Consider the following 61,724-nt stretch of genomic DNA (forward strand, 5'->3'; position numbering starts at 1 on the left):
TTTCGAGATATTAATTTTTGAAATTTACCCCTCAAATTAATGAAAATGCTATTTTATACACGAAACTAGTTGACCTACTAAATAAATTAAAAATATTATTATTTTGGTAATTTTGAGTTTAGAATATCAAATACACTAATTCTTAAATTAAGTTGAGTTATTTACATATTATTTTTAGTTTTGCATGTTATCTGTAGACAGAAGACATCACTAAATTGCTTGTCCTTAGTATAGTCTGGCGTTCAATATTATTTTAGCGTATCTTACTGCACCCTAAAATGGAAATGTGCTAGATATCTCAAGAAAACCCAATATTGCTCTTAGTCATATCGATTACGTTTTTAATAACGTAAAAATGTTTTAATATCTTTTTAATATATAATAGTTATAATTGAGTAGTTAAATATATTAACAGCGATAATTGAGTAGCGAAATAGAATTTATTTAACTGTATATTCTCGAACAAAGCCCTGAAATGGATCGAAATTGTTCGTTTTGGAGAGACAGTAGTAAATGTCATTTGCAAACACTTTCGAAAACAGTTGGTATCAACAACCATCTGTCCGAGGATGACAAATTAGTTCTTAGCAGCCGAACAGCTATACCTATGTCCAAAATAAGAAACATATGTCGTCACCATGAAGAACTTTTTATGAAAAGGTATTCAACGAGTCAAAAGAAGTGTATGAATCCTTTTGGGACTCACGACGCTGAAAGAAAGAGTGGACTAAAAACTATTTCATTGGATTTGTTCAAAAAATTAAAGTTACGAGGAATTGAAGTTATCGCTGGAAATAAGTTGTGCATCCAGTGTTTTATGTCTGCTGGAAAAAAAGTAAAGGATGAACTCCAAATACAGTTGGACGTTTCAGAAGTTCACACTGCACAAGAATCACAAGAAAGCGATTCTTTTTCATTTAGTCAACCTTGTTCATCGGGAGATGCGACGCAAGACGACAAAGCTATAGCTTTAGTGGCAGTTAACGAAACTCTAATAAACTTGGGAGAATCTCCTGTTAAAAGAAGTAAGAAATATATTCAATTTGAAAGAATTTATATATGTATACATATATAAATACATATATTTTTTAACTTTTGTACAGAAGGTTTGTCATCTCGCCAAAAAACAATTCTAAGCAGGACTAAGTTAAACGCTGTGAACAATTCATTGAAACGCAAATTAGAAGAGTCAATGGAAATTTCTCTTGATGAAACAGACGATAATATGGTTACGGACGATGTTTTTAGAAAGCTCGAAGAACATCGATTATATGAGAATATTTTGAACGAACTGAGAGAGAAATTCAATAACTCCAAGACATCATACGGCGAAAAGCTTCAGATCCTGACCTTGTCACCATTTGGAATACAACGCACAATGGAGGAATTTGGAGCACCAGAATACATGGTCAAACGAAGCAGGAATCTTAAATCTAGTCAAGGAATTCTTTCGCTACCAGAGAAACAATCGAAGGGATTAATATTGACCGAAGACGTTAAATCAAAGGTCGTTGAATTTTACGAAAATGACGATAACAGTCGTATGACACCTGGACAAAAGGAGTTTGTGTCAGTTAGAAACCACGAGACAGGTCAAAAAGAACATCATCAAAAGAGGCTTGTACTGCTGAGCCTGAGAGAGCTCTATAACAAATTCAAGGAAGAGCATGATTTGACGTTAGGATTTTCGTCATTTTGTTATCTACGACCACCTTGGTGTGTATTAGCAGGTTCGTCAGGTACACATTCAGTGTGTGTCTGCACCTATCACCAAAATGTCAAGCTAATGATATCAGCTCTACTGTCTCCTTGTCCTTTAAAATGTGATATCGATTTCATGGCGCTCACCGTGTGTGACACTCAAAACAGGAATTGTATGATGAGGGTGTGCAAGGACTGTCCTGGGAAAAATGGTCTACTTGAAAATGAATATTTAACGAACCTTTTAGAAGATTTTGAAAATATAAAGTTCATGCAATGGGTGACAACTGACAGCACAAAGCTCATGACCTTGAGCGAGAGTGTTGAAAACTTTTTCGACTCTTTGGCCATTAAACTACTTGAACTAACGCGTCATCATTACACATCTAAGTCGCAATCTAATTATCTTAAAAACCTCAAAAAAACTCTAAAACCTGGTGACGTAATTGTTCTCGGTGATTTTGCGGATAACTATTCCTTCGTAATTCAAGACGAAGCACAAGGGTTCCATTGGGACAATTCTCAAGCGACAGTGCATCCCTTCGTAATCTACTTCAGGGTAGTCGAAAACGGAGAACTTAACCACTTAAATTTTTGTATTATCAGTGATACCAGAACACATACAACCAATACTGTTCACAGTTTTTTAACTTATCTAATTCCAAATATAGAAACACATGTTCCTAATGTTAGAAAGCTAATTTATTTTACGGATGGATGTGCTGGACAGTATAAAAACAAATACAACTTTTCTAATCTCTGTTGCCACAAACAAGATTTTGGTTTGGACGCTGAATGCATTTTTTTGCCACATCTCATGGCAAGGGACCTTGTGACGGAATTGGCGGAACAGTGAAGCGTAAAACAGCAAGAGTCAGTCTTCAGGGACCAGTGACTGGACAGATTTTGACTCCCACAGTTATGTTTAATTTCTGCCTATCAAACTTCGAAAATATCAAGTTCATCTATGTTAAAAACGAAGAAATTGAGCGACAAAAGGAACTTTTAAAAGAAAGGTTTTCTAAAGCCATAACAGTAAAAGGAACTCGAGGGTTTCATAAATTCGTTCCGAAATCGTTAAATGAAATCATGGTTTCTCCGTTATCTAATGACGATTCGCTAACCACAGTTAAGGTTTCGACTTTAGAATTGTCAGATACTCGAAATCAAGAGGCTGAAAACTTTAAAGTGGGAAATTTGGTAGCCAGCGTCTACGAAGGCCAACTTTACGTTGGATTAATTGAGGAAATATCAGAAGAGTTTGGAGACTTCTTTGTAAACTTTTTGCGTCCCCCTGGTATTTCGGACAAATACACATGGCCCAGAAGGATCGATAGCAGTTGGGTGTCAAGTGAAAATGTTCTATGTGCAATTGAAATTCTTGTAGGTTTACCAAATTCGAAAGGCTATCAAATCAAAGAACACGATAAAAATAAAATTACCAAAGCCTTTTCCATGTATAAAGAAGTTTAAGCTGTTAAGTGTAAATAAAAAATTAATTGGTGTGTAAACTATAAAAATAAATGGTTTTGGTATTTCATTTTGTGTGTGGTGGGGTAAATTTCAAAAATTAATATCTCGAAAACTACAAATATTACTTTGAGATTTTGAGTGATTATTATGTATTCGATAGTGGGAATTTTAAAAATGCTAAAATCGTTGACCTACGACTGAGGTGTCTGGGCAAGGTCAAAGGTCAAATTATTTAAAGGCCCAGATTTTAATGACATTTACGTCAAATGACAACTCTGATTAAATATTCATATTAGGGTGCGCATTGTCTTTAAAATGAGGTATTACATGTGATTTTGCGATAATTATGTCATAAGATATACTAGAAAACATTTAGGGGGTCAAAGCGAACTTTTGAAAAAACGCGTATGCTGTATCTCGTAAACGGCTGAACCGATCGTTATGAAACTGTCAAAATCGTTTTCCTAGGCCCAAAAAATCTTGTATACAAAATTTTGGCGAAATCGAAAGGGGTCGGGTGTTAAAATTAAAAAAAACTAGGTCGTTTTGTCATGGAATGACCCGAATGTCCTTTACGAAGTTATAAAGTTAGGTACTATAATTTACTCTTCATCATTTTAAATATTAATTAATTATATAAATCTTATATTTAATTAAATGTTTATAAATTATATTAATCTTATATTTAATTAAATATTTATAAAATATATTAATATTATATTTAATTAAATATTTATAAATTTTATTAATCTTATATTTAATTAAATATTTATAAAATATATTAATATTATATTTAATTAAATATTTATAAATTTTATTAATCTTATATTTAATTAAATGTTTATAAATTATATTAATCTTATATTTAATTAAATATTTAAAAATTATATTAATCTTATATTTAATTAAATATGTATAAATAATATAAATCTTATGTTTAATTAAATATTTATAAATTATATTAATCTTATATTTAATTAAATATTTATAAATTATATTAATCTTATATTTTATTAAATATTTATAAATTATATTTATAATTTATATTAATCTTATATTTTATTAAATATTTATTAATTATATTTATAATTTATATTAATCTTATATTTTATTAAATATTTATTAATTATATTTATAATTTATATTAATTTTATATTTTATTAAATATTTATTAATTATATTTATAATTTATATTAATCTTATATTTTATTAAATATGTATTAATTATATTTATAATTTATATTAATCTTATATTTTATTAAATATGTATTAATTATATTTATAATTTATGTTAATCTCATATTTTATGAAATATTTATTAATTATATTTATAATTTATATTAATCTTATATTTTATTAAATATTTATTAATTATATTTATAATTTATATTAATCTTATATTTTATTAAATATTTATTAATTATATTTATAATTTATATTAATCTTAGATTTTATTAAATATTTATTAATTATATTTATAATTTATATTAATCTTATATTTTATTAAATATTTATTAATTATATTTATAATTTATATTAATCTTATATTTTATTAAATATTTATTAATTATATTTATAATTTATATTAATCTTATATTTTATTAAATATTTATTAATTATATTTATAATTTATATTAATCTTAGATTTTATTAGATATTTATTAATTATATTTATAATTCATATTAATCTTATATTTTATTAAATATTTATTAATTATATTTATAATTTATATTTATCTTATATTTTATTAAATATTTATTAATTATATTTATAATTTATATTAATCTTATATTTTATTAAATATTTATTAATTATATTTATAATTTATATTAATCTTATATTTTATTAAATATTTATTAATTATATTTATAATTTATATTAATCTTATATTTTATTAAATATTTATTAATTATATTTATAATTTATATTAATCTTATATTTTATTAAATATTTATTAATTATATTTATAATTTATATAAATCTTATATTTTATTAAATATTTAAATTTTTTAATGTAAAATTTGATCAGGAATTATAATCGGGTCGCATTGTTACCATGCGGAGAGTTCACCGCCGAGCCATTGACTTCCTTAGGGAAAATGTTAAAGTAAAGAAACCATTATGATAAGGCGGTTTTTTAATAAACGGATGAATTGAACTTTATTTTTTAATTTTTGTTAACTAATTTTTATTTCGTCAGGAAATGAACCGGGAGCGCGGTTTTAGGACTTTGATTCGCTGCCTCTGTGTTATTGATTCCTTTTACGTTGTGTTATATATCTGTAATATATTATTCAATGACCTTGTTAAACTCTTTATTGTCAGTTTATTAATTTTTTCGGATGCGCTTTTTTTAATATAATATGTATCTGGGTTTTAGGCAAAGGAAGGGTCGTATGTTATTTTTACTGATCGAGATAATGTTGTTTTTGTCTATTCTTGGATCTTGTATATTTATCTTTTGTTTTTGAGCTTATTTTTTTGAGGAAACTTTAAAGTGTGTACGTCGTGTTCTTTTGCTTATCCGGTTTCATTATAATAACGTCGAATATTCCTGTTTGTTAATGGTAAGGTGTCGCACGTCTTGCTATAATTACATTTTCTATTGTTTGGTTTTTAAATTTTTGAAGGAATTTGTTGCTTGATTGCGTTATATTTTTCTTCCGTTAATTTTTTCTTTAAAGCCTGATCGATGGAGTTAATATTATATATTTTCTATTAAGTATTTTTGTTTCGAAGGCTGATCGATTGTGTTTATATTATAAAATTTGCAATGCATTATTTTGCTTTGAAGTCTGATTGGGTTATTATTATTTACTTTTTGTAATTTATTTCATTATTTCAGTCGTCTATTATTATCTATTGTGTGTTTAGCGTATTAAGTTTTCAAACGTTCATTTATGAAGAAAATATCGAGTTGTATACATCGTGCTCATACACTAATGTCGGTCTGGTTTTTAACTGGTCGGCATAACTTCGTACTTTATTTTAAACGTTTTCTCGACGGATTAAGATGTTTAATGCAGTTCATCAATTGGGTTTGTTGGTTTTTATTTATAAAAAGCCCGAACTATTCCGTCTACGGTCATGTATTGATATAGGTTTAGTCAAGTGGCTTTCTGTGCTTTGTGAATGGTAAGTTATTCGCTTCTTGTTAATAAATTTTTTATTGGGGTGGATATTTGGACATCTACAATTCCCAATACAGTTATTGATTTCCTAAGTGTGCGAGTCATTATATGATATTGGAAATTGGGCGGCATTGGTCTTTTTCATGCGCTATTTCTCCCAACGTCAACAGGAAGTCTACGAGTCGTCCACTACCAGACACCGAATAAAGCTATTCTACGGTATTTTCATCAAGGGCGAGTGTTGAAATAAAATGAGCGTTGAAGATGCAGCAAGTATTTCGTAAGCGAGGAAAATACAAATACCCTCTGTAGATATTTCTTACATTAAAATTCGCTTAGTATTATATTTAACTGGTAAACTTGTACTGTAAATAGGGTTAAATTAAACTGTACATTGTTTTAATACGTCTAACTCACTGTTGAAACTAATTATTCTGAATATATTAAATTCGGTTGTTTCGTCTAAATTATTTTTATTATAAGATAAAAATTATATCGGGCTGGATCGAACCGCGATTACGTTTTTAGTAAATAACTCTGAATTTCGGAGTCTCGAGGAATTAATGCCCCTAGGGACAATTCTTATGCGGAGATATATATTTTGGCGTGCCAACATGTTCAAATGAATATTAGCGCTGCGATTTTTTTTGCGCTGGTTCCTTGCCCTTGGACACCTTTTATTGCCTCACTTCTCCGAACCTCCCCTATAAATTGTCTTATTTCTACCACTACACAATTGTCTGATTTCTACTTTTGAAAACCTCCCTTAAAATAAAATAACGTTCGCCCGACCGTGGTTTTTCCGCCGTCTCTCTGGAAGGTTTCAAATAGCTTCTCTTGGATTTTGTCCCGAAAGCGAAACGCCGCCAATCCATTTTGACTTTTCTAAATGAAGCACCACTAATACTTACTTTTTTACGATAATAAAAATCGAAATGTCCATTAAAAAATCTAGGTAGATCTACATAGTACTGGGGAAGACAAACATTAGTGTATTACGGCGTCAATATTCGAATTTCACGTTTTTCTGAAAAATCTAAGAGAAAAGGGTCGTCCCAGAGAGAGTATATCCTGATAATATCTAGCAATTATAGTTTTTGAGAAAAACACCTGTCCGATCAAATTAAGATACCCTATATTCTGGTTTGGTCAGAAGATTTATTGTGGAATAGTCGATTTTAGGCACCTAGCTCTCGGACCAAATTGGGCGAACGTTTTTGTACGAGAAGGGTGATATATATAACTAATATAACAGCTCAACAAAATCCCGCCATCCGCTACATCTGATTGTTTCTGTTCCCTCCTAATCTCTGCCTCACCATCACGTCTACATGTAGTTTCAAGTTGCTCATCAGGGATTTTATCTCAAAATGTTTTTCCTAGTGTTTTTAAATTTTCAGAGTATATTTGTTTGGTAAGGAAGGCTTTGGTATCCAAAAATCCGAAAGACCAAACGATTTTTGACGGTTTTGGAAAATTTATTTTTTTCACCAGTAGGTGTCACAATGGAAAAGTTGTACCGCATAGTCTAACATTTTACAATAAATCTGGTTCCGTCGAAAAATACCTATTTTGCATTGAGTTAGGAGGTTGTGGATAAAAACAAGTTGTACTAGGAGCCATTAGCCTTTGCAGTTATATTTTTAGAATAAAAAAATATTAATTAGCCAAAGTGACAAATGTTTATTAATTAATTTACCCAAAATTTTCCAAAATTCCGCTTTCTGACGCAATGCACAAATATGCATTGTTTTCCATATTTTGAAATGCACCTCGAACCATTTCTAGAGTGACGCGACGATATGCTTCGATGATTTTTTGGTAAACGTATGAAATCCCAAAGCCCAATGAAAAGGACTTTTCTCCCAATCCATCTTTAATGAAACTCGTCGTTAAGATAAGCATCCACATCACGATTCTATACTTTATCAGAGGAATTCCGTTAAACTCGTTGGATATTTAGTTTTGAAGTAGTTTTGTCCGATAAGACGATTTGGCAGGAAGAACACATTTAAGCTAAACTGCACTTGGTGGCGGTGAGGGAATCATCAGTGTAGATTTTTGTAGTCCCACATATGGTTGTTTTGACGGTTGAATGGCCCATCTCTTCCGAACAAACACTCGTCGGACATCAGTTTTGAGCGTAAATATCCAGGTGTTCGTCAGCTATGAAGCAAACAAAGTTGCAGAAGTTGGGTCGGCGCTGTCTGTCAGCGTCATGCAGTGCTTAGTGGTGTGTCGCTCGATAAGGATGAAAACGGTGTCTATTTAGTGTTCTCGAAACGTAGTTTTGATCCAACCAAAAGTCGTAGCTGGCAGTCTGACGCTCACTCGAGGATAGGCAAGGAGAATATTTTCCATGTCAATGTCCTAAATATCATGACAACGAAACCTCGGATTCTTATAACCCTGTTGAAGAAGTCATGGACCACTCTAAGAACATTCGTATGATTTGTTCTGCAATTGGGAAATCGTCATCTAAATAACCAACTAACTAAAGTTCTAAAATATTTAATTCTGGCAAAAGGCGGTGCCCATCACACCAGAGGGCTGTACAGTATAGGCTCAAATAGATTAAAGGTTACCAAAAAAATTAACATAACAAAGAGATCAGTTTAGAAATGCGTTCTGTTCGCGGATGAATTTAGAACGGTCTGCGATGCACTTCAGAAAATATGTAAGTGTATTCCCCTCCCCAGGGGCGTATGAACCAGGGGGGCAGGAGGGCAATGCCCATCCCTAGAATTTTACGGGGAGGGGCAACTAATGTTATTGCCCCCTCCAACTTTTTGGTCATTTGAAATCTTTGCAAGGCTCAAAATATAATATTAAAAGCTTATTAAGCTTATAGAACCTCAACTCTGTTTCAATTTTAGTCTTTTCCCGCCAATGTTTATAGTAGTAAAATGTACAAATGCATTCGGAGAAGCAACACTCGATTAAAAATTCAAAACATTTCTCCAGACCCCTTTTAATTTCTCTTTGCCGCCTCCAAATTCTAGAACGTTCCTATGCCCCTGCCCCTCCCTAAGCGACGAGGGAACGGAAGAGTGTAGGCGGGTCGAAGTTCTTATTAAGGAGTGGATGAAATTAGGTCCGTACCGATCGCCACGGGGAGACCACGCCCATCCCGAAATGGAGCGAGTGAGGGGGGGGGGACCATGCATCGTGGGATTTATGCACAATAGCGTTGACGGTCACAAGGCGCTTGACACGCCACCGCGTCGTGAGAGGGCCAGTGTACTTTCTGAAGAACCTAGTAATGCTGACGTCCCACTAGTAGCCGATAAAAGTGGTTAAACGAACGGCCTTCCGTTGGACCATTTCAATCTTATGTATTGACATCGTGGAGTGGGGGACCACGCGGACGAGCAATAGTCCAAGATAGGAGTCACGTGGGCCTTGACAGCTGAGGCTTTCGTGGGGAAAGAGCAACCATGTAGATGACGAAGCAGAAATCCGAGGGCACTATGCGTTTGAGAAACGATCCCTGATATATGGGAATAATAATAAAAATAATAATAATATTAATAATAATAATAATCAGCTAGGCTAATACCTATGGCACCACCTTAGGCCCAAGTCATTTCCAAAGAAAGCGTGGATGTAAAGGTGACCCCAAGGTATTTAAATGTAGAGACATGCTCAAGAGATTTACCAGCGAGGTGGTAGCGGTAAGCAAAAGCCTTGGAGTCTGGGCGGTGTAGTGAAAGCACCTTGCATTTTTTGGGGTTAAGCTTGAGCTTCCATCGGGCGCTCCATGATAGAATTTTGTTAAGGTCCCCTTGTAGTGTTAGGTGGTCAGTTGGGGCCCCTATCACCCTAGACAGGGCAACGTCGTCAGCGTAGATGGAGATCTGAGAGACAACCACGGTGCCTGCATCGTTGACGTAGATGGTAAAAAGGAGAGGGCCAAGGACAGAACCTTGCGGGATGCCTGAGGGAACAGGATGCCAATCAGAATCAGCACTTGGTAGGACAACCCGGAATTGGCGACCCTCCAGGTAGGCCGCAAGCCACAGTAGCGTTGTTTCACGAACGCCATTGGAGCGAATCTTGGCCAGTAGGAGCTGGTGGGGGACAGTGTCGAAAGCTTTTCGAAAATCAAGAAAGATGATATTTACTTGCGGGGAATCCTAAAGGCCAGTAGATCAGGCATCCACACAGTTGAGGAGGTGCGTTTCCATGCTATGGCCACATCTAAAACCATGCTTAGCGGGAGTAAAAGCGGCGTGACGGTCGAGGTGGGTGGTGATTGAAGACGCCACAACACGCTCGATGACCTTGAGCAGGTGGGCGAAGAGAGAGATCTGACGATATTCGTCGGGATCGTCGGCCAGACCACCCGTTGGCACTGGTGTCACATTCGCAAGCTTCCTGTCCTGGGAAAGCACTGCCGTGGAGAGAGAGCAAGCTATTAGCCCAGCCACAGGGGCCGCCAGCAAAGAAGCACAGCGTTTAAGAATGGCCGGGTGAACCCCGTCAGGCTCTGGTGATTTGTTGGGATCGAGGTGCTGTAGTTGCATCAAAACACCACGTAAATCGGAAGGTGTTCGCCAGGATGTCGGACCCAACTCCCAAAGTGGTACGGAGGTCCAAAATTCGTGAGTGGTTGGATTTGCCGTTGATGGCGCGATAAAAGGCACGCTTGTTATCCACAGAGTTTACCGCAGCAGCGTCAAGATAGCGCGTGCGACCGGCCCTAAGAGCGAATTTCCCAGAACCACGTTGACTGCGGAAAGCATCTGCATTAGCCGGAGACGGGTAGAACTTGCTACAACCATAGCGACGCTTTGTTCGTTTAAGGCGCTTTAGCGTCGGGGAAATCCAGGGCACATTATAGCGAGACGAGATAGTTCGCGACGGCGTGTTTCGAGTGACAGCAGCTGTAAGAGTGGATTTGAAGACATCCCACTTGCCAATTATGACGGGGTGTGCGGAGAGTCCCAGCGCTGACATCAGAGGCGATAGCGTTTACATCCGCCCTCCCGATAGGTAAGCAAGTGCGCGGGGGATGGCGAGGCGGAGGAGGGACTTCCGGCAAATCGAACTGGAGGAATTCCTGATCCCCGAGACCAGGCAGATGGGTGTCATCACCTACAACCCCCGCAGGGGAGGAAAGAACAAGATCTAAAATATTGCTGCAGGTAAGAGTGGTGCGGGTGGCGCTTAGTGTAGTGATATGCGAGAACAGTATGTAGAAATTCTGAGTCAAGGGCGAGAGGGGATTGTAATAGATCCCAATCGATGGACCGGTAGTTGAAGTCACCAACAACCAGGAGGTCGGAGGCACCCTGAGAGAGCGAGTCACGCAGAGAGTTGACCCGGAGGGAAAACGACCGCTCAGACAACGGCCGGTGGTAAACAAAGGCGATTCGGAGATACTAGGGGCCGGTAGCGAGCCGCACTACGACCGCTTCGACTGAGGCGTCCGACGTTATCAGATAGGACTTCATAGAGCAAGTGACCGCAATAATAACACCACCGCCATGGTGGTTACGATCGCGACGGTACACGTCATAAGCTGAACCGATGATTTCAGAGGAGGCGATCGCGTCGGTGAGTTTCGTTTCGGTAAGAGCGACGACATCAGGGTGGAAGGTGGCCAAGAAGGCCTGGAAGGCAGGGATTTTGTTACCAGCGACTCCACCTTAGCGTAGAGCAGAGTGATGGGACAACGCGAGAATCAGACCGACGCGACGTTTTTGTTATTTCGACGGGTTTTATGGCACGGGACGCGTTTACCGTGAAGCTCCATACCCTCAGCCCAGTTAGTGGGATCAAGAACAGCGGCAACATCAGTTGATAGGAGGAGGACGTGGAAGGTAGAATATCCAGAAGAGAGATGGCTAGGCTGGACTTTGACGACCTTAGCATCGGTAATGCCAAGCGAAACAAGGTGCCGGTGGACGTCGGCATCAGTCGCGGATTCCTCGACATGACTGATTACAACGGACTCAGGGCCAAGCACATCTAGGACCTGGACCCCAGGATCAGCGCTTTTGTTGGTGGCCCAAGCTCCCGGGAACAGGTGCTGGGTAGCAGAGCGTTTGGCGACGGCATGTAAGACACCATGGGGCCATGATGCACCATTGAGAACCGTCGGGAGTCAATACGATAGGCGCCTCAGCTCTGCGGAACGGTACGGAGGGAAGACGGTTGTACCCCAAGGGAGGTGACGTAGCCCATTAGTCCCTGGTCCGTCCATGTGGGGCGGAGCCGCAAAAGAAAAACAGTAATTCGCGGGAGCGCGGCAAGCAACCGAGATTGGTTTCCTCCGGTAGAGGTACCAACGACCTGTCGAGGTGTAGTCCAGCGGAGAAGGGTGAGATCCAGTGGGAGTAGCGACGGTAAGCAGTGCATGAGATCCGGCTTCCGGGATAGGAGCGTGTGCAGAGAGCCGGCCAGAGTCAGAAACCACAGGCGTTTGCCAGACAGGTGGGCGGAAAATATCTAAGCCGATAGGGCCATGGACGTCGTTCCTGGACCCATCGAGGGCCAACGCGCAGGCAGATAGCAAAGCGCATGGTTTCTCCAAAGAAGAAATGTGTGCGAAGAGCGACGAAAATCTACGGGTGCAGCACTTGCACGTCCAAACAAAGTGGAGGTTAGTGTTTGGGGAGATTTTAAAGCAGTTGTAATGGAAATATTTCGCACATAGATCGCAGGTAACCATCTTCCCGCCACATTCACCCACTCTCGATTTAGAACAGTCAATGTCACAGTAAAATATTTTGGGTTTGGAGGAGACGACCTGTGGATCCTGCACAACCTGTTTGTTCGTTTGGAGGTTGGCGACCGATTGGTCTTGCACATCTTGCGAAGGCATTTTAAAAACTGATAAGAGGCGTCCAAAAAAAGGGCAACATGTAAAAGTTCTACACGTGTCCGGTTGCACCACGGAAAAAGCGAAACTGAATAGGTAGCTACGTCCAAACCGACCGGAAGAAAGTTGAACTCGCGTGACCGTATGCACCAACACTTCAATAGGGTAGCGTTACGAAAACCTTATCTGTAAAGTAACTCTATCGAATAAAATATCGAGTGTAAAAAGGCATACTTGACAACAATCGTCCAAGCTGAGAGAATTATTTAGTTTTAAAATGTGAACGCTTTGAAAAAATAACAAAACATTGTTAAAGAAAATTGAATATTTGAAGCGTAATATTTTGAGATTTTACTCGTTACCACGTTGAAATGGAAGCCGCTGTCTTTGTCTACTTGGGTATTGGGCGATCCATTTTCTTTAAAAATTACCTTATACAGATTGGAATATTTGAAACATAGCGGAAAGAATAAGTTCCCTACAGATTTGAATAATTAAAACATAGCGGAAAGAATAAGTTCCCTACAGTTACTGTACATTAATGTTGTGATTATGTTAGATTGTTAACATTTAAGGCTATTGGCTAGTAGTACAACTGATTTTTTTCAAGAACTCCAAAAATAGGGCTTTTTTGACCGAACGAGATTTATTTTTAAATTTTCGACAATACTCTGCAACTTTTCCATTGACACACATGGTGTGACACCTACCCGTTACAAAACAAATTTTCCAAATCCGAGAAAAATGGTTTGTTTTTCCTGCAATTTACACACCAAAGCCTTCCATGCCTATCAAATATACCCTGAAAATTTAATAACACTAGAAGAAACATTTTTTTAGATAAAATCCCAGATCGAGGAAATTGAAACAACATGTATATGCCAACTTATATTGCATTTAAGACGAGAGTCACCTCGGATATAAAAGGGACTTCACATTGTTTGTCGTTAATATAGTTGACCGTTTTTTGCAATTTTTTTCAAAGTTTGAGGTGGTATCCATTGTTTCCTATATTCAAAACATTCAGGGAAGTTGCATTTGGCTCCTGTCACTGTTTCAAAAAAAAAGTTATACTTCTCCGGAGTGACTTGTATCTTATCTTAATTATTTTGAATAAAGTTACTATCTTCTCTTCCTTTAAGTTAGGTTTCATGTCTTTCTCATCATGGTTAACTTATCTTTGGTTTTGAATGATTGGTCGCTTTTTTGCGAGGGACGTATTTTGACCTTCGAAAGAGGTGCTCTTTGAGCGCTGTACATTTTTTCTCGATAACTCGAGTTATTGAGCTCGTCTGCTGAGAAATACCTTCGGTATTTTTTTCCTCCACGACTGCGCTAAAAGTCTGCGACCCGCTTTGTACTCCAATATGTTTTGCGACAATAAGCTGGTAATTAGGTTCTTATTTAAATAAGTAACGAATCAAGTTTTTCGCCTTGAAGGCCTATCGGCCGAAGTACCGCATATTTTCCCCAATAAAGCTTAGTTTTCTCCCCTACTTATTGGTCTCTTTACTTGTTCGCGTTTTTACTCCCAACGAATTTTAATTTCTAGCTGTATCATTACGCGAGTTAAAGCGGTAGTTCTGGTCGCAATTTAAATGGCTTGGGACATTTAGTAAATTCCGCTTTAAAGCCGAAAGAGAACGATCATTAGTAGCGTATTAACTATTTGCCGCTCACGTGAACTTGCTTAGTCTACTAAAGATAGGCTTATGACAGTGTTTTCGCTGTTTGTCCCCTTTCAAGTTGTACATGTGTTGGTGGATTTTATCCTGTTTTTTTTTATCCCTATAGACAGCCACTTTGAAGTACAGAAGCTACCGACGACTCAACATCTCCGATAGAGTTTCGATGATGCAATTAATACATTTACATGCTGTTATTAAAACCATCGCGATTGCGGCAGCAATTATGTTTAAGTGGTTCCAAACTCCACATTGCCCCGAAGAAACAATAATAATCAGCTAGGCTAATAATAATAATAATAATCAGCTAGGCTAATACCCAAGGCACCACCTTAGGCCTAAGTCATCAAGCAACTTTTGAAGCCATTAATTCAGGTGGCCGGGTTACAATGCGAAGGAGGGTGGTGGCAAGCCCTGCATGGCACGCGTACAAGCCAACAGCTCCCTACACTAACTATTACCGTTAACCTCAACAAGTTTTTATGGAAGGGGAAACCGAAGATATCGGGGGAAAACCCCTTAAACCAGTGGGGAGAGAACTTGCCAACTCTACGCAGAAGGAGTTGTTCCGAGTTTTCACCCAGTGCCACAAGCTGGGATCGAACCCGGCTCCTCTTGCTGCGAGGCGAAAGTGCTAACCACTCCGCCACCCCACCTTGGCGTAATATCTGTTTCCGACACTACGTATGGAATTTCCCCATACTTTCACCAATAAAAAGCAATCACCCTAAGGAGATTTATAACTATGTCTATTACTGCTTCGCTTCGGCAAACTTCCGGGGTGAATTACAGTCACGAAGGTTACATCCCAATTTGTTAAATCGATATTCCTCTTTCCCAGCTCGTGCGTTAGTACCTCCTGCCACAATTATACGAGTCCATCCTAATTTTTTTAGAAGGTTTATTCAGCCGTATCATGAATGCCAATACGGCGAAAACCCCTTCCAGTTGGGGAAACCAGATTAAATGCGCAAGAAGCGCAATTGTTCTCGCAATTGATCTAAAAATGGTCGTCGGCGTTCTATTTTTTTAACGAGATTTTCAATTTCCGAGTCACTGCATACAACCATAGTTGCGTAACATTCCGGACAATCGTAAATTAGCCACGAATTCAAAACGGCTCGTTTCTTATAAATAACACTTAAACTCGATCGGTATGCAAGGGAAATAATGTACGTCTACCCTTAACAAAGTAGTTAAATTATAGGATTGCACCGGAATTAATTTAACACTTTAATTTAATAAATTAATTATATTCAGTTATAACTTTTGAATGTCTTGAGCATTATCTGATAGATTTTATACATATATGTATATTATTTATTATATCCGAATCTCAGCCTCTTGAGCAATAGGTGAAACAATAAAGTCCAGGGGGCTGAAAAGATGGTAGTCACGTGACTTTGTAGAGAACGGCCACGCCATCTATCCTAAGAATTACGAACTAGTATTTATTTTATTTTGCTAATGGTGGGTTGAATTTTGATCGATTCATCTCAATTTTCTAATTATTATTATTATTTAGAACATTTCGTAATAGAAAAGTTAATTATCTGTCTGCAGTATCTGTAGGGAATATTTTTATCTTTACCGTCGCACGGCCAACTATGAACACGAGTTATCGAATCGAAGTTGGCTGTGAAATAATAGTCACGTTATTTTGTTTTCCCATTTTAGCAAGTTGGTTAAGACCAAATTTACTTTATAGTTTCGCCTATTAGCTAAAGCCACATCAAATAAAGTAAGATATGTTTTTGGAGAACTTTTTAATATTTAAGCTCAATATGCCGTATATGATTTTATAATAATTATTGAAATCTAGGCAACTAGAAAAAAGTGTGATGTTTACAAAAACAAAACGCATTTTAAACGTTGTAAATCATCTTAGAATAATAATAAATATAGGAGGTTAATTCAAGGTTAATTTTTTCTGGGACAATTGTGTTTATCTACACTTTTGGATACTTTCTTACCTTTCAATACCCTTTTTAAGATTTTTTTAGCTTTCTCAAATAGCCATAAAAGAGTACCATTTTTAGTATTTAAGATCGAAGACATTAGCGGTCATTGTCAAATTATTATCAGAAGATATACATGTGCGTTGTATTTTGTTGTGATAGTTTAGGTTAATTTTCTTGCCACGGTGACCTGTTATATTTAACAAATGAATTTTGATATTGTCTGCCACGTCAAAAATCTCAAGTAATTGACCATAATTTTAAAATTAATATATTTGTTTAAAGAAGATTCATAACAAAATAATGAAGGCAACACATACCATTGGTTCACTACTAAAAATTCTGTAGTCCATTTTTAAAACAACTTCTGGTACAGAGGAAAATGTCATTATATCAACAAAACGAAATACCACAGGATAGAAAGTATCAATTTCTTTGCTGTAGCATTCTATTCCTTGTTTTCGACATTCAAATATATCCAGTGTCTGATCACTCTTTATTATGTCAATATTATTTTCCTATAAAAGAAGAAATAAATGTTAACATTACTAAAAGATTTCGCTGATTATTACAAGGAAAACTACGATTGTTTAACTTTAATTAATTACAAATACCGATTTTTCTACTACAACTTAAGACCAACTCAATTAACATTTACTGTTTTTCCCACCTTAGACATCTTTCAAGGTTCAAGTTTTAGAAATATACTTATAAATTCCAAAGGTAATTCATTTTAAAATAACATTAACTAGATCCAAGATGCGTAAGGTAACTTTTTAGCAGGCGCAATGAAAAAACGGATTAAATTTAAATTAAACATGTTACAAATTGCCAAATATACTTAAAACAGTTGATCGATTTATAAGTATTTTAATTCGTGTCAATAAAGCTTTATAGAAAACAAATAGCAGTTCTTACATATTTTAATTTTTCTGAACAAACTAAAGGGTTGATTTTGTGTCTTTACTCAAATTTAAAGTACTCTTTATCTTAAGTCCCTTTCATGAAGAGAATACTCCTGGAAAAAATTTCCCTAACCCTTAAGTTTATATTATCGCATAAACAATCAAAAGTAGCTTTCTTGGAATTAGACATTAAAGTGAATATTATTATTTGAAATGTAAATAAGAATTAAAATAAGTCCAAATTGCCAATGCGATTTTTAAGTTTGATTTTTATTTAAGAACTTATAGTTCCACTTATTTTCTACACGTTTTAGAAATAATAGATCGTAAATTGACCTAACTTAATTGGTAAAGCTCACTCATGTTAGACTTGCATCTAATGATATTATTTATCTTTGCGATAAACAAAGTCAACTTAATAATAACCCTAAAAAACCAAAAATTAATATGACTTCAACATACTCGTACCGACCAATTTATTTCAAATTAATAATATTTTTCAATATTTCAACTAAAGGCTATGGGCCATATTGCTTAAGAGAAGATTTGAAGAGTGATAATACTTAAAACAAATATAAAGTTATGTTTCAACGGACGCTTGGGAATACTAATTGCATATGTGGTTCGTCAATTACTTTTTATGACCGGTTAAGGTTTTTAGCAAATCTCCACAAAGGCTAGCGCATATGTAGAAGTTTAACACGGGCTACGCCTCCCCCGCATCTGAATTATGATTACTTTAATTTGGCGATTGATAATTCTAACCACTTTATTGTTCTGAAGAATAATTTAAATTCGGTGTTCGGTTACAACTTAAAAGACTTTCTTTTCAGAAAAGCAGAGAAAATATAACGAATTTGCTGATGATACGTCAAGACGACTAAAGTCTCATAGGCTGACATGTCGAACTAGCGTTTCGTAACAGCAATAACCCTGTCCAGAGTTCAACGCATGACCTTGATAAACAAACCTCACGTACCCATATTGTTTATTGTCTTTATTGCTAGCTCGTATTCTTGATCTACGAAAAAGCTGTAAAATCTTAATTCAATAAGTGGTATGCCGAAGATTTTTGCGAGAAATTGCAAGCTTCCGATTTATGTTTCGTTGTTAACGGGAACCGAAATAATCAAATTAAGAAAACTATTTGTTCAATTAAGGACATCGACAACCATTTAAGAAGCAGAATTAATATCACAATAGAAAATAAAATTAAGTTGTCTTTTTTGGTTGAAAACGTCTTTAAAGCATCAACCAGAAACATCCTATGTGCTGGAATTTTTGTAATTATTTATTTGGCATTGAGTTTCTCAAACATGGGAATTGTATCTACCTAAGCGAGTATTCAATCAATTGCTTTGAATTCTTTGAACCCATTTATTTTTTATTTGAATGATACTTACGTAATTTTTCCAAGTATCGTAATATGAATGGACAAGTTCGCAATAGTAAACACCATAGCCTCTAAAACAAAAAGGGAAATTAAGTAAACTGGCTAGTACCAACGTCGTGAGTCTAATGAGAAGTGTGAAAACTCTTGTCGGTGTAAAATCTTTTTTTTTAAATTAACGTGTCTAGCCAAATTGTGCACAGCACCTTTACACCCTTTTTGCAATTTTTCGCATTCCGCTATTGGCAAATTCCCGAATAATTCAGAAACAAAAAAATTATATTAAAATATAAAACTTCCAATTTTGGACCATATAAAATAATGGCTCCGTCTAGAGATACTCAGCGGACTGACCGTTGAGTAATGTTTAGTCTTGTTTCTTACTATACGTTTCTTTGCGATTTCGGTATCCTTGTCAAGTTTCTAAACGGTATATTGTCGATAAGCAATCAAAGAAAAACGTGAATATTAATTTAATAATCGATAAATTTAAAGTAATTATTGATAATTCTTTTGTTTCATGTATTAATTAAAAATAAGTAAGATTAATATAAAGAATTTAGTTATTAGCAATATTGTATATACATTTGTAGTATATTTGGGAATTTGATTTTAGCTATGTTCACCGGCTATAGCCTCAGAAAGGCGAAATTACCTTGTTATTTAGCACATGGTTCAAGAAAATTATTGACTGAGCCTCCCTTAATTATATACATATTAAATAACTTAAGTTAATAAATAGAAAGTAGAAAACAATTTAGGAGGACAATTGAAATTAAAGACCATGTAAAAATTATTTCATATTATTTTTCTATAAATAAGTTAACGTTTATACATTCACGTATTGAAGGTATAAGATCTGCGCAACTTTACTCGAATCAAGTTAGATTTTCTATGGCGTCAAATAATTGGATCACAAAATTTGAGAAAACCATCACAAGCAACAACAAACTATCAAAGTTGTTTGTTTATAGACATAAGGTTATGTTTGATCCTAGTTTTAGCAAGTTAAATATTTATTTCTTTAGTTTTTCTAAATTTCCTCACCGATGGTTCATTTTGGTTATGTGACATTCGTAATGGAGTAATTTTAAAATTTTGATAAGTGGCATACGTAATGGAGATATTTTAAATTTAAGGCAATTATATAAACAAAATGTGTACGCAATCGATCACATACTTATTTAACCTTATTGCAATAAATTAAATATCAATTTAGCTGCTAAATATGTAAGTTTTCGTTCATTGATTTCTAAAAAATCGTTAGTTAGCTCAATACTTAAAAAGAGCTCTAAATTACAACTTAATACGTTATGTGGTTGTTGGTTATATCGGGGAAGCAGGCGAATGTTTCGTTTTCTAAAGCCTAAAAACCCTGAAGTGATATTTCGGGAACATCATTGTTTCCTTTATGAAAAATTACCTTAATTTGAGGAACTCCATAACGGCTTTCAAAGGCAAATTTGGTAAGTCGTAATATTCCTAAAAAAATATTTTATGCATAAATTAATGAAAAAAATAGTTTTATTATTCCTAAAAATACATAACTTTTAAAAATAAATGAGTTTTATCTGCTCAAGATTTATTACATTAAAGCGCAAAGATGAGTTAGCACTGACATCGATTTCCTACTTTACACGTTTGTGGATTTCCGCTTTTGAAGTCAAATGCTCAATGATGAGCCATCGAGGTCATCAGAGGCAAGACGCGGTTTTTTAGTTATCTTGACGTAAAGACGCATAAGAAATATTATTTACCGCCAACTTTAAAAAAACCGAACATTGAACGAAACACGTTCAAAAATTTACTTCTTGAATATGACGTCAAGGCTCAGTGCTTACAATTTCAGAAAGGTAGCGATTTTATCCGATGAGCTTAACTGAAGGCTAAGTTGTACATTTTCTTTAACATACGCTTTTGTTTGATGTAAATCACGGACTACTTCGATTCTTACACCTCACCTTTTATAAGCATTAAAATTATAAACAGTCTAGGCGTTTTTATCAGACTGTTAAATCATTTTTTAATTTATTTCATTTCCGGCAGCCACTTGCCTTCATAATGTCCGAGATAAAAAAAAAATTAAGGTGATCGCGCAACTTTGAAAATAGGTCTATTCTGGTTGGTTTCGAAAATTTAAAAATAGAATCAGAAAACTTTATTGAACGAAAAGAGGAAATATATTTAGATGTTTTTGGGATGGACAAGATATTGTATTTGATCTATGTAGATAACAATAAAGATGAAAACACAGATTATGATCTAAATTCTCAACGCAAAATAAATTAACGGTAATGAAGAATAGATGATCGCAGATAAAGAGAGATTTAAAGAAAATATTCCACGCTCACTTGAGCCAGGTTCACACTTAACACTAAAATGTCTTCGTTTTAGTTATCAAGTTTTAAAAATTAGTTTGAGAAATCGCCTTGTGTTGGTTCGGGAAGCAACTCGTCCAAGTCGGTTCACTAAGAATCGCTTTCAACACGTCAATACGGGGAAGTCAAATTGTTCGTATTTCCAAAAATAAGGTAAAAAAAATTATATTTTATGTGAAATAATATTTCTGTATGTATAATAAACATGATTATTTGTTTTGGAATACATTTCATTATATGAAAAGTCAAAATTTTAGCCAGAGATCCCAACAGTAGACCGGATTCGCCCTTTAGGGGCTCATCAGTTCTGTCTAGGAACTCTGGCTTTACTCGGAGATCTGACGATATCAGATAAACTAATAAACATTCAGGGCACTCTGAATGTTTATTACATTTTATTATTTTGAAATTTGTGGTAATCATTTTAAATGGCGTTTAGCCTTGGGCATAAGCGAACCGGAATGAAGCGATTTTGCACAGGTGAACAAAGAATTATCGTCGGCGACCAAAGGGGCATTCTAACCAACATAAACTGGGTTTTAAGCTCTTGTGTGACCGTGGCTATAGAGAGTATTAGGGCTCTTTACGCACCGAACAGTAAAAAAAACACCAGAGGAAAGTCAGACGAAAATCAGTAAAATTGGTCTTTTCTAACTTTTCTTGATCCCAAACAGGGTATGGAAACATAAACAAAAATATTATTTGGAAATGTAATCTTATAAAAAGTGCTTTACTTTTAGATCTGAAATAGTCGTAATGGTCAGATAATACAAACATTTTCATCTGCAGAAATGTTTAAAGAGTAAATAAATTATTTTTACATGCCGCAATGTAATGATTTTCATCAAATTATTTACATTTATCCAATGCTGTTGTGGTTAAACGGTGTTTTTATTATTCGTTTATAAAATTTCAGATTTATTTTTATGAGCAGATCAGAAAAAGGTCGGTGTTGACAAACGCTTCTATAATTTGGTTTTCCATCATACGTTAACTGCAAGGGTTTGTGGCGCAACGGAAAACGCGTCTGCCTACGGAGCAGAATACTCCAGGTTCGTATCTTGGCAAGCTAGTTTTTTCAGTTTATTTAAAACGCTTCTATTATTTGGTTTTTCATCATATTGACACTGCGTGGGCTTGTGGCGCAACGGTTAACGCGTCTGCCTACGGAGCAGAAGATACCAGGTTCGAATCCTGGCAAGTTCGTTTTTTCAGTTTATTTAAAACGCTTCTATTATTTGGTTTTCCATCATACGTTAGCTGCAAGGGTTTGTGGCGCAACGGATAACGCGTCTGCCTACGGAGCAAAAGATTCCAGGTTCGAATCTTGACAAGCCCGGTTTTGCAGTTTATTTAAAACGCTTCTGTTATTTGGTTTTTCATCATATTGGTACTGCAAGGGCTTGCGGCGCAATGGACAACGCGTCTGCCTAGGGAGCAGATGATTCCAGGTTCGAATCCTGATAAGCTCGTTTTTTCAGTTTATTTAAAACGCTTCTATTATGGGTTTACCTTCATACAGTTACTGCAAGGGCTTTTGACGCAATGGAAAACGCGTCTGTCTGCGAAGCAGAAGATTCCAGGTTCGACTCCTGTTTAGCTCGTTTTTTCAGTTTATTTAAAACGCTTCTATTATTGGTTTACCTTCATACAGATACTGCAAGGTTTGTGGCGCAACGGATAACGCGTCTGCCAACGGAGCAGATGATTCCAGGTTCGAATCCTGGCAAGCTCGTTTTTAACGTTTTATTAAAACGCTTTTATTATTTTATGTTCCATCATATTGGCACTGTAAGGGCTTGTGGCGCAATGGATAACGCGTCTGCCTACGGAGCAGAAAATTCCAGGTTCGCGTCCTGGCAGGCTCGTTTTTAAATTTTATTTAAAACGCTTCTATTATTGGTTTACCTTCATACAGCTACTGCAAGGTTTGTGGCGCAACGGATAACGCGTCTGCCATCGGAACAGATGATTCCAGGTTCGAAGCATGGCAAGCTCGATTTTAAAGTTTATTTAAAACGCTTCTATTTATTTGGTTTTCATCATATGGTCACTGCGTGGGCTTGTGGCGCAACGGTTAACGCGTCTGCCTACGGAGCCGAAGATTCCAGGTTCGAGTCCTAACAGGCTCGTTTCTTCATATTATTTAAAACGCTTCTATTACTTGGTTTTCCATCATATTGTTTTTGCATGGGCTTGTGGTGCAACGGATAACGCGTCTGCCTACGAAGCAGATGATTCCAGGTTCGAGTCCTGGCAGGCTCGTTTTTAAATTTTATTTAAAACACTTCTATTATTGGTTTAACTTCATACAGTTACTGCAAGGTTTGTGGCGCAACGGATAACGCGTCTGCCAACGGAGCAGATGATGCTAGGTTCGCATCATGGCAAGCTCTATTTTAAAGTTTATTTAAAACGCTTCTATTTATTTGGTTTTCATCATAGTGTAACTGCGTGGGCTTGTGGCGCAACGGATAACGCGTCCTCCTACGGAGCAGAAAATTCCAGGTTCGAGTCCTAACAGGCTCGTTTCTTCATATTATTTACAAACCTTCTATTATTTGGTTTTCCATCATATATTAATGCAATGGCTTGTGGCGCAACGGATAACGCGTCTGCTTATGGAGCAGAAGATTCCAGGTTAGAATCCTGGCAAGGTCATTTTTTCAGTTTATTTAGAACGCTTCTATTATTTGGTTTTCCATCATACGTTAACTGCAAGGGTTTGTGGCGCAACGGATAACGCGTCTGCCTACGGAGCAGAAGATTCCAGGTTCGAATCCTGGCAAGCTCGTTTGTTTTAGTTTATTTAAAACGCTTCTATTATTTGATTTTCCATCATATTGTACTGCAAGGGCTTGTGGCGCAATGGATAACGCGTCTGCCTACGGAGCAGAAGATTCCAGGCTCGAGTCCTGACAGGCTCGTTTCTTCATATTATTTAAAACGCTTCTATAATTTGGTTTTCCATCATACTGTTACTGCAAGGGGCTGTGGCGCAATGGATAACGTGTCTGCCTACGGAGCAGAAGATTCCAGGTTTGAATCCTGGCAAGTTCGTTCTTTCAGTTTATTTAAAACGCTTCTATTATTTGTTTTTCCATCATAATTTAACTGCAAGGGTTTGTGGCGCAACGGATAACGCGTCTGCCTACGGAGCAGAATATTCCAGGTTCGAATTCAGGCAAGCTCGTTTTTAACGTTTTTTTAAAACGCTTCTATTATTTTATGTTCCACCATTTTGTTACTGCAAGGGCTTGTGGCGCATTGGATAACGCGTCTGCCTACGGAGCAGAAGATTCCAGGTTCGAGTCCTAGCAGGCTCGTTTCTTTATATTATTCAAAACGCTTCTATTATTTGATTTTCCATCATGTTGAACTGCAAGGGCTTGTGGCGCAATGGATAACGTGTCTGCCTACGGAGTAGATGATTTCAGGTTCGAATCCAGGCAAGCTCGTTTTAAACGTTTTTTTAAAACGCTTCTATTATTTGGTTTTCCATCATAATTTAACTGCAAGGGTTTGTGGCGTAACGGATAACGCGTCTGACTACGGAGCGGAAGATTCCCGGTTCGAATTCAGGCAAGCTCGTTTAAAACGTTTTTTTAAAACGCTTCTATTATTTTATGTTCCACCATTTTGTTACTGCAAGGGTTTGTGGCGCAATGGATAACGCGTCTGCCTACGGAGCAGAAGATTCCAGGTTCGAGTCCTAGCAGGCTCGTTTCTTCATATTATTCAAAACGCTTCTATTATTTGATTTTCCATCATATTGTACTGCAAGGGCTTGTGGCGCAATGGATAACGTGTCTGCCTAAGGAGTAGAAGATTCCAGGTTCGAGTCCTGGCAGGCTCGTTTTTAAATTTTATTTAAAACGCTTGTATTATTTGGATTTCATCATATGGTCACTGCGTGGGTTTGTGGCGCAACGGATAACGCGTCTGCCAACGGAGCAGATGATTCCAGGTTCGAATCCTGGCAAGCTCGTTTTTAACGTTTTATTAAAACGCTTTTATTATTTTATGTTCCATCATATTGTCACTGTAAGGGCTTGTGGCGCAACGGATTACGCGTCTGCCTACGGAGCAGAAGATTCCAGGTTCGAATCCAGGCAAGCTCGTTTTTGAAGTTTATTTAAAACGCTTCTACAATTTGGTAGTTCATCATATTATTACTGCGTGGGCTTGTGGCGCAACGGATAACGCGTCTGTCTGCGGAGCAGATGGTTCAAGGTTTGAATCGAGGCAGGCTCGGTTTTCCTTATCAGGTTATTTAAAACGCTTTTATTATTTGGTATTCCATCATCACGCTACTGCTTGGGATTGTGGCTCAACTGATAATGCGTCTGCCTACTGAGCAGAAGATTCCAGGTACGAATCCTGGCAAGCTTGGTTTTTCTATTCAGTTTTATTATAACGCTTCTCATATTTGGTTTTTCATCATGTGGTGTTCGCATGGGTTTGTGGCGCTACGGATAGCGTGTCTGCCTACGGCCGAGATGGGCAAAAATTGCGAGAGTTCATATTTGAAAATCTTTTGTAGTGAGCGAGCACTTTAGATTAGAAGTCAGCTAATCATTTCATAGTTAGGGCAAAACTGAGCCAGCTCAGTAGGAGCGCCGAGATATTATCTCAGTCGCTGATCGTTCATGGCACGTTGAGCGAGATCGGCCGATCGACGCGCTAGCATGCTCACTTTCGAGCGCCACGTCGTGTAGCTGCCCAGTAGTTCGTTCAATAAAAAGTGCGATTGAATTCATTTTTAAGGCTGACGGATCTCATTCACGGTGAGCGACCGGATGCTCTGTTCGACCACAACCGCTCACTCGACGGGAGGCCTACGTCTCAAGTTTCTTAATTTTTTACTATAATAACTTATTTTTTAAACGTTATAATCAGTGACGGGATGAATATTTTTCTTTAATATCTCATTGATTTGTGTGTTCTAAAATTAAATAAAGCGCGGATTAGAGGGTTCGCAATACTAACTGCAAAAATTTAAAAAATATTTAGGGTTATATAAAGGAACAGTTGGATAAAATAAATAATTAGACTTCCATATCTATATGGCACTATTTTATTATAAAAGATATTGACCAACTAACCCCTTCTAGATTGAATGTAACCGTTTTAAGTAACAGGTTCATCAAAATCTGGTGTGATCGATTGCTGCAAACATTTTTATCTCTATACTAATTAATCCTGGTTTTATACTGAAAAATTATTTGGGTTTTTAGTGATTCCGCTGGATACGTCAAATGACCCCTTAAGAAACCAAATTTTTGTTAGAATAGTTTTTATTGTTTACGGATGTAAGTAGTAGGAAACTAAATATGAACCCTTTTTTTCCAAGATGGCCGCCAAGATGGCCACCAAAACAACCCCCCACCCCCCCAAAATATTTTCCAAAAAAATTTTTGTCCTTGGAAAAATCGAAAATATTTTTGTTTTCAAATTTCACCTTGAAGATAATCTTTGACCTCGACGCCTGACACCTGTACACAACCACTAAGCCTCGGTCTATCAAATCAACAAGTTTGGTCACGATCGAACAAGGTCGAACCGAGATATCGGCGGTAATGTGTGACCCCACCAAATACTTCCACTTATTTACTTCTGGTGTCATTTTTTTCGTTTTTTTCGTTTTTTCGCCGTTTAAAATGCTAATTAGTTATTTGCGAGATGGGGAAACGAATTCGCGACCTTCGCTTTATACCCTTGGCGGTTTTGGCCCCACCCAAAATACTTTAAATAATTAAACTAATATAAATAAGTTATTCGCAAATATTTTATTATTTTAAAAACAATGCTAGTTTAAGTAGTTAAAAAAACACAATTAGTTATTGTAATATTTAATAACTATGATATTTCAATATATTTTTTAAACACTTAACAACATATGAAACACTAACAATAAAACTAAAAGCTAACAAAATTAATAATAAAGAATTAAAGAAGGTTGTATAAATAATTTGAAGGCTGAAAAATATAAAAACACAAATGTTAAAAAATATTTTAAGTGTATAATAAAAATAATTATAATTACATCAATTCGTAGAAGGTATTTTTCCTCTTCGGTACAAAACGAGATGTCGGGTTGGAAATTCAGGCTAGAATTTATAAATATAAATAAATTAACCTATTAAAAACGAATATATCTAAAAAATATTTACCACAAGAATTCTTTTTGTTGCTCTATCATCGCACGAATAAAACACTGGTTTTGGTCTTAATCGCTTCGGAAGTATACAGTTCGAGAATGTCTGAATTAAAACAGATCGAATGTTGTTCAATGCCAACATGTTGAATTTGATCTAACATACGAAGTTCAGACTTTAAATTCTTGTGATTCCATCGCGAAATTTGACGAGTATTACAAAGAATAAACATTCTTACTACTCGAAGAGAAACAATTTTAAAGATCGCGGCAAAGAAAGTACAGGCTTTAGATGTAATTCACCAGACATCTTGAGTCTAGATTTCTCCTGGTAAAATCCTTTACATTGAGATTTTATAGTTTAAGCCCGACTTTTATTTAAAAATTTAAAAATATTGTCTTTGGGAATAATTATTAATTTTTAATACAACGAAGGTTAACTAATTATCACTATCCTTCTTAAACATGTTTTTATAAATTAATAAAAACAATTATATTCAATTTTTAAAAAAACAACCTAGTACAAAATGTACTTAGACATTTTTCAGTTAATATACTAATCAATTACAAAAACAAACATAAAACATTAAAGTTTAACAGATATTAGTATAAAAAAGTACATAGAATACATGAAAAAGAACCGGAAAAAAACCAGAAAGAATAATAAATAATCAATGGGTCGTTTGATATGAGCGGTAGGATCAAGTGTATATAGCGAAAAAGATGAAGAAACAAAAAAAGATAGCGCAAGAGATGAAGAAACAAAAAAAATAATAATAATAATAGAAAAACATTAAATCTAGTACAAAATGTACTAATAAAATTTCTTGAAAATGCGTTGGATAAAAAAGATGAAAACAAAGGATTTTTTAATATAGAGAAAAAAGAACTTTACACCAATCCCAACATTAAATTAATAAAGCTAGTTAAAAAAGAAAAAGTAGATTATGAAATATTAAAAACAACCTCCACCGCCTGAATTAAATTAATAAAGCTAGTTGATTTGGAAAACATATTTAAACACTTAAACTTTCTAAAATAAAAACATTTAAAATAAAAAATATAAAACATTTTAAAAATTAAAACCTTTCACCAAAATAAACAAATTAAAAAATAAAAACACAAAAAAGTCTTTAAATAAAAAAATTAAAATTTTATCAGGTTTGAGTCCTATTTCAAAAAATAAATAGTTTTAGTTTTTTAAAAATAAATAAATTTTTGTAATTACCTTGAGTCGCAGTTGGAAAAGTTGCCGACGATCGTTTAAATTTTGATTCGGTCGAGATAATTTGCAACTAAATAAAAATATTTATTTTAATTATTGTAATTATTTTTTTAAAATTAGTATTCCTTACTCTAAAGTTGTAACTATTTTAACTTCTTGTCGATCCAAATCATTAATAAAAAATAGAACGATCATGCCTAATTCCAAACGGATGTTATACCGTGTTAGGCGAAAGTCAGTGGTAATAGATAAATGTTTTTTTCGGAAAAAGGAAACTTGTTGTAATTGAAAGAGTATTAAAAGATCACGTTGAAGGCTCCTACGATTTTTATGTTGACGGAACCATGGGATCTTATTTAAATTTTTATATAGGCGCATATGTTTTCCAATTAGGCGTAAAATTTCGTAAGAAAACCAGCCTTCAAGAGAGGATTGAGTGTGGAACAATAAGCCGTCAAACTCAAAAGCCTCGTGGGGACAGACAAAATTAACAGAATGAACGTCAAATAGACAAGAATTGTTATTGATTCTTCTAGAAAAAACCGAAGCGAAAACAGCTGGTGATAATTTGAAAGAATTTTTTATAAAGGGACAGGCAAAAACAATTTTGTTAAAGGGTTCTATTAATGTTTTACACTCAAGAAAGACAGTTCTCATACAGTAATTTTCAACTCTAATTGAAATATCGTTAATTTTAAAAAGGTTATAATTCCTAACTTTACGTAAAGCTAAATATTTTAGTGAAAAAGGGTTAATAGCGAGAGGATGAGTAATGTTACCAGAAACAGTCAAAACTTCGCGAGAGCCCATGGTTTATAAAAGGAATACGTTGAAAATCATGCTTTTATAAGAAAGATTTCAGAATATTTAATTTTTACATCCTGATTTTAACCTGTTTTAAAATCAAGTCAAAAGACAATTTTTTATCAAATACACCCTGCAGAAATATAATTTTATCCATTCGTTTAAATTTTATACCTCGCAGAAATATATTTCTTCCCATAGAATTTTAAAACATCTAACCCTGTAATTACCAAAATTCTTTCATCCATAATCGATTTTTAAAGCAAAATAATATTAAAACTCTTAGGGCGTTGTCTTTTTTGTCACGAAAATTAAATATAAAGCCCTTCAAAAAAATAATTAATAATTTTATATTTTTATACATGTCTATATTTAAATTGACATTCACAAACAATTTTAAATACCGTTGAAATACTGATAAATTATAACTAGGTTCTATCCTTGTAGTATTAATCACTTTAATATTCAAGGTTTTATATTTCGAAAAAAAATTAATGAAAAATACATTTGGTATAAAAGGGCAAAATTTTCTATTGAATCATAACAGGCTAAAATGGCTTCCACAAGTAATAGTCAAATCTCCGCGAGTCAGGTAGTTTCAGTTTTCGATAGTCCTGAACAGGAGATGTTAATAGAATCGGACGAATCGAATGGGGACTATATTCAAGAGGTTCGTCGCATGTCAAACATCGAAGAAGTCGGTATCGAACAATCAGTGAAAGTCAAGAAAGGGGGAGTGTCTTACGAAACTAAAACTCCGAGAAAAAAAGCGAGCGACAAGGGATTATATCTAGATATCCAGATATATTCATATAAAAACATCAAACATCTTCCCCAAGATGAACTCTGGAAGGGTGATTATAAGAGGGTGAAATTCTTAGCTAACACCCTATCCATGGATGTTATTCGAATAATAAACTCAACAAACAGGCTGAAAAAATTAATTGAGCAGACGGAAGGAAAAATTGTTGTTCCACCCACGAAGGCAAGTTAAACTCATTAATTAATTATTCGTAATAGTAATTAGAATAATATTTTAGACCTGGAAACGAAATTAGAACATGGAAGACTCGAGTGATTACGATTCGGACTCTCAATTAGACTTTTCATCGTTAAATAGTTTTAATTATAAAAAGTTTTATAAAATTAAAAAATTAAGCCCTAGAAATTCAAAAAAGTGGAAATGTAAACAACTGGACATTGACCTAGATCTAATAGACTTAAACGAAATCCCCACACATTTATTTTTTACAGTATTTGAAAAGATTCTGTCCAAAATTATCAAATACGTAAGACAAGAAGCACCCGGTTTCGATTTCCTCAGATTTGCAATTCAATCGGAAAATTTAGAACATCCAATTAACATTAAATTTATTAAAATTGATCAGTTAACTGTTTCTCGAATATTTAACCATATAGCTCGCGTTGCTCAATCAAAAAAAGATTTCTTACTAGATGGAGAAATTAAATTTAGTATAATTCTTTTGAAATCCCCACAGAAAATGGGAAAAAAATTTTTATCTCTAAAAAATAGAGATATTATCGATCTTGATGCTTTTTTAAAAACTAAAACCAATTTTTACTATATCAATAATATCGATAATTTGTGCGTAGCAAGAGCCCTTACAGTAGGAATAAAACTCTGTGAAATTGCCGAGTACAAAAAGAATAAACTTCCATTAACAACCGTTCTTAAAGAATATCGAACCTTAACACGCTTTCGTAGTAAATTACAAACTAAAGCCGCTAAGAAATTGCACGATGATGTAGGAATTGCTCGAGGCGCTGTAGAAATTGGTGATATAGCTAAATTTCAATCATATTTAGCCCCAAAGTATCAGATAATAATATTTAACGCCACGGAAAATTTTCAAAGGGTTTTCCTCCTGCCGAACACAAAATTCTACTTGTAAAAATTGGCACGCACGTTCATTTAGCTAAAAATCTACATTCCATTTGGGGCGGTGTAGCTTCATGTTTAAATTGCGAAAAAAAATTTTATTCCACACACATAGGAACAAACACCACTGTTTTTCTGCTTCAAATATAAAATGTAAAAGGTGTTTAGGTCGAGAATTTCACGAAATTTTAGAAATTCCTTTAATTCGATGTAAACTTTGCAATAGATATTTAAAACAAGGGGAATGTTATAGTTTTCACCTAAAAAATGAAACTTGCAAGCTTTTCCACAGATGCGAAAAATGCTGTGTTCAATTTGAAACTTCAAAAACTCACAAATGTGAATCAGCTTGCGAATCTTGTAAAATCGATCATCCTCCAAACCAACATTATGTTAAACAGTCGACATTTAAAAAGAATCCAAGATCCTATGTATATTTCGATATTGAAACCATAATCGAGAATAATGTGCATAAACCCATGCTCTTAGTGGCCCAAAGTGAAATTTTAAATCAGCCTGTGGAAACCACGGTTTTTGAAGGACAATATTGTGTAAATAACTTTCTCAATTTTTTGTTTCAAAATGAAACTGTTTTACTTATGGATGGGAAACGAAAGCGAAAAACTATTAGACCAAAATTTACCAACCTCATCGTAATGGCCCATAATCTAAGATCTTTCGACGGAATGTTTATTATTTCTAAATTAATTAATCATGTCATTCCCGAGGTTATTTACGATGGAGCCAAGATACTAACTATTTATATTAAAGGAGTAGACATTCGTTTTGTAGATTCTTTAAACTATGTTAGTGCTCCTTTAAGACATTTTCCTAAAATGTTTTCTTTGCCTCAATCTAAAGGATATTTTCCCTATATTTTTTGGACGAAAGACACTTTGAACTATTCAGGTAAAATTCCGGACGAAAAATACTTTGAACCCCATAAAATGAAAGAATTTGAATACCGAGAATTTAAAAATTGGTATTCACACAAACAGCTCGAACCGGTCTATTGTATTAAATCAGAATCCAGAGCGTATTGTCTTTTAGATTGTAATTTATTACGCTTAGCTATGCAGAAATTTCGCATCTTATATAAAGAACTAATTGAAATTGATATCAGTAATTATGGGGGTATTTCTCTTTCCGGGGCACTTAATAATGTATTTATTGACAAGTTTTTAGAACCATATACACTATGTACTATTCCTGCTATCGGTTTGGCAAGTAGACAGAATCAAAGCGAGATTGCATTAAAATATTTATCTTGGTATGAAAAGGAAAATAATTTAATTTTGCAAACTGTCAGAAGTTCAGGGGGAGAACAGTCTGTAGGTCCGTATTTTGTAGATGGGTACTGTGAAAATCCACCCATAGTAATTGATGTAATGGGTGATTTCTGGCACGGTTGTCCAAAACATTTTTCTGGCTCGAGCTTTAATTCAATTATCGGAAAAACATTCAAAGAAATTAGAGAAAGGGAATTAGACCGAAAAGAATTTATTGAACAAAGTTTACCAAAACACACATATATTCAAATTTTTGAATGTGAGATATTAGAACTGTTGAGAAAAAATGTCGAGGCGAAAGCATTTTTTAATACAATTAAAATCATTCCTAAAATTAACCCTAGAGATTCGCTAGTGTGTGGCCGTGTATAAACAATTAAACTGTATCATGAAGTAGAGCCCTTACTTGGAGAACAAATCCGATATTTTGACTTTTGTAGTCTGTACGCCTATTGTTTACAAAAAATGGAATACGGTTGTAAAAATGTTAAAGTTATCACACACAATTTTGATTATGCCCCAGACGCGTATTTTGGAATAATTAGTTGTCGAATCCTCCCCCCCAGAGATCTCTACTTACCCGTTCTTCCATATCGATTTAATAAAAAACTTTATTATCCTTTATGCGGAAGTTGTGTAATAAAAAATGACGACAAATGTACCCACAGTATTGACGAACGAGCTATAACGGTAGTCTTACCCTCGGTGGAAATCTACTATTCAATAAAAGAATGTAACTACAAACTGTTAGAAATTTTCGAAGTATACCACTATAGTATTACAACAAATTTTTTCAAACCATATATAGACATTTTTTTTAAAGCAAAAGTTAAAAATTCAGGATTTCCACCCAATATTAAAACATATCAAGAGCAAAAAGAGTATTTAGACGCGATATACGAAGCTGATGGAGTACGGTTAGAGCCTGAGGAAATTGTTGATAACCCATCCTTAAGAACTTCCGCGAAATTGGCGCAAAATTCGTTATATGGCAGAATGGCGTTAAGAATGGACAAATCATCAACTAAAATTATACATCGCTACTCCCAATTAACCGAGATTATAGCAGACACATCGAATAAATTAACAGACTTTCATTTAATCAACAACGATGTTGCCATGGTAAGCTATAAAAAAAAAAGTGAGCTTGCGCCAACTTTTAGCAAAGGTAATGTTATAGTGGCTTCCTTTGTCACCAGTTACGGTCGTATTCATCTGCATAAGCTAATTAATAGGCTGGGGAAGCGTGTAATTTATTATGACACGGACGGAATAAAATTTACACATAAACCACACGAGTGGCTACCCCCCCTTGGTGGTAATTTAGGTGAACTTACGTGCGAGACTCCGAATTCATATATCACAAAATTCGTATCAACTGGACCAAAAAGCTACAGCTATAAACTTGAAAATAATCGGACAATTATAAAACTTAAAGGAATAACTCTTACCAGGGAAAACTCAGAAATCATACATTTCGACGCCTTCAAACAAATGATTTTTGTGCCAAATACCGAGTTTAAGGTGAAAATTCCCTTTAACGTAATAAAAGATAAGTACAAAATGCTTTTACGTGTTGGCAACTTAAGTAAAACTTTCAAAAAGACTTTTTGTAAACGTGTGCTACAAGATAATATTTCCAGTGTCCCCTATGGATATTTAGAATGTGAAAATGGCGAATTGTAAAATAAAGTTGTCTTTTAATTATAAATCTAAAAAACATGTAACAAAAAAACTTGCAAAACAGGTGTCATTTAACCACATAGTTATCGTAAATGAAATCTCTTCCGAAAATCGAGTAAATACTTTATTTTTAAATAACCTAAGATTTAAACTTTTAACTTCCAAAATTGAATTTTTACTAAAAAACGGGAATTAATAATTTTTTGGTGAAGTAGATATTATGATTTTATTTTTTATTCAAAATGTTATTTTTGTATGTTGTTTTGAAACTTTATATAACTGGTGAAGGGATAGTTTTGATAAGAAACATTAAACTTTAATAAAATAGTTTTTTAAATTTAAAAATGTGTTTATTTTTTCATATATTCTATAAAACACTCCATGTACTAACAAAATACGTAGTATGTTGTCTTTGTTTAAACAGTAATGTCTTATATAAAATTTCTTTCACCGTTTCGAATGATGGTATCAGGACCTACTATGTCGGGCAAGTCAGCATGGGCAAACTCACTAATTAGATGGAGGAATGAATTAATTGATAAACCTCCTATTAAAATTATTTATTGTTATTCGGTTTGGCAATCAGGTTACCACGATTTATCTCAGTTTTTAACCGATATAGAGTTTATTCAAGGACTTCCGCCAATGGACAGCGAGTTCTGGGAATCAAATAGAAATTCTTTACTTATTATTGACGATTTAGCAGACGAACTTTACAAAAATGATCAAATTGCGAAATTAGTTACCGTAGACAGTCATCATTATGAAATTTCAGTTGTATTAATCTCACAAACCCTATTTCCTCGAGGCAAACAATCTCGTTTAATCTCTCTTAATATGTCATACCTAAATCTGTTTAAATCTCCTCGAGATCTAAGTCAAATCCAATATCTGGCCAAACAAATATCTCCAAATAATACAAAAATAATTAAATTAGCCTACGATATGGCTACTGGAGAACCTTACAATTCACTATTTATAGACACATCTGTAACCACTCCAGATAGCTTACGATTAAGATCGTACACATTTAATCAAAACGGACCACAAATGGTAGTTTTTTCCAATAATAAATAATTTACTATATTATTATCAAGTTCATTAAAGAAAATGACACCAAAAAAGACAGTACGTAAAAAAACTACTCCTATTGCAAATCCCTCTGACAGGTTTAAAACACACTATCCATATTTAAATTTATTGTATAAATCTAAAGGAGGGGTACGTAAAAATTTATTAGCTAACAGTTCTCCAAAGCAATTAAAAGCCTTACAAAGCGTTTGCAAAAACTTGAAAGGTGGTGGAATTATATTATCTAAAGCCAAAAAAAAACAACTTTCTAAATATAAAAAAACAATACGCTTCTTAGCCAGTCCGAAAATTTCGCAAAAAAAGAAGCGTGCTCTAATAATTCAGAAAGGTACGGGATTCTTCATACCGGCTTTATTAGGCTCTATTGTTCCTTTAATTGCCAATTTATTCAATAAAAGATAAAATGAAAAAAATGATTTTAGTTCCCGCCTCGAGTGTCGGACAAATATCTCAAGAAAATAAACAGCTTGTTTCTCCCCAGGAAACGTATTATAACTTATTAGATAATGAGTTGCAAAATATATTAACTTCTAATTTAAACAGCCGCTCTAAATTGCGAGAATTTCTAAAAATACTGAGCGAGGCCCGGGAAATGAGAAAAGCGATACCGGTACCTAAAGTTGAAATTACAAACTTTCAAGCCCCCGGACCTGTTGCTCCATTAAATTCCCCGTTCACCTCGCAAATTTATTCACCCTTCAAAACGCCCGAGGGAGTTAACGCTGGCGACGCTGCCGAGGTTCGTTTAAATACTATGACACGCAAAATGAAAGAATATCTCAGCGAGAGAGAAAACGATCAGAGTAGAAAATTCCCGAGTCTCTTAAAAAATGTAGAATCTTGGAAGAGGAAAGCATCTACGCCGATTGTTAAGCAACAAAAGACAATTACCGATGATAGAATGCGTAAACGATTAAGTCGAGAAAATGAAATATTTGAAGAATACTTAGAAAATACCGATATTGGAAGTCAATTAAGCCAGGAAGAGGATTGGGATCGAGAGCTGTCTTTGGAGGAGGAGGGTGCTGTCGGTGGCGTTCCAATATCGCCGCAAAAAAAATTAAAATTACCATCCCCCCCAAAAAAATCGCCGAGGCCTAAAAGACAGACCCGCCCTCCTTCTCGTTGGCAAGAATAATAAAAAATGTGTAAAAATAATTATGTGTGAAATAAATAAACATTTTTTTTATTTTAAACAAATTGATTTATTTCGTTTCCACTCTTTCATCAAATGAATACATATATTCAACAACGCTAAACTATCGTTTCTTTTTAAATCGAAATTATACAATTCGTTAATTATTTTACTGTAAGAAATCCCCATACATCTCGAGGTTAGAAAATAAATCACATGTGGTCCGCAGTTTTGGCTTTTATTTGATTGAAATTTATGAGTATTGTGTCGAATACGCTTGCTATATCGCTCTAGCAAAAATCCATAGTCACGATGTGATCTTCCTAGAGAACAAAAAAAGTCCAGAGTGTCGCCCGATTTGTAAACAGCCGTCCAATGAGACCCTGGAAGCGTATCGGGATCGGTGTTGATTACGAAACAATATGATTTTTTTTAATTGGAACTTTTGGTAATCTATTAGCGGGAAACACTCCGATAAATTTATCTCTCGAACGGGGGTCACACTTAAGTATAGCTTGGATTTGATTAGTATTCATCTTTCACGTCACTGTCAAAATGCATAATTTCTCATATTGATCTTTTGTTAAGTTGATTCCTCTGATAGATGGTTTTAAACTACCGTCTTCTTTTTTAAAATGTCGCACGTCAAAAGTTTCGTTACATTTTACAAGGTACGTGTCTCTTCCTAAATTGAAGGCTTTGTCGCAAATTCCAATATCTAAGCTGTATTCTGGACTTCTTTTTTTAAATTTCATCGCGGAGGAAACTATTGTTGCGCTCACTCCAAATATTACAATCGCGAGACCCAGGAGAATGTGTACTTTACCCAAGCTTAACAAAATGTTGAATAAAGACTGTAGCGCTCTACACTTGAATTTTAACTATTTCTTGAGCGTAAAAAGCTCCTTTAATTATATTGCCGGTCAAATCTTTCACAATATACATACAGGGATCTCTCGTAATTACTCTATGAATTTCAAATATTTCGGCTGTAAACGTTCCCCTGTATGATTTATCAAATGATGTTTTTGCAACGGCTAATCGAACTTTATCCCCAATTTTTAAACTTGCCTTTCCAATCATACTAAGATTGCCATAGTTTTTTTCCCAAATTGCCGATTCATTGTTTTTATTGACATCTTTAGGGGCGATTCCCGTTGTTGAATGTTTTCGAGCGTTATAAGCTTTTGCAATTAATGGTAGTTTATTAAGATAGTGTAAATCGCCGGTCTTGGTAATTATTTTAAAAATTTTTGATTTTACCGTGCGAACGAGTCTCTCGATCATAGAAGCTTTTTTCTCGGAGTACGTGAGGTAATGGTGGATGTTATAACGTTTTAAGAGAGCGCGAAATGGGGCGTTTCGAAATTCTGTCCCTGCGTCGGTACATAAATTAAGGGGTACTCGTTTTTTGAAAATCTCTCTAAAGGCCTTCACAATCTCGCTCGAGGTTTTATTTTTAATTGGCAGAATGAAAGCGAATTTGCTTAGAATGTCCTGAACTAATAACGTATAGCGGTACTTTTTATTAAAAGTTTGTAAAATAGGGAGGTCTAATAAATCAGCCATAAATGTCTCATCAATCGTCGTTACATATAATTTGTTACGTTTAAAATTTAACCTCCTAGCTTTGTGTTGTGTGTAGGTTGGTTGTTTACTGAGAAAATTTTTAATTTCTTTTTCCGAAATTTTGGGAAATTTTTTTCTTAAAGTAACACTGTCAGAATAACTGTATGGGTTTTCAACATCGTAATAAACTTTACTTAATTGTTTGTCTGTTTTTGACAACACCATCTTTAAATGTGTGAATAGAAATAATAAAAACAGATTATAGTAAAAGTTTTTATTTTAATAAATTAAATCGCATTTTAAGTTTGAAACATTTTGTACAATATCAAAATATAATTGACTTTCTACTATTAAGGGATCAAGTCCAAATTCCTTTTGGAATCTTACAACAATATGATCGTAGTTTAATTGGGGGATAGCTATTAATATCATATTTTCCACTCGGTCTTCAAAATTTGTGCTAAATCCTAGTTTACAAGAGACATCGTGAGCAATCGAAGATTTACAATGCGGATTCTCACAATTTTCGGTAATTTCAAACATTTTATCCGTAAGCTCATGTACAATTATGTCACGCATAATATTTTTTGCCGACAAAATTAAATTAATCTCCTGATCAATTGTATGTTTACAATGTTTTAATCTTTTCCACCCTGCTTGGTTGAGATTAAAACCATAATTTGTAGAATAGAAAAGATGATACAAATGGTTTTTTCCTCTGGCACAAGCACGCACATCCACGAGTTTTTCCTTTTGTCCCTTGAAACAGTCGATTTTTATCTTTGAACCTTCAAGCGGAAGCCAGGTGTGAAAACTAGCAACTTGGTCTTCAAAAAAATCAGTTATTTCCTTTTCGAATGTGAATAGAGATTGCCAGGCTTCTAAATTCAGTTCAAATTCGGCGCAAGTGTCTAGTCGGTAAATTTTGATGGATGGATTTACATATCCTAGCACCGTTACTTCTTGTTTGGGTGAGAGACTGTGAGTTCGAGACATCTTTACCACTACGATTTCGCGAAACAACTAATCAATCTTTGCCGTCGTTGATTGGTTTTATTCCGTAATATACGTAACTTGACGCTCTTGGTTAATGACAAATCGGTTTTCGTATTCTCCAATAATAATTATGTTTTGAATATTAGTTAAGGGGGAAGCAAACTTCATTACCATACGTAAACTACCATTTCGTTGAATTGAGAGGTTGTTAGAGTTTGCCGAGGAATCGTAAGTTAAATCAAACGCGAATAATGTATTACCGTTTTTATAATTTTCGTAATCAATACAATTACCAGAGTTATTTCCAATTAAATCCATTGCCGAGAATAGTGAATAATACGACCGAGTATAGAGGTTTTTATTAAAATCTGGAGTTAGAGCAGTTTCTGGTATATTCTGGTCGTCTAATGAAAGTTGTAAGAACGAGAGATTATTATGGTTAAATTGAAAGGGATTTTCTCGACTAGACCCGTTGTAAGCAGAATTGTTTACCATTCCGATTATTACACGATTTGGAATTTTACCTAAAAAAATATTTGACTTCACGAAATCGCTCGCGCCTGCTGAAATTGTCAGAGTTTTAACAACAGTTTGTGTTAGATCGTACAAAGCCCTCTGTTTGTGCAATATAGCATTATGTGCCAGCTGTAGATCTGGATTTACGATAATATGTTTATCAGTAAGAACAGCGTCTTCGATAATTAATCTATATTTGATATTAACATCTTCTTGTGATATAATTATAAATTCATCGGAATTTTTCAAGAGTCGAATTCTTAAATTCACTTTGTTTAAAAGAAATTTGTCTATTTTACAAGAGTCTACATGAAGTCTTCCCATATATTCACAAAGTTTCAATCCCGCAATATCTTTACTTCTTTTTAAAATTCCATTATTTTTTTTATCTTTATGAACATCGTTAAACGCTAGCGTTGGGTCGCAAAACCCGTCTTCGTAATAGCCCTCGGCGGTTTTGTAAGATTGTTTGGCGCCTTTATCAAAATTTAAAACTGTTGCTAAATATGCTAAATATGGGTAGCAGTTGTTGCTAGATTGTACTAAAGTCTCATTCATAAACACGTCTATTTGGCTAAAAATAGAATGCAATGGAAGATTGCATAATGATACTTTTTTTTCGGCTGCAGGTATATCTATTAAAACACCGTTTTGTTCTTTTTTAACCCGAATTCGAATTTTAAGCATCAAGTTTGACATGTCAATATAATAATCTCCCCCGGGGATAGAAAAATCAATCTGTGTAGCATTAGACAAGGGAGCTATAGGGAAATAGTCTACAAATTTATTTCCCTCAATATTACCATTAATCAGGGGTTCGTTAAAAAGCTCCAACTCCGAACACATAGATTCAAATTGAGGCATAATGCTTTAGTCAAGAAAATCGGTTTTTGTTCTCTTGCGTTTTCTTTGCTTATTGCGTAATTTTGATTTGCGCTTCTTTACTCTTCGAGCTCCAGAGCCTTTCTGTGTATTTAATATGGTATCACTGAGACTATTTAAAAGATTTGTTCCAGCAATTTTACTATTTTTTTTTAACGACTCCTTAAAATTTTGACCAGCAACAACATCGTCCATTATCCTTTTCCCCATAACCAACCCTTGAATACCGAGTGATTTAGCTACGGGTCGAAAAAGAGGTGTTACGAATCTTGCTAAACTTTTAAAAATTGACCCAAATCCACGCCCAGTCTGATATTGACTTCCTCGAAAGATGTTATATCCGCGTCCTGTTTGAACATAATGATGATAATATCTTTCCATGATGAGCTTGTTTTAAGTGTACTTTAGACTAAGCATCCAGTCTTTTAAATATTAACTTAATAATAGTCTTGCCTGTTTTATATGGCAGGAGTTCACCGTAATCCGACCTTAAAGAAATTTCTATAGTCTGTATTTGATCGTAGAGAACTGGAAAATGGTCTAAAAAATGAAATCTTTCAACCTGTGCTCGATTTTTATTTTCGTTTAATTTGATAATTCTCAGCAGGGGGGTATTAGTGTGTCCTGTTATTATAGGTTGTATAATATTTGTATAGACATAAATTCCGGATATTCCGTGGTTGAGATCTGCGGGGTACATGCCTATTTCGTTAAAAAGAGGCCTTTCAATTTGATTATTTGAAAAACCTAACATTCGCCCGAGTTTGGGGTTATCTATTGGAAAGGTTAAAAAACTGTTTCCACCCAAACCTTTAACTGAAACTGTCGAATCTGAATTAAAATTAAACTCGAATTTAGCCCAACTCTGATGTGGCAATGATTGTTTCATTGCTAATAAAATATCATCAATAGTGTGGTACACCCCAGTTGGAATTCGACAATGGAATTTGTCTACAATATTTAGTTTATTATTTTTACCATGTTCGTAATTGTGGAAATCAATATCACGTTTTTGTCGTCGACTATTCTCAACTCTGTTTAAATCATTTCGAAAAATTATAAAATTAGCCGTATTATCTAATTCTATTCTAATTTGAAGAGGGTCTAATGCTTTGCTTTTATAAACTGAGGATATATAATCTACTTTGTACTCAATTTGTAAGAGGTCTGCTAGAGGACCGAATATTTTAATTTCCAACCCACTCATTAATTCAATTTGAAAATAATAATTTCCATTTTCTTTGAAAATAAAAAAACCCGCCTTAAGTGAGATATGAGAATCAAAATATTTTTGAAGTTCATTCAAAATTTTGAAATGAAGAGATAACGGTATAAAATGCCCGCCTAAATCTTTATCAGACTCGTAATAGTTTCGTTCAAACGTATAACTGTCATTTTCCCAGTTAGGGTGTTCGATTGGAATATTTTTATTGTACCTAAAATCTATAACCGATTCTTCATCTGACATAAATTTTTCCTCATACACTTTTAAAGGATTTTTACTGCTAATTACACCATTTTGAAATTCTGGCGCGTTTATATTAAAAATATTTGCTAATCTCCCAGTGAAGGCAATTTGTAGATCTCTAGGAAATGAAATTCTCAAGTAATGACCTCGATTTATTTCTTCTATTGCGTAACTAATTTCGTACCGATTTAAAGGGGGGAAGTTAGTCGCCTGTTGAATCTCGTTTTTTAATTGCCTATGCAAAGATAATGGGATAATATTTCCAAAATCATCTCTCTGACCTTCAAATAAAAAAGGTTGGATAATTGATACGGAATAGAAAGCCCAATCTTCCTGCTCAAATTGCGGTATTTTTGTTGTCTCAATACGTATGTCGATAAAATTAGTACGCGAATTAAAAGTAATATTATTTAAATTATTTAACGGTCCAAATTTTTGAATACCCGTAAAATAAGTGTCTGTTGGAATTTTAAAAAGATCTGCTAATGGATTTTGAAATTTAATTTCCATTCCTACCGGTATTTCTAAATTAAAATATAAATTATCTTCATCATCGGAAGATATCGCGGTTTTTAATCCATCAAACTGTCTTGGTTTACATCGTTCTAATAAATCACGTATAATTAAGTGTAATGTGAACGGTTGAATTTCATTATTATATTGTCTTTCTCCCTCATATCTGCCCGCTTCAAAAACAATCGCGTAATTATTCCATTGTATTTGTTTAATAACAGGCTGAGATGGTGGATTAATGGGTATTGGGAGAGAACTTGGTAGAATATTTTCTTCGGAAGGATTTAAAACTTCTGGTTGGTTGACGTCTTCATTAATATTTAGAATTAAAGGTTCTGTTGGTAAAATGTTGTTTATATTTTCTTCTAGTTTAAAATTTGGCTTTTCTTCTAAATTTGTTTTTGGTTCAAGTTTTGGTTTTTCCTCTTGTTTCACTTCTGGTTTTAGTTTCGGTTTCTTGTTAATTTTCTGTTTTTTTCTCCTGGGTTGTGATTGTATTTCTTCCACGGGAATTTGTCGTGGTAAATATTTTTGTTGATATTTATTCACAACTAACGCCTTTTTAATTCGTACTTCGATAAAATTTGTTGCGTAAGTTAAAGAAATAGTTTTAGCGTGATTCGAGAGAGGATAATTAGAAAGATAATCACTGTCGACAAAATCATTTTCTCGAAATTCCAGAACAGATGCTAGGGGCGATGCTTGAGGTATTCTTACTTGCACATCTTTTTGTAACTGTATTTTTAATTTTGAACTGTCTTCGTTTTCGTCAACTTTTACCGTATTCATATGTATTTTTCCTTTAAGTGATTGATTGGCCTCAATAGTTTTAGCAAACTCGTTGAGTATATTATTTTGAAGAGATGTTGGAATATTATTCTTATTTCGATCTAGATCACCCTCGTAACGTTTTGGTGGAATTTCAATTTTAATATAATCCCATTGATTTTCTTCGGGTGAAATAACATCTGACACGTGCCCTACTTGGAAATGCGAATACTCATTTGTTATATTCGAATAAGTTTCAGGAAGAATTATTTCTGCTAATGCGCAAGACCATTTTTCATTATTAAAATTTAAAGGTTTTGCTAATTGAACTTTAAAACTAGAAGGTGTATTTTCCGGGTAAATATCGGGTGATGCGTTCGAAGGTAGAAATACTACGAAACTTGTCATCTTTATAATGACAGTTTCAGTTGGGCGACATCTCGTTTTATACTAATAAAAGATTTAGCGTGATAGATCGAAAGAATTGGGATTTGAACTTGAGACTGTTTGAATAACGTCCTGCAACGCTACCGATCTACCACGCTAAACCTTAACATGAAAGAGTTAAAATATCTATTTTTACGTAGGAAAAATAATCACAATATATTAGAAAACATATTTATTCACATATTTTCAATCATTTGACAAGTTTGTTCAAGATTTTCCAAAACCTCAATGGGTGTTTCAACTTGATTAAGAGTTAAAATTTGATTATTTTTACAATATTCTTGAAAAAAATAATTGCTTCCATCTGCTCATCAGATGGCATGACAAAGTCTGGTGGAAATACAACATTTGATTTCATTGTTGAATTTAAAGTTTCTTCGGACTTAATACCAGTTGTCTTTTTTTTACGTTGAATTTTCTTTGGAGTTCCAGTACCATTAACAAACTCGTTTAACCATTCTTGATGTTTTACGTTAAACTCGTTCAAATAATCAATAATTTGATCGTCTAATATTTCTTCTTTGGTTGTATATTCTGGTTTCTTTGAATGAAGACAATCGCAAACATCAGTACGAATTTGATTTTTATAACTACTCGATAAGTGATCCATTAAGTGTTGTTTAAAAATTGTCTTGTCAAGACATTGTTCTTGACAAATCCAGCATTTAACATTAAAGTTTAAATTATCAAAGAAATTAAAAGCGTGTTTGCGACATGGCTCATTATAATAACAAGGATTCTCGGTAGGCGATTTGCATTTAATTTCTGGTTTCCCCATAAATAACTTCATTTTTTTAACCTTTAAAGAGCTCGATTTTTGAGACGTCTTACGCTTACACATATCCTTTGACTTTTAAATGTAAAAACAATTATTATTTATAGAAATAGTTATTATTGCAAGTTTAGACACGTTTATTAGCTGTTTAAAGTATTTTGGGTGGGGCCAAAACCGCCAAGGGTATAAAGCGAAGGTCGCGAATTCGTTTCCCCATCTCGCAAATAACTAATTAGCATTTTAAACGGCGAAAAAACGAAAAAAAAACGAAAAAAATGACACCAGAAGTAAATAAGTGGAAGTATTTGGTGGGGTCACACATTACCGCCGATATCTCGGTTCGACCTTGTTCGATCGTGACCAAACTTGTTGATTTGATAGACCGAGGCTTAGTGGTTGTGTACAGGTGTCAGGCGTCGAGGTCAAAGATTATCTTCAAGGTGAAATTTGAAAACAAAAATATTTTCGATTTTTCCAAGGACAAAAATTTTTTTGGAAAATATTTTGGGGGGGTGGGGGGTTGTTTTGGTGGCCATCTTGGCGGCCATCTTGGAAAAAAAGGGTTCATATTTAGTTTCCTACTACTGATGTAATCAGTGGCGTACAGAAGGCGTTGGATTCGAGGGGAGTTTGTGTATCAGATTTGTTGCCCGTTGTACCGCAAACAAAGTGCACACCACCGGAGGTCCTTATCATATTGCCCTACGCCATCGTCCACAGCCCGGACAGGTGACAGAACAGCCAAGGCAGCGAGACAACTGTACCACTGACGGTCTCACCTTCGACGCAAGCCGCTCAACCCAGCAGAAGGTGCAACAATGGGAAGACCAAATACTCACTTCGCACACAGCATTGGGAATAAGAGCGGATGCTATGGCAACTCCACCCGACACCCTACCTACGTATTTAGAGAGCCATACCCTTTAGAAAGAGTGTTTATAAGGGAATGACGGGTACACAGCGGTCCGCATAACCCGGAACAGCTGGCACCGGGAAATGGGACCACTGCGCTTCATACGGAGACCCGCCGCCCCACAACAGGCAACCCATTCCTTCGAGGCAGCCAGTTTGCCTGGACCCTCTCCGTTAGCCTAAGCCGAAGCCCAGTTTCCAGCCCATACCTGACCGAAGTCGGGGGTGGAGATAGGACCATTTGATCAGAGCTAACATCTACCAGTGCCCCACCACCCTTATGGGTTACCCCGACTCCCCGGTTAAGCCACCAGTTATTGCACACCCCAACCCCTTGAGGGGGAGTAACTGTTTTACCAAGTCTACCCGAATATTTTCCAAGTCAAAAACTAGACCTCAGTTTACCGACAATCAAAATATTAGGGGGGAGCCTCCCACATCCCCTTAGGGACGCCTCTGGAAATAACGATTATAATATAATAACTTATTTTAACTTAAGGCGTTTACAATTATTTAAAACCTTCAATATGTTAGTAGGAGTGTCTAACGTCTTTGAGGGTACAGGTAGAAAGGGGGTCGGCACTGGAAGTCCCCGCTTCCTTCCCCCCTGTGTGTAAACTAGGTCACTTCCGGCAGGTGGCGTGGGGGGGGGGTCGACATTGTGGGCGTGGCCACGGGATAACCCCCGCCGAGTGGCGCGCGTGTACTTCGCGCTAATTGGCTGGCGCGGGGACCACGTGGTTACTACGAGGCGCGTGTACTGCGCGCTAATTGGCTGGCGCGAAATTATTAAAAATGGCGCTGATTGGCTGGTATTTTGGCGCGAAAAGGGGTCAGTGCTCCTTTAAAGGAATTCCCAGGCTCGCTATACTCGGTCCCCGTTTTCCATTGTTAACGGTGTGACGGGTTTTGATTAAGTGTTTATCGGGGAATGCGCCGTTGCTAGGTTACTCCGCGCGCGGTTAGAGGAACAACCTCTAGATTTTTATTCGGGACGATTTCGTTGTATACGTAAATTTCGAAGAAAAAATGGCTACGGTAAATAGCCACGATATTCCTTTAAAATTTCTTTCGAAAAAAAAAACGATTAATGAGTTTCGTTAATTGGAAGGTACCAGGTGTACATAAATCAGACTTGGATGCGCAAGGGTTTTATTCGTTACCGGACAGCGTATCGGTCAAGTGCGCCTTCTGTTCGCTAGTCATAACCGATTGGAAAAGAGTAGCCCTCATTCGACACTTGGAAAAGACACCGCTTTGCCCTTTCATGAAAGGAGAATGTGTAGGAAACGAAACGAATGTTGAGTAGGGATGACGGTAGCTTACTTGGCAGGACGAACAACTTTGTAAAAAGCAAATTATAAGAGTCACGAGTTCGAATCCCTTCCAAATAAGAGACCGTCATTCTTTTTATAAAAATGGACGACTTTTACGTAACTCTACCGAGTAACGCCTCTAGCGACCTCTATCCGGCAAATACTCAGTCAAACTTTAAAGTAAGCTTGGGTCGTTCTATAACACTACCGGACAAATTTGTTGTTGGCGTGTCGGAAGTAATTTTGCCTCCCAACTGGGAAAATATCACGGATAAAACTAATAATTTTCAATTAAAAACGGTAGCCGCTGACTATTATAAAAAACGACCTTACATTTATAAAATCTCATTAAAAGTCGCTAAATTGTAAGCCGAAAAAGACACTGCCGGATTTGTCGTCAAATATAGTCTGATTAAAAAAGTTGTACGTGCTATTAACGAAGGAATAAGGGAAAATGGACTGAACGCCTACATTCCGTTCAAAATCTGGGAAAAACCCGATGGACTTTATTGGATTTACGATCCGACAATACATAACCCGGCTGACCCAACCAAGAAGAAGAAGACCATATTCGAGTTATTTATTCCTGACGGACCTTTGAAAGAACTGTTATGTTTCGAGGGGAAGGATGACACGGGGTATCAATCGGGTGTATATCAGCCGGCAAAACCGGTAACCCCCTATACGAGAAGCATAATTATATTGAAATCAAAGAAAATCATCTACGCGATATGATTTTTACACGCAACGTAGAAGTTGACTGTAATATTCCGATTGGAACTTATTTAAGTATTCAAGCAATATTAGACGCCATGTCAAACACTATCCCTGATCACGTGAGGAACCTCGTTCATTTCGGTATAAACCCCAATGGCACAATCCATGTAGGAGCTGATCACGGGGCTGTGACTATTTTCTTCAAATCTAGTAAGAAAGGTTTAGGCGAATTATTAGGATTTACGGATTTCGATTTTGACCTGGTTGGTCACGACAGTACTTATCCGGCCGATTTATCTTGAGGCGCGAGTACGCTTTATCTATATTCGAATTTAATATACCCCCAGTACACCGGAGATACTTTCGCTCCTCTCATGAAAATTATACCATTAGCGAGCAATGATAAGCCTCGTAATAATTCTATTATATACGACCAAATAGACAATTACCCGGTTAAAGCAAGAGAGCTAGAGTTGATCGAGATAGACTTAAAAACTGATTTTGGAGAAAATTTGATATTTAACGCGGGGAAGACGGTCGTTCGACTTCATTTCAAGAAAGATGTCAGAGAGTGACAGTTATTTCCGTTACTTTAAGTCTCAATATGGGGGAGGAGTGTTTGCAGGCCCCGTTTACCAGAGAGGGCGGGGTTTGGGTGGTATATTTAAGAAATTAATGATATATATTACACCGATGGTAAAAACTTTGCGCAGCGAAGCGCTAGGTCTCGGAAAGCGTATGTTCGGTGATTTGGAATCCGGTGTAGATCCGCAATTGGCTATCCGGAACAAGTTACGATTAGCCGGAAGCAATTTGTTACATAAAGCCGCTGACCGAATAAGTAAGCCCCAGTCAGGCAGTGGAACTCGTAAGAGACGCGCGCCACCTAGACAACGGAAAAAGAAAACGAAAAAATCAAGGACGAAAGACGAATTTTTGGGATAAGAAACAATGGCGCTTCGAGAAGGCATGCTAAGTTCGTTAGACTTGTTCGAATGACCCGTGTTAAATACCAACATATAAGCTACGACCGAAATACGATATCTTGACCGACAATGGACCTCTCGAATTTTTTATTCCGGCATCTGATGATTTATACATTGATTTATCCAAAACTTTGCTCAAACTAAAAATGAAACTCGTGCATTTCGATGGTACAGACGTACCAGCCACTGAAGTAAAAGTCGAGGTCACGAATAATCTTATTGGAACTCTTTTTTCGCAAATCGACGCTTATCTGGGCGACACGTCTGTACAATCTACAAATAATCTTTCGGCGTATAACGCGTACTTGGCGAAATTGCTGAATTTTGGTGAAGACGCTAAAAAAACGCAACTGGAGAATGGAATGTTTTATATGAATATGAGCTGTAAACCGTAAGACATGTGGGAACCTCTTTTTAACAATGATCGTAACGGAATGCTGAAGAGATGCGCGCGAACGAAAGAATCGACCACGTTTGAGTTAATGGGCCATTTACCCCTCGATATTTGCCACACGAATAAGTTTATTTTCAATCAACTACCCGTAAGATTTCGCTTAGTAAGAAGCCCTCGTTTAACTTGTATAATAGCTTTAGATCACGGAAAAGATTATAAGCTAATTTTAGGACAGGCGTATTTATATGTTACTAAAGTTAAGGCGGCTCCGCAGATAAGTTTAGCCCACGTTAGGATGTTAGAAAGCGGAATACCAGCGATTTATCCCATTACGCAAACAATTATGAAAAGTTTTTCTATCGCTCAGGGTCTGAAAAACATAAATCGCGATAACGTAATACTCGGGAGAATACCAAAAAAGGGCCGTTGTAGTTTTTGTCAATGAAGAAGCTTTTAACGGGTCATTGACCACAAATAGCTTGCAATTTGAACATTTAAATATCACCGACTTATCTTTGTCAGTCGGACCGGATAGATATCCTCCTGACGGCTTTCAAATGGATTTCGCAAATTCAAATTACTGTTTACCTTATCAGGATTTATTCGAGTCAATGGGCATAGCTTCCGAAGATAGGGGTAATTATCTAAATTTTGCGAATTTTAAGAAGGGGGACACGGTCTTTAGTTTCGATATGACGGCGGACCAGAACGCCTCGGCTGATCATACGAGTATTCCTCGACAGGGGTCTCTACGTTTAGATGTTCAATTGAAAGACCCCCTACCGACTAATGTCGTGCGTATAATGTACTTTGAATTTGATAACGAGATTTTAATTACCCGGGACAGAAAGGTGATTTATAGTATCGAATAAAATTAGCCACCCTGTTTTCTATTCGATTAGTTCGACGCGAGCTTTTTTTGGAGAATGACACCACCCATTTTCTCTCCAACCAACTCGACATTTTTTTATCGGCGAATCTCGCGGAGCCTGAAATTTTAATTAACCGTCAAGGACATAGAAAATTTGTCAATTTTAGCGTAAAAGTGTGGAAGAATCTCTGGAACTATGAACAAGAAATTGAAAGATGTTTCAATAACACTACAGAAGCTATACGTTTTCATAGCTGGTTGTCGGATAATGTCAAGTTGGAAGGGTTCTTCTGCCAGCGTGGAAGAATTATTGATATTCACGGCTATATTCGCGGGTCTAATTCAAATTACGACGTTGTGTATTCCTCCGCCAACGGGGTTGCCCTGGATAAAGAAGCCTGGGACCGTTTGAAGATAATCCGTACGAGTCTCGATAAAGAAATAACTGACCGAAAAGACGCTTTTGAAGGAATGAAAATGTCTATTTTAGACGAATTAAAAAGTGTATTATTTACGTTAACCGAGGCATGCCCAAACCTGCCCTGCCATAATCAATTGGCCCATCACATTAGCTGTAAAGCGATCGCGTCACATTTCTGCGAAAGACTCGAAAAAAATGTCAAGATGGCGATACCCCTCATGAACTATGACAAAGAAATTAAGGCGTTTTACGTGAACTTTCCCGACTATAAACTGGGGGTAAAAAATTTATATCATTATATCATGCAAAATGAATCAGAAATTTTATCAGAGTTGATGTATTAAAAATTTCCATTAAAATGTATAAAAATGTAAACTTTGCTGGTCTTTCATTTAATAATGTAGCACACTTTGAACTGTTAAGACATGAATATGAATCTATTTATTTTCACCCAGAAAATCCCGGAAGTCTGGGAGGACTAAAACGTTTATCCGAACAATTACCCTCTATTTCCAAGAAAAAAATTAAAGATTGGGCGCTCACCCAAGACGCCTATACGTTGCACAAAGATAGAAAATTTAATTTTCCTAGAAATAGGACTTATGTCACGAGCTTGGACGAAGAACATCAGGCGGATTTAATTAAGGGCTATCGTGGTAAAAGCTTTAATGGGGTCATTAGGATATTCATCCGTAAGTCCGCCCAAGCTGCTTGATAAAGTTAAATCTAATTTCTTATCGTGTATCAGAATACAACTGTCCGTATCGCCGTAGGCCAAATTAGGCCCTATTTTAGCCATTAGATTATATAATTTAATACGCCCATACGAGGCGACGAAAATGCCCACAGTTGGGGAACCTTTACGATTAGCCGGGACGTGGTCTTCGTGATATTTGGTCGTCACGAGAGCCATTCCCTTTTCTAGGATTTTTAAATCGGTCAGCTCTTTCATTTTATCATTTAAAATTTTAACCAAGTCGGCATAGTAATTTATAAAAGAACTATTATTTTGACGTAATTGAATTAGGTGACGTCCCCAAAGCTGGTTAAGGGAAAGCTTGCCAAGCGCTTTGAGAGCCGGGTTAGAGCTAACCTCTTCTAGGCCTATTTTTATCCCGTCCTGTTCCCAAAAGTCGTTTAAATATTTTTGTTTTTCTTCTAAGGAGTTAACGTTTTTAGGAAAACCCGCGTATTGGGTTTTCATTTTATAAAAATCTCTGACGTAATCGTCAAATTCGGAGTCGAAAGTTTCGCGGTAATGCTGCACTTCGTGAATTTGTAAAACTTTATAATTATATTGTAGGGATAAATAAAACTCAGGGGTGGTATAAGTGTCCGTAATCGCGCGTTCCGCCTCTAGATTATAGAGGGCGCACGTTCTGCATAGCGTGAACATTAATTTATCGCCAATCAGGGAATCCAAGACGGGGAGATATAGATCTTGGGGTGGGACAAGAGTCGCTTTGATAAGCCCGAAATAGAAATCGGGTACGTAATTAAAGTTGCTAGTTAAGATTTCGGGGAGCCCTTTGGGGTATCGGTAATTTTTGGCCATTGAAACGGAGAGATACATGCTGTTAAAGTCGTAAAATTTAATAGGCCTCTCGGGGGTGGATTCTATATACAGTAAAAAAAATTTCAACGCGGGCGCCCCTCAGAGCGCTTCGCGAATTGATCGGGTCGGAGAAAGCCAGTTCGTCGCAAAAAGAATTTACTTCGGGGTTTTCTTTTAAAAAAGTGTCCCATTCACATTCCCATATGGTAATTAAACGCGCGTTGGGATAATTTTGACGATAAAATTCGATTTTGTCGAGAGTTTTTAAGTAATTATTGATATTAGATTCTTTAAGTTCGTAATTGTACCCATTATGGTCAGTGTGATTGGGACACCCGTGCCAGAAACACCCGAAAAATTCCCCAATTATTAAAGGGTCAGCGCTGTAAATGTCGGGGTGGTATGGGGCTAAAAACTTTTCTCCCTCCAAAGATCGCCCCGTTTGAAACTTTACGTGCATTTTTTGCTCCAAGTAAGCCGCCCATCTGAGAGCTTTAACAGAATGCTTACCCCTGTACCCTGCTGGCGGGATAATAGCTATGGTATTTGGTTTCAGATACCGACTCAAAAATAAATCGGTTAAAGCTCCCGGTAGAGTCACGCTTTTTCCAACCAAAATGTCGAAATTGACCTTTTCTCTAAAAAGATTTCTGAAGCGGTCAAAACCCCTCTGTAACAGCTTGACGTCATCAATGGCGTACTTTGTCAATACTTCTTTTAAATCAAAAACGAAAAATATTTGGGCGTCGTACCAAGTTTCGAAATTTGCCAATTGTTCAGGGGTGAATTTATCTACTTCGAAAAAGGTTTTTTTGCAGTACGACGCCGATATAGTCTAAGGTGTCTTTTTTAAGAGAGAATACGGGAAAAATCCCTTGCTTTCGCTTAAATTAAAGGTTTTCGAGAAGCTTCTGAGAGGGGCTGGAAAATAAGAAAAGCTATCTATAAATCTTATATTGTATTTGGGCAGAAACATCGCGAGAAGTTTGCAGCCTTTAAAGATAACTTCGGGGGTTATTGACCGGGCCAGAACACCTTTTAATACGAGTAAACTGTTAAATCCAGACCCAAAATGCGAAATGCACGTAATGTTTTTAAAAACTGGTTCGACCTTTGAATGTTTTGTCTTACCCTTTTTTGCAACGACCTGACTCTCCAATAAGTAATCTAAAAACGTCTCGACGCAATTAAAGCAGGTAAAGGTACGCTAATCGTACGTTTCAGAGTTAGGACAGTCTTGCATAGCTGTAATGAGCAGAAAGGGTTTAATCTCGTCATTGTCGACTAAAGTTTCAAAATCAAAGTAAAGTATTCTGGTGGAATTTTCTGCTAACGTGATAGGTTGAACAAAACACGCTTTTTTCGGGTGCCCAATATTGCAATAGTGACATTTCAAATCACATACGTGGTCCCCTTCAAACTCTTTCCCGCAAGTCAGGCAACGTTTGAGTTTGTCTTTTCGGTATGGGAAACATTCGTGTCGAGACACCGTTTACAATTAACGGGGCCCTCGCAATTGTGCTGCTTTTTTACTTTGACATTCACAAAAACTTTCAAACAAAATGGACAGTACCCTATTCCCCAGAACATGGCGGCGTAAGACCTCACTACGTGGACGTGGTTTCCTAATTTAAGGAGAAAGATTTTTTGGGTTGAAAGTGGCCTAAATAAATTGGGTCAAAATTGGAATCGGAAGCACTCAATAGTCCTGTTACGAATACTTTTTCGATTACCACTAATATTGGTGTCTTGCAAAAGAATTATGTCGAATTTTAAGGGGGCTTCAAAGTATAAATTCTTATGGGACTGGGCTACCTGTTCGATACCGCTTAAAATTCTATCGGCCGTCAACTCGTTTAGGTTCATAAATTGGAAATTAATGGGCTCTTCGAGTTCGTCCGAACTGACCGCTATTCGGATACGGCTATAACCCTGATTTTCATCGCTAATTTCGTTTAATAAGGATTGGAAAATTTCGTTTAATTGGGATTCTATTCGCGCGTGGTTGAGGTGGTCCAAGTTTTTAAACTCACACTTGAATTCTAAAGTTTTACATTTGTATTTTTTGGAAGTCCGAGAGATAGTTTTAGTAACCGAATAATAGTTCTCAGGTCGAAACCTGGTACTTAAATCGAGAGGGGCTTCTTGAGTCATTGTAAATTACGAATTTCGCCGTAGCGTTGAGTCACTTCTCTGAATAACCGCAGGACGTCGTGAATGTCTTTTCTTCCATATAGGGTCAGCGATTTTGCAAATGAGGAACCAGAATTTTTGGTTAAGCAAGTGTGACCGGTGGCCTGGCTATGGCGAATTTATAATTTATCGCCCTCAATTAGGTAAACGGCGTCTAGGTCCTTGACGTCTTCTAAGGCTGCTTTAAGCTGGGGTCCTGATTCTAGTTTAACGCATACACCCTGTTTAGTCGGTTGTGGACGACTGGATGCTACGTGCGTGGCGTAACGCCTTATATCTATATATATCTTTTGGTCAAAAGTCGTTATTTTAACGCCCAAATCTCCGAGCTCGGAGAATTCTAATACAATATCCCAGCAAACACAAACACGTCCTATGGACATCCGATAGACGTCACACTCGGATCTTGCCTTCGTCCGTAGGACTTCCGAAAATCCGGGGTTGACGTCGGTTGGACGTTAAAGGACGTTTAAATGTCCGGTTTGTCCAACGGCGATTACGGCGGTCGTCCCCTGGATGTCTTTCTATAAAACCTAGAGATGTCTTTAGGCCTTTAATTTGGTTCAATCATGGCTCAATAGGGATGGAACTAGGACGTTCATTGGATATCGTATTCTGAACAAATAATTTAAAAAGCCAAACTTGATATTAAAATTTTATTCAAAACATTAAATACAAGATAATAGAAAAAATCCAGCAACAAGTGTACAATTTGATTGTAATAACACGAACTCTGCAAGTATTAGCAGTTAACATATAAATCACAAAACTTATATAGTTATTTAATTTTTATATAACAAAATAAATTTCGAACTAAACTATTAAAAAATTAAATAACCTTCCTATCAGATGAAAAATGTACTCTAGAAATTACTGTTTCTTGAAGCTTAATTTTAATATCTATCCAAATCTTACTTTTGGAATTACAATTTAACTATATAAAATATCACAGTATAAAATAAAGCTTTAGGCGAACCGTTCAGTGAGAGTAATGAATAATTAACTTAAAAAGTTAAATTGAAATATGTACAGGTCCAAAATGAACTTTAAAAACAGAGAACCTTCCCTAACATTCGGAGAATTCAACGCAAATCTTACTTTTGGAATTACAATTTAACTACATAAATTATCACAGTATAAAATAAAGCTTTAGGCGAACCACTCAGTGAGAGTAATGAATAATAAACTTAAAAAGTTAAATTGAAACATATACAGGTCCAAAATGAACTTTAAAAACAGCGAACCTTCCTTAACATTCGGAGAATTCAATGCAAATCTTACTTTTGGAATTCCAAATCCAATATATAAAATATAACAAAATGAAATAAAGCTTTAGGCGAACCACTCAGTGAGAGTACTGAATAATAAACTTAAAAAGTTAAATTGAAACATGTACAGGTCCAAAATGAACTTTAAAAACAGCGAACCTTCCTTAACTTTCGGAGAATTCAACGCAAATCTTACTTTTGGAATTACAATTTAACTACATAAATTATCACCGTATAAAATAAAGCTTTAGGAGAACCACTCAGTGAGAGTAATGAATAATAAACTTAAAAAGCTACATTGAAACATGTACAGGTCCGAAATGAACTTTAAAAACAGCGAACCTTCCCTAACATTCGGAGAATTCAATGCAAATCTTGCTTTTGGAATTCCAAATCCAATATATAAAATATAACAAAATTAAATGAAGCTTTGGGCGAACCACTCAGTGATAGTAATGAATAATAAACTTAAAAAGTTAAATTGAAACATGTACAGGTCCAAAATGAACTTTAAAAACAGCGAACCTTCCTTAACTTTCGGAGAATACACTGCAAATCTTACTTTTGGAAATACAAATTAAATATATAAAATATAACAGTATGAAATAAAGCTTTAGGCGAACCGTTCAGTGAGAGTAATGAATAATAAACTTAAAAAGTTAAATTGAAACATGTACAGGTCCAAAATGAATAGACTTTGATCAAACATATTTTCTTCCTACCTCTGTAAAAGACACATGTAAGGTTTTATGGAAATTTACTGAATCGTGATGATCGATTGTTTACAGAAATATTCCTAGCCCTTGCTAAAAGATATTAATTCACCTAGGCGGGGGGAAGATGGCGACAAAATGCGAGTCGTGGCCTTATCGTGGAGTGAATTAAATCTGAGAGAGGGGGTTACATACAGGGGAAAGAAAAAAATAAAAAAGAGGGGGAGATTCGAATTCAGAATGGAAACCCTTTGTCGTTAATCAATCACAAAATCTTTATTTAACACTCAAATTTATAAATAACACTAAAATACAAAACAAATTAACAAAATTGCGGGGAGGAACTGAGGGGATAATTTTACTCTGCTTCTACTGATGGTTAGGCCATCTCTACTATGGTTCTTTTAGCTTTTTCCAATATACGAGGGGAATTTAAACACTAAAAATACACTCTTTGACCTTAAATTTGTTAATGAAACTATCTCTTACTATTTTCTATGGGATCAGTTCCGGTATCCCTACTCTCAGGCATCTTGGTTTCAAAGGATGGAGGGGGCAGAAACAAAAATACACTTATACTAAATAATAAACACTACAATTAAACTACTAAAATTAGAGATTCGACAATTAAGCAATGGCAATATTAACTCAAAATAAAACAAAACAAAAATGGCTGCAACGAGGGTACAATGCGAACGGAAATATATAGTCCGAACTGTATAAATACACGAAGCGAAATAAACTCTCAACCTCGAGGGGACTTGCTTTAAACCTTTTTCTCGAACAATAGCGTGGGGTTAAACTTTCTTTCAAAAACTTTTTCTCTACTTGCACTGGCTACTAAGTATTTCGACCCTGGGTACTCTACAATGAGGGGGGGGGGGAGTATGATGGAAATTCTACTCATCACTTGGTTTCGGTGTCCTCCGCTATGTTGTCGTCTCTCCGTTTACGGGTTTTCTCGTTCCTCGGTTTACGTAAGATGCCCGACACACGCACTTCACAGAACGGGACGTCTTTGGGGATTGCTTGTTTACTCGTTTCTTTATTCACACTTTTCTTTAATTCTCTTTATTTACTCGTCTACGGTTTGGCGGCCGGATTGCGTTTTTCTTCCTATATTCTTTTACTTCACAAGCTGACGGGGGCTTAGGTACTTCGGGTTTCAGTCTGAAATGTCCGGCTAGGCTAGGGATTCGGTCTCGGTCATCTGGTTTTCTTCCCTCGGTACGTCTAGATTTTGGGTGATCAACAGGTGATTCGAGGGTGCTGAGGGCATTACGCTTCCCGGATTCATTACTGTTCGGCTTATACTCTTCCGGTCGGAATGTCCTGGCTGTGGGTCATCTAGGCAATCATGGATGGTTGTTCCGATCATGTGGTTTGCATTGAGGGTTAATTAATATTTAAGCGCGACTTCATCGCACATTATTTTATATTTATTTCGACATGGTTTCTCCGGATAATGCAGGTGGACTTCCTTCCTGGTAAAAGTTGAGTTCTGTCGAGTTCTGCCAAAAGCAGAGCTCTCTACAGTTCTCTACCGTTCTGTCAAGCTCTCTCAACTTCTCTCTTTTTGGGGCTCTGTCTCTTGGTTTTGTTCGAATTATTGGGGGGGCGGGGTTGAAACAAAAAGCAACTGGTGACCTCCCATTTTACCTAGGTCATTGGTGTATTTAAGACTCGTGTCTAGTCATGCGGTGGTGACGTTGTCCGATTTACGAAAGTTCGCTTGGGATTGCGGGGGGGAAATGCCAGAGAGTCTCGAGGTTCCCGATTTTCTGTCTCCAAGCGGAAACGTCCGGGCGCCCTCTTGACCCTATGGCGGCAACCTTGGAAAACGTCCGCTTTTCTTGGGATCTTGCTACCTGATAGTTAATATGAAGCTTGTGGACTTGAAATGACTTCATGGGATCGCTGTAAGCTGAAGGAGCTTTACTGGTTTAGTTCGGAAAGTTTTAGGGAAATCTGGGCTGGGAAAGTTCGCTGAATGTATTGCAACACGGTCTTGTGACCGAGAGAAAAACATTTTCATTAGCGAGGGATTAATATTAACGTTGCCGAAGGCAGGGATTTAGTTTATAATTTATATTGAGATAATGGTTTAATTAATTATCTTAATTTTATATTTTATCGTGGGGTTTGATCGAGTTCTATAAGGCTTATAAACAATAATTAATTTGTATGTATGGTTCAAAAGTTATTTAAGTTTTTACTTTATCATTAAATTAAATTTATATTTAACACGGGGATTAGTTTCATTAAATAGAGCTCGGAATTCTAAGAAATTTGATGTATGGGGCTTTACGAATACTTAACAAAAACTGTAAATTTAGAGGGTCAAGAGTGCGGGGAAAACGTAATAACAAAAGTAAATAAAACACAGAAAAAGTAAAAAAAATAAGTATACGGGGGAAAATGAACCTGAAGGGTTACACACATTAAACAAATCGAGTTAAAATCATTAAAAAAATCAAACAGTTTTTTAATAAAATACTTACTCTTATGATATATTATCAGCAATACTAGAGATTACTATGTTATAATCTTTAACGTTTGTGTAGAACGCATTATGGACTTTATGGTGACCGATTCCAAACTATCGAGAAATGGCGTCGTACAAAAGAAACTACAAACTGGGCTACCAGATATTTTAAAAGGACTTTAGCTCGGCCAACTTAGATCAGCTTTTTCGCAGTAATTGGCTGTGATTGTAGAAATAATTCATCAAATAAAAATAATGGAAATAAAAATTAAGAAAATAATAATATAAAAAATATAAAAATTAAGAACAGATACAATTAGTTAAATAATTAAGTAGTTTTGATTTAACACGTAATTTCATTAATTCACGTTAAATAAACTCGTAAATTTAAATAATAATATTCTTAATAAAATTAATATTATGTGGTTCATTAATCATTATCAGCTCAAATACAAATACAGGTGAAAAAAATTAAAATTAATTGCTGATAAACGCACCTCTAGATAGCATTGATGGACGAAACATTTCGGACGAATAGTGGAGATCCATGCGACGTCGATTGGGCTGAATATCGTATGTCGCGAAATTGGTTCTACGAGGACTAAAATGGGACGTCCGTTATTCGTCCCGTAGGACGAATTTTGGACGGGATCAAGCTGGGGTCTATGGACCATGCTGGGACGTCCCAGGGACGATTTGTGTTTGCTGGGATCGTGCCAAGTGGTATTCTTTGTTAATTTTTCTTGGTCGCTTTTTTCGTTCAATAATTGTCGAGGTTTATTTTTTTAATTACTTCGCCGACTTTTGATTTCCTAGCGTATACTACGGGCAACTGCACTGGTGTTGTTGGTGGGGTGTCATAATCGAGCTTAATGTCGTCTCGGGCTGCCTAAGACATATAGAGATTAAAAACTAATCTCGCTTAAAACATTTTCAAAAACATAATTACCATCTTGCTGATTTTCTTGAGTCGTTGGGGAGAGTGAGTGCGGTGTTCGTCGCTTCTGCGAAATTGACCGTTGCGCGATTTCTTTTATACTGGCAAGGTAAGGGGTGGGGGGAGGAACAGAATAATCGCGTGACGGTTAACGAATGGGTCATTTTGACTGGTGTATTCAATTTGAGCTGTCAAAAAGATTAATTACTTAATGAAAGCGGAATGAACCGGTTTCTACCATGACTATGCGAAAGTATCGTTCACTACCCGGCCATTTTTCCAGCGAATGCGCGACCTCAATTTGACGTAATAATTCGAGAACTATGACATAATTAATAGGTGTTTGCGATTCTCTCGGTATTGTCACTAAAGGTATTTGCGCCGCTAAGTTATTTCTACACCGCTCAACACCTGCTCGTAATCAATCAAAACCTGTCACCGCATTAACAATGGAAAACGGGGACCGAGTATAGCGAGCCTGGGAATTCCTTTAAAGGAGCACTGACCCCTTTTTGCGCCAAAACACCAACCAATCAGCGCCACGGACGTTATTTTGAATAATTTCGAGTCAGCCAATTAGCGCGAAGTACACGCGCCGCGCGAGCCAATCAGCGGGAAGTATACGCGCGCGCCACCTGGCGGGAGTAACCCCGTGGCCACGCCCACAATGTCGTAGCACATCCTACTTATGTTTTCCCAATTCCAATACGGTAAGTCTAGCAGGTTGCCGACACAGTTCAAATGCCTGGTTTCAGAGTTTTTTTATATTAGCTTCTATGGTGAGATGACCCTAAAAAAGAGTGATCAATGAAGATGGCGACAACGGTCACCGTCGAGCTGAGAACGACCCGCTGGTTAGTTGGAGTACCAACACCTCTTATATCCTTGGGGAAAAGAGGGATATAAAACCTTACGAAGGTACTTTTTGAACACTATACTAAGTGACGTGTAGGCAGTGTCCACTTAAGTTTCGCGTTCGTACGCGGGCTTCCAAACCAAACGTTCTAATTACCAAATCAACTAAATTCTGCACCAAAGAAATGCGGGGTAAATGGTTTTCCCTAGAATAGTTGTTTTTGGGATAATAATATGATGTAAAAAATCTGCAATATTCTCATATTTAAAATAGATATTTGCGGTTTTTAAAAGTATTAAGATGAAGTTTTTATTACAAATGACCTAATTGAATTTAAGGTATTATTTACTTTTTAAAGTAACAGTCTTCTGGCGGATTTTGAATTATTATGCCCACTCTTTATAAAGTGTTAATTGATGCGGTCAGTTGAGTTTTTTATTGGTACTTTTACTGCTAATGTAGAGTTGTTTGCTGTTTTATAATACTAATTTTCTCAATTGGTTTTTACAGATACTTGTATGTCGTTAGTCAAACTAAAACAGAACCATTTGCTTTTCATCTTTTTATTAACATAAGCAATTTAGCTAATTATTTCCCGTTCAAATAGTTTTTATTTATATTTATGAACACAATTTATTAAACACTATGAATAATTATTTCTAAGGCCTGTAAAAAGCTCATTTTTATTGGAAACATTTAGCCCTAACCTTTTTTGTCATTTAATCTAAACCTTTAATTAAAATATCAAATAATAATGGCCTAAAATAAGAAAGAAAAATCACGATACTAGCCTCTTAAACTGGAATGAGAACAGAAAATAAAATTTTCAAATATCTAAAAGCTCTTATCCCGTAACAGTTAATCGCGCTATTGTATGTTTAGAAATTTGACTATATTTATTTTTGTTTTTCAATTGTTAATATTCCATCGCTAAATTCACCAGCTCAGTCGATATCAAAAACGTTTTTACCTACAATTTTTAATGGGTAAAGTTTATCTGCACGCTAGAAAAAACCGGTAAAAATATTACAGGAAAGTAGAAAAAAGGACTAACGTATAAGTGTAATGCACGTTGCACCTACCCAATGCATTCCGATTGTGTGGTCCACTTTTCTCGAGCTTTTTTTTATATCTCGACACAGTTGGTCTGCAGACGTGTGACGAAATAAATAAGACATTCATATATATTATCACCCGTATTCTGCGCTTAAGGTAAGTTGAACGTCATCTTGACTAAGAGCTTTCATTGGGCGGAACGCTGACGGCCCCCGCGTTTCACCCCTCTTGACTAAGAGACCTGATTAGCGGGATTTGAATGAGTCAAAGTCACGTGTTACGCGTTTGCCGGAAGAAATATTTCATTGCCATCTATTTGAGCATAACTCAAAGCTCATAATAAAGTGCCATCCATTTGGAGAAAAAACCCAAAAACA

The 61,724-nt window shown here is 35.8% G+C and overlaps 6 non-coding genes across 6 annotated transcripts; all 6 read left to right on the forward strand.

The window, feature by feature from the left end:
- The first annotated feature begins 22,581 nt into the window (after positions 1-22,581).
- Positions 22,582-22,654, forward strand: TRNAR-ACG (transfer RNA arginine (anticodon ACG)). Its single transcript has one exon. It is a non-coding gene; the product is annotated as a tRNA-Arg (tRNA).
- Positions 22,655-23,640: 986 nt separating this feature from the next.
- TRNAR-ACG (transfer RNA arginine (anticodon ACG)) lies at positions 23,641-23,713 on the forward strand. The gene has a single exon. It is a non-coding gene; the product is annotated as a tRNA-Arg (tRNA).
- A 456-nt stretch (positions 23,714-24,169) lies between these two features.
- TRNAR-ACG (transfer RNA arginine (anticodon ACG)) lies at positions 24,170-24,242 on the forward strand. Its single transcript has one exon. It is a non-coding gene; the product is annotated as a tRNA-Arg (tRNA).
- An 857-nt stretch (positions 24,243-25,099) lies between these two features.
- On the forward strand, positions 25,100-25,172 carry TRNAR-ACG (transfer RNA arginine (anticodon ACG)). The gene has a single exon. It is a non-coding gene; the product is annotated as a tRNA-Arg (tRNA).
- A 59-nt stretch (positions 25,173-25,231) lies between these two features.
- Positions 25,232-25,304, forward strand: TRNAL-AAG (transfer RNA leucine (anticodon AAG)). The gene has a single exon. It is a non-coding gene; the product is annotated as a tRNA-Leu (tRNA).
- A 59-nt stretch (positions 25,305-25,363) lies between these two features.
- Positions 25,364-25,436, forward strand: TRNAR-ACG (transfer RNA arginine (anticodon ACG)). The gene has a single exon. It is a non-coding gene; the product is annotated as a tRNA-Arg (tRNA).
- The last annotated feature ends 36,288 nt before the right edge of the window (positions 25,437-61,724 follow it).

The sequence above is a fragment of the Leiobunum rupestre genome, chromosome 3 (genome assembly GCF_980474605.1).
Source record: "Leiobunum rupestre chromosome 3, qqLeiRupe1.1.hap1, whole genome shotgun sequence".
Lineage (NCBI taxonomy): Eukaryota > Metazoa > Arthropoda > Arachnida > Opiliones > Sclerosomatidae > Leiobunum > Leiobunum rupestre.